The sequence below is a fragment of the Homarus americanus genome, unplaced genomic scaffold (genome assembly GCF_018991925.1).
Source record: "Homarus americanus isolate GMGI-L3 unplaced genomic scaffold, GMGI_Hamer_2.0 scaffold44060, whole genome shotgun sequence".
Classification (NCBI taxonomy): Eukaryota; Metazoa; Arthropoda; class Malacostraca; order Decapoda; family Nephropidae; genus Homarus; species Homarus americanus.
Window position 1 is genome coordinate 2,698,444 of NW_024756871.1, and position 72,089 is coordinate 2,770,532.

Genomic DNA, 72,089 nt, shown 5'->3' on the forward strand with positions numbered 1-72,089 from the left:
GTATAAGATCCCTCACCCAGGCACTTAAAACCCGATTCTTCTCAACACCAATATCAACACCAACCCACATCTATTACATTTCCAACACCTGACATCCACATCCATACCAACACTGACACTCATACAAACATCCACATCCACATCAACACCAACCCACACTCTAATACATTTCCAACACCTGACATCCACATCAACACCAACACTGACACTCATACAAACATCCACATCCACATCAACACCAACCCCATCTGTACATTTTCCAACACCTGACATCCACATCAACACCAACACTGACACTCATACAAACATCACATCCACATCAACGCAATCCACATCTAATACATTTCCAACACCCTGACATCCACATCAACACCAACACTGACACTCATACAAACATCCACATCCACATCAACACCAACCCACACTCTAATACATTTCCAACACCTGACATCCACATCCATACCAACACTGACACTCATACAAACATCCACATCCACATCAACACTGACACTCATACAAACATCCACATCAACACCAACACTGACACTCATACAAACATCCACATCCACATCAACACCAACACTGGCACTCATACAAACATCCACATCCACACCAACCCACATCTAATACATTTCCAACACCTGACACAAACATCAATATCGACAAACAATCCGGGGAAGTATAAACCATTTAAACCCAAAGCTTCTCTTGTTAAACGTTGCTAACTATTTCGTTATCTGGTTGGCTGATACACTACTAATTATGACCAATAAGTTAGACGTCGGAGTCTTTATGATAGTGTAAAGCAAACCCGCCCACCGGCCACAGCACCCGGGGTAAAAACCTTCTCTTGTGCTGCTGTGAAGGTTAGCTTATGAGGGACTACGCCTCTTGTGGGCCCAGGAGGAGAAGGATGGAGGTGTTGGGGGGAGAAAGAATGGGAACAGAAGGAGGAAGAAGAAAGGTGGAGGAAGAAGAGGAAGATGGAGGATGAAACAGAAGAGGATGGAGGAAGATGAAGAGAAGATTGGAGGATGGGGAGAATTGGTAGGAGGAAGAAAATGCAGAGGAGGAGGAAGAGGAAGAAGAAGAGAAGGAGGAAGGGACTTATTCCAGGCTGTTTCAATAATTTACGCCCGAGATCAAGTTTTTCTGAAGGTCTCTCTTGTCGTGTGTGTGTGTGTGTGTGTGTGTGTGTGTGTGTGTGTGTGTGTGTGTGTGATCATGCTAGTAGTAGTAGTAGTCCGCCACCAAGGTCAACGCTGCAACAATATGTCAACAATATCTCGACCTGCAACACGTTCTGCAACACACATAAGTATCGGGCACCAACACACCACACCTCACTTCACCACACAACACCACACTTCACCACACCTCACTTCACCACACTTCACCACACCTCACTTCACCACACTTCACCACACCTCACCATCACTTTATACAGGTAAATCTGGTCTCCACAGGTGTAACGTTACCCTCAAGTCTTATAGCAGCAGGTGTTGAGAGCATAATGAATAAGTATTAATGCTGACAGCAAAACAAAAACACATTTGGGTCTAAAATCATTACCATTATTGAGTAGGTCAGGCCAAGGTGACAGTGTGGGGGGTGGAAGTTAGAGGGGTAGGGGGGAGGTTAGAGAGGGTAGGGGTAGTGGGGTTAGAAGGGGGGTTAGTTAAGTTAAGTCCTCACTGCCATAGTTTTCTGTGAGAGAAAATGGGAATTGGATCGTTTCATCAAAATATGCAATAAGGATTTACTAAACGATTACCTAAAAGGCGATATTCTCACAAGAGGACCACAAACAATCGCCCTTATCTGCATTAGTCGTGTTAGGTCCGACTGGTCGTGGGTGATGACAGTGCTAAAAGTTCTTCTAAATACAATATTGATCATCCATAATGTATCACACAGTTATATACGACACAAATAATGTCATTAAGGATGAGAGTCTAACTTGAGCAACATAGAAGGCCACCTCGATTGCTTCCCATAGTCATCTTAAAGTTCCTGTGTAGGTTAGGTTTGGTTTGGTTAGGTTAGGTTCCTGGTGGACGAAGACAGACAGAGTGCGGGCCAACGAGAGAGAGACACGTGTCGGGCGTCGCTGTAAAAATTCACCAACTGGGCGACTCCCTCATAAGGTTGAGAAGTTACCACGTACCAATTTAGGTGGAGGAGTACACACACACACACACACACACACACACAACAAATATCATTAAACCCAACCGAGTCTTTGAGGATATAATTACTAATTGATCGGTAATAACACCTACCGTAGTAATAATTAACCAGCCTCATTAACATACGTACCGCTGCTTAATGTCTTTAATTAAATTACATTATTAATTTCACGGTAGTTCCCGGAGTCGATCATGTTTTGTTTAGGTTTAATAATAGAGGAGCTAGTAGTCATGGTAGAGTTGTTGTTGTGGTGGGTGGTGGTGGTGTTGTTGGTGGTGTTGGTGGTGGTGTTGGTGGTGATGATGGTGTTGTTGGGGGGTTGGTGGTGATGATGGTGTTGTTCCTAAGAAAATAAGGAGTCTGCAATAGGCCGGTTGGCCTGTGCATGGCAGCTCTTGTTGAGAGTTACTACCACTCTCTATCATCCATGAATCTATCTAGCCTCCTTTTAAAACTTTCCAGCGTTCCAGCACTTATTACAAAGTTGGTAAGCTTGTTCCACTCGTCCACCGCCCTATTTGTGAACCAGTTTCTTCCTATCTCCCTCCTAAACCTAAACTTATCCAACTTAAATCCGTTGCTACGAGTCCTATCCTGCTCGGATATTATAAGAACTTTATCTATATCCCCTTTATTGATTTCCTTCACCCACTTAAATACTTCTATCATATCTCCCCTCTTCGTCTTTGCTATTTGTGGTGGTGGTGGTGGTGTTGTGGTGTGGTGGTGGTGGTGAGTGATGGTGTTGTGGTGAGTGGTGGTGGTGGTGGTGGTGGTGTTGTGGTGGTGGGTGGTGTTGTGGTGGTGGTGTGGTGGTGGTGGTGGTGGTGTTGTGGCGTTAATTAGTATTGTGGTTATTAATTTTTATTGTTGTAGTTATGGTTGTTGTTGTTGTTGTGGTTGGTGATTCCATACATGCTGGAGGTGTGGACTATACAGGTAAGGATAGAGGTTTGGTTGAGGTGTTGACCATACCTGCCTTTACTTCCTACACACACACACACACACACACACACACACACACACACACACACACACACACACACACACACACACAGAATAACCTGCAGGACCTTCACGCCACAACACCACCTATACAAAGCTCTGACCAACTGACGACGCTGTAGAAGAGACGACGCCCCAGCCCTCACCTTTATCCTCATCTGTGCTACTGGGAGGGGGCTGAGGGGAGGGGGCTGAGGGGAGGGGCTAAGGGGAGGGGCTGAGGGGAGGGGGTGGGAAGGGGGGGAGAAGGACTTAGGGAAGAGAGGAAAAGAGAGGAGGGGGAGATGGGGAAATGAAGGGATAGGTGGGAGAGAGAGAGAGAGAGAGAGAGAGAGAGAGAGAGAGAGAGAGAGAGAGAGAGAGAGAGGCTGACGAAGGAAGACAGACAGACAGACAGACAGACAGACAGACACAGACAGACAGAGAAACATTAACCTGTCCACCACACACCGCCATTAAGACACAGGTGAGGGCCCTACCATCACCTCACCTCCATTGTCTCCTCACAACAAGATAAAAAAAGAAGAAAAAAAATAAAGAATATGATGATTAGGATTTATTGCCCGGTGTTATAATGCTCGGGGGTCATAATGCTCCCTTGGCCACGGTGTACGATTGATTATGGAGGCGAGATGTGGCGAGATGTGGTGTGGTAGGTGGCGAGATGTGGTGTGGTAGGTGGCGAGATGTGGTGTGGTAGGCGATAACATGGCGAATTGTGGCGAGCATCAGCATCTCCTCGCCACAATGACAATTAACCTAAGAGTGTGTTAACCTCTGTGATGTGTGTGTGTGGGGGGTGATATCAGTATAGATTTCTGGGGGGGGAAGGAGGGGTAGAGGCAGGAGGGGGGAGGAGGAGGTAGAGGCAGGAGGGGAGGAGGAGGGGTAGAGGAGAGGAGAGGGAAGGAGGAGGGGCTGGTGATATAGGTTATATCACCGGGAACAACAAGATAACGGAGTCAGTTCGTGAGGCTCATCACTGATAACACTGTGTGGGGGTGATATAGTGTGGTAGGTTACTAGGCGGTGTTAGTTGAGTACACCGAGCGGGTTGAGTACACCGAGTGGGTTGAGTACACCGAGTGGGTTGAGTACACCGAGCGGGTTGAGTACACCGAGCGGGTTGAGTACACCGAGTGGGTTGAGTACACCGAGTGGGTTGAGTACACCGAGTGGGTTGAGTACACCGAGCGGGTTGAGTACACCGAGCGGGTTGAGTACACCGAGTGGGTTGAGTACACCGAGTGGGGTTGAGTACACCGAGGGTTGATAACGAGTGGGTTGAGTACACCGAGTGGGTTGAGTACACCGAGGGTTGAGTACACCGAGTGGGTTGAGTACACCGAGCGGGTTGAGTACACCGAGTGGGTTGAGTACACCGAGTGGGTTGGTTGAGTACTTGGGGGTGCGGCAAGAGTGACCTTCATTCACATCTCCATCCTCCAACTTGACGCATGCGGGGGTGCGGCAAGGGTGGTGTTCATACGCATCTCCATACTCCAACTTGACGCATGCGGGGGTGCGGCGAGGGTGTAGTCCAAATATTACAATACTCCTCTTACTGACGCATGCGGGAACGAGGGTGCGGCGAGGGTGTAGTCTAAATATTACTAAACTCCTTCCGGTGACGCATGCGGCGCTAAAATTCTAATGAATCCGCTGAAACATGTTCTCATGCTCACAGTGTACAGACAAACAGACAGACATATACGGACAGACAGACAGACAGACACAGACAGACACAGAACAGACAGACAGACAGACACAGACAGACAGACAGACAGACAGAGACAGAAAGCCAGACATGTCAAGATTACTTCCAAAAAGCTTTTTAAGACATAAAATAATAATAATAATAATAATAATAATAATAATAATAATAATAATAATAATAATAATAATAATAATAATAATAATAATAATAATAATAATAATAATAATAATAATAATAATAATAATATAATAATAATAATAATAATAATAATAATAATAATAATAATAATAATAATAATAATAATAATAAATAAATAAATAAATAAATAAATAAATAACCAGATGAATAACCAAATAGATAAATAATAATAAATACAAATAAATGAGAAGACATAAGAGATAATTAAGAGCCAGTAAGAGCCAGGTAAAGGTGAGGGAGATAACAAGTGAGATACCCACTTTATCTTCCTGTCCATCAACACAAACAGGGAGAGATAAAGAGATAATCTATATACATTAAATAAACATCAAAGTGTATATATGTATTAATGAATAGATAAGAGAGATAATGGATATACATAATACATATAATGGTGTATATATGAATAGTTAGACTGCAGTGGTAATGTATATATATATAATGATAAGCATTCATAGAGAGAGAGAAGGTTAGGTTAGGTTACCACACCACTCCACACCCTACAGTACTCCTTCCACACCAGTCACCACACCACTCCACACCACTCCACACCCTACAGTACACCTTCCACACCAGTCACCACACCACCACACATCACCACACCATAATAGTGAAGACAGTAGCAGCCTCCGTGTTAGGTAAAGGTGTACATCCTCCCTTCCTCCCTCCCTTCACCCTCTCCGCCCCCCTTCCTAAGCACCTGACGGACTGCCCTGCGTATATGGTGCGGGAGAAGACTACGTGTGAGGGAGAGTGTGAGGGAGAAGAGTGGTGGTGAGAGAAGACGGTGAAGATGAAGAAGAATAAAGAACAATAATATAAATAAGAAAGAGAAGACTAACAAGAAAGAACAATAACAAATAAGAATAAGGACAAGAATAACCAAGAAGAAGAACAAGAAGCAACAGAGAGAGAGAGAGAGAGAGAGAGCACAATCCTCCCTCCTCCTCCATCACCCCCCACCCTCCCTCCCTTCCACCACACCACCCCATCCCTTATACACACACCTCAACGTTAACACCGACCTTCATAATGAGCTCCGGCGATCGATAAAATTAGCTCATTGGATAATATGATAACGAGATAACGAGGCTGTTTATGTAAGGTGTCGGGAAGCGTATGACTGTCCGTGTGATTATACGGGTGGTTGGAGTGTACGAGGCGGCCGTGTGATCAGTCTGGCACGGATGGTCAGTATCTCGTGTTCCGTGGAGCCATATATGTCCTGATGGTTCTCCCCGTGTCACTAAATATCTGCCCCTGTGTGTGTGTGTGTGTATTACCCCGTCCCCACCATCACCCCCACCCACTATTTACTACACCCCACCACAACCCCAACTACCTGCCCCCAACACTGGAGGGTGGGGGAGGTACACACCACTGTTAAGATGTCAATTATTTAAGTGTTTTTAACAAGGTGAAAAAATATGGTACACGAGACACAACACAAGACAAGACTAATATTATTGTTGGTCCAGAGATAAGAGGTGTGTGTGTGTGTGTGTGTGTGTGTGTGTGTGTGTGTGTGTGTCCTTTCATATATCCTCTGTTATCACACACACACACACACAAACCCTCTTCCCCACACACACACACACACACACACACACACACACACACACACACACACACACACACACACACACTCACACACTATTTTGGGAGTAAACAGAAAAAGAAAACGAAGCATTGTTTCAGGAGGGACACCAGTAAACACCAGGTTGAGCCCAGACACTTCACACTTACAATAGGATCTTGCCTGACCACAAGTACTACCTGTGTGTGTGGCGACCAGCGGGGGAGACGTCACGGCCTGTACTCTGGCCTTCAGCAGACGTCACGGCCTGTACTCTGGCTTTTAAGAGACGTCACGACCTGTACTCTGACTTTAGGAAACGTCACACACACACACACACACACACACACACACACACATACACACACACACCACACACACTCACGAACCTCACACCCCCATCCTCCCCACACCCCCACACACCCACCCCTCCCTCCCTACACACACTCCTGCCCACTCTAGCGTGACACCCACAAAACCTGTTCAATTAGACACCTGAACAACACCTCCTCTCGGCTCTTATTCTCGTCCCTCTAAAACTGTTGATAAAGGCGTAAAAAAAGAAAAGGTAACTGATTAACCAAACCACTAAATTCTGACGCCTTGTTAAACACACACGCGATTTATGTCCTTTTTCCCCTCAAGGACTTTTGGGGATTTGTTACTTTGAGACAATATTGACTACGTGATAGGTTTTTTTAAAATTGTTCAATCAAGAATTATACTTTTTTTATTGATGAGAAACCTCCCAAACTTACGAAAATACACACACACAAACACACACACACACACACACACACACACACACACACACACACACACACACACACACACAACACACACACACACACACACACACACACACACACACACACACACACACACACACACACACACACACACACACACACACACACACACACACACACACACACACACACACACACACACACACAAACACACACACACACACAACACACAAACACACACACACACACACACACACACACACACACACACACACACACACACACATTGACCAAACAAATAAACTCTGGGTGTCTAATCTTCAGGTGATCTCTCATAATAGGAGCACACTTTGTAGAGGTGAGGGTTGGCAGCGTGGTCACCTGTGCAGCACTTAAGATAGGCCAATATACCTGGCCACCGAGCAGGTGGTGTAACACTGATACCACACTACTCCACACCTAGGAATTGGTTCATATGTATAGGCTGGGTGGGGGGGTGGGGTGTGGGTGGGGTGGAGGAGGATGGGGAGAATGTGAGTGACAGTGGTGGGGAGGAGGAGTATGTGGAAGAGGTGGGTGGAGGAGTGAGTATGTGGAAGAGGTGGTGGAGGTGAGTGGAGGAATAGAGAGGGGACACACACACACACACACACACACACACACACACACACACACACGTCGTCGTCTCAGATAATAAAAATTAATCCCAACTTATCGAGAAGGATATTTAACACCCCACTACGTAACCCTCACACAATACTAGTTCAAAACCTCAATCTTTCTTAAATCTCGGGACCGATTGTGAGTCTAATCTATGTGATGGGACACTGATTTGCCTACTCTGATTGGATATATTCTCGTGGACACAGATTGGTTCGTCTGATTGGCCATTCTCGTAAATTTTCATTATGCGGTTTATTGGTCAAGATTCGTGATCCGCGGCTGTGATTATAATGGTGTTAAGGGGGTGCTAGGGTGGGGTGCTAGGTGTGGGGGTGCTAGGTGGGGGCCCTAGGGTGTGGGGGGTCCTAGGGTGTGTGGGGTCGGTGCTAGGGTGTGGGCTGCTAGGGTGTGGGGTGCTAGGGTGGTCCAGGTGGGGGTCCAAGTGTGTGTGGGGTCCCAGGGTGTGGGGGGTCCTAGGGTGGGGGGGTCCTAGGGTGTGGCCTAGGGTGTGGGGGTCGTGGGGGGTGCTAGGGTGTGGGGGTCCTAGGGTGTGGGGCCGGGTGGGGGGTCCTAGGGGTGGGGGGGTCCAGGGGTGTGGGGATGCTGAAGGGTGTGGGAATGCTAGGTGTGGGGGTCCTAGGTATACACATACTCTAGGACGAACACACAGCACAACGCCCTCTGAAGGTGCCGCCCTCCAAGACACATGTGAGACGGATGTTATAAATATGCAAGGCGCGTCCTGGTGATGTTGAGTGTCCTGCTGGGCCTTGAGGGATAGGGGGGGTGAGGGAGGGAAAGAGGGTTAGGTATTACAGAGGGTGGTGGAGGGCTGTGGAGGGCTGTGAATGACAATGGAGGGCAGTGGGGGGCTGTGGAGGGCAGTGGGAGGCTGTGAAGGGCTGTGAAGGGCTGTGGATGATAGTGCAGGGCAGTGAGCTGTGGAAAGCTGTGAAGGGTTGCGAAGGGCTGTGATAGTGCAGGAGTGGGGAGCTGTGGAGGGCAGTGAGGACCTGTGAAGTGCTACAGTCTTGTAGAAAACTTGACGCCATTTTGGTTTTCATCACCGAAAAGATGACATCCCCTGGCGGTGTCAAAAGTAGTCGAAGTGTGATGCCAATTCACCTTATTTAGTGCCCTTGGTGACCTTGACCTTAGACCTCTTGACCCCTGTATTCATAACACTTCCAGGGGTCATTATGGAGAATATACAGATCATGTATGAACCTTGTATCTCTCCGCGTTCTTGAGTTATACCGCGGACACACACACACACACACACACACACACACACACACACACACACACACACACACACACACACACACACACACACACACACACACACACACACACACACCAGGAGTCACAAAATAACCTAAACCTGACTTAAGAAGACCCGGGTCGTGGACTGTGGGATACTTTCCTTCAGAATCTTGACAATAATGATGACGAGTCGTGAACAATGGCTGAGGGGAGACCTGCCAGTGTCGTATCATCACCTCTGAGGGTTGATTCTGAGTCGCATTTTATGTTCCTGTTCACTAAGATTATACATCACTTTGGGTCCACGTCTGAGTGATTGTCGGTCTGTCTTTTTAAAAAGGCTATCACTATCATACATCATACTAATATACATATGTTTAGTCATTCATATTCATTCATACAAGCTTTCTACATTATGGCATTGATGTTGGTGGATAATTTGACATCTGCCAAGAGGTCAATTCCTTACCACGGTGTTGGTCTCGCTATAAGGGTTAAGGCCATCACTCCATTATGTACTTATTTTATTGGTGAGTGTACAAGGTGGAGACCCAGCGCCCCCGCCCGCTGAAGAGATTAATTCTTTTCAAATATCCACAAGAGAGAGAGAGAGAGAGAGAGAGAGAGAGAGAGAGAGAGAGGTGTCTGGTAGTTAACAATGTTTCTTTTTATCTTTTTTTACGGGGGAGAGGTGGTATGTTGATGTGGGTCTATCTATCTATCTATCTATCTATCTATCTATCTATCGCTACCACACACACACACACACACACACAGGTCACGTAGGCAGGAGTCAGTGTGCTAATTTGCATACTGAGTAATGTATGTTGTCACTTTACTATTACATAATAACCAGAGAGTCGCGTGTACTGCCCCACCACCTCCTCACACCACTCCCGAGCCTGGCCAACTGTACTCTGGTCACCTGTACTCTTGGCCTCTGGTCACCTGTACTCTGGTCCCTACTCTGGTCACCTGTACTCTGGTCACCTGTCTCTGGTCACCTGTACTCTGGTCACCTGTACTCTGTACCTGTACTCTGGTCACCTGTACTCTGGCCAACTGTACTCTGGCCAACTGTACTGCCAACTGTATGCCAACTGTACTCTGGTCACCTGTACTCTGGTCACCTGTACTCTGGTCAACTGTACTGGTCACCTGCTCGTCACCTGTACTCTGGTCACCTGTACTCTGGTCACCTGTACTCTGGTCAACTGTACTCTGGTCACTGTACTCTGGTCAACCTCTGGTCACCTGTACTCTGGTCAACTGTACTCCTGGTCACCTGTACTCTGGCCAACTGTACTCTGGCCAACTGTACTCTGGTCACCTGTACTCTGGTCAACTGTACTCTGGTCACCTGTACTCTTGTCACCTGTACTCTGGTCACCTGTACTCTGGTCAACTGTACTCTGGTCACCTGTACTCTGGTCAACTGTACCTGGTCACCTGTACTCGGCCACCTGTACCTGGTCACCTGTACTCTGGTCAACTGTACTCTGGTCAACTGTACTCTGGGCAACTGTACCTGGTCACCTGTACTGTCTTAAGGAACACCAGCTGGAGAGGGGGGGGAGGGGGAGGGACTGGAAGAGAGAGGGAGGGAGAGAGGAGAGGGAGGGAAGGAGAGGAGGGAGGAGGAGAGAGAGAGGAGGAAGGAGCGAGGGAGGAGGAGAGGCTGAAAGTGTCGGAGATGAAGACACTCCATCACTCTTAATGGTGAGGACGTAAAGGTGAAATTGAGATGAATGATGATGATGGTAAAACAACAACAGCAAAGACAACACCAACAACATTCACAACAAAAACAACAACAACACACTGCACCATCACCTGTACACCTGCACCATCACCCACCTGTACACCTGCACCATCACCTGTTCACCTGTACACCTGCACCATCACCTGTTCACCTGTACACCTGCACCATCACCTGTTCACCTGTACACCTGCACCATCACCTGTTCACCTGTACAACTGCACCTGATCAAACACACAACAAAAACAACAGCAAATATTGCAAAAATACACACACGACCTGAATACACCTGCACACCAACCAATCATCAGAACTTCACCCACTACACACCACCAACCAATCAGATCTTCACCACTGCACACCAACCATCAGCTGTCACTCTCCACTACACACCAACCATCACCTCACCCACCACACCAACCAATCAGACTTCCTCACCCACACCTACCAATCAACTCTCACCCACTACACACCAACCATCAGAACTCAGACCCACACACAACCAACAGAAATATCACAAAATTACACAACGACTTAGAATATACCACACACACCAACCAATCAGAACTCTCACCCACTACACACCAACCAATCAGAACTCTCACCCACTACACACCAACCAATCAGAACTCTCACCCACTACACACCAACCAATCAGAACTCTCACCCACTATACACTAACCCATACTTACAGGGACAGGATGGGTGGTAATGGTATGGTAGTGAGGATGAGTTTAACACCATAGAAGGATGAGTGACTGTAGGTCAGCTGGTGATATGTTGTTCTGTAGACCCGTGCTCTTAATAATAGCTTCCTGGTGTAACCCTAACTCAACCTGACTTAAACCTAACCTAACCTAATCTGACTTAACCCTAACCTAACCTGACTTAAACCTAACCTAACCTAACCTAACCTGACTTAACCCCAAGGTAATCTAACCTAACTGAAACAAACCAAACGTAGATTAGTTTAGGTTCGATTAAGTTAATTTAGGATAACTAAACCCAAACTCCAATTTAAACCACACACACACACACACACACACATGGTGACCTTGGCTGGCTGGTAGTGAAGAAGAATTACCATAAGATAATTGTACCAGGAGTTAAGTTTCGTCTAAGTTGAAAATAGAGTAAAATTGGTGGATAAACAGAGTGTAATTATGTGGCCATTTGAGAGACGGAGTGTAGTATATGGCATAGTGGTATATTGTAAGGATACCCGGATATTATGTGGGTTTTTAATAAGTGGTGGAGTGGGTGTGGTGGAGTGGGTGTGGTGGAGTGGGTGTGGTGGAGTGGGTGTGGTGGAGTGGTGTGGTGGGAGTAGGTGTGGTGGAGTGGGTGTGGTGGGTGGGTGTGGTGGGGTGGGTGTGGTGGAGTGGGTGTGGTGGGGTGTGTGGTGGGTGGGGTGTGGTGGGTGGGTGTGGTGGGTGGGTGTGGGTGGGTGTGGTGGGTGGGTGTGGTGGGTGGGTGGGTGGGGTGGGTGGGTGGGTGGGTGTGGTGGTGTGGGTGTGGTGGGGTGGGTGGTGGGTGGGTGTGGTGGGGTGGGTGTGGTGGGTGGGTGTGGTGGTGGGTGTGGTGGGGTGGGTGTGGTGGGTGGGTGTGGTGGGTGGGTGTGTGGGTGGGTGTGGTGGTGTGGGTGTGGTGGGGTGGGTGTGGTGGAGTGGGTGTGGTGGAGTGGGTGTGGTGGTGTGGGTGTGGTGGGGTAGGGTGTGGTGGTGTGGGTGTGGTGGGGTGGGTGTGGTGGGTGGGTGTGGTGGGTGGGTGTGGTGGTGTGGGTGTGGTGTGGTGTGGTGGGGTGGGTGTGGTGGTGTGGGTGTGGTGGGGTGGGTGTGGTGGGTGGGTGTGGTGGGTGGGTGTGGTGGTGTGGGTGTGGTGGTGTGGGTGTGGGTGGGGTGGTGTGGTGGTGTGGGTGTGGGGTGGGTGTGGTGGGTGGGTGTGGTGGGGTGGGTGTGTGGTGGGTGGGGGTGGTGTGGTGGTGTGGTGTGGTGGAGTGGGTGTGGTGGTGTGGGTGTGGTGGTGTGGGTGTGGTGGGGTGGGTGTGGTGGGTGGGTGTGGGTGGGTGTGGTGGTGTGGGTGTGGTGGGGTGGGTGTGGTGGTGTGGGTGTGGTGGGTGGGTGTGGTGGGTGGGTGTGGTGGGGTGGGTGTGGTAGGTGTGGTGGGTGGGTGTGGTGGTGTGGGTGTGGGTGGGTGGGTGGTGGTGTGGGTGTGGGTGGTGTGGGTGTGGTGGGAGTGGGTGTGGTGGAGTGGGTGTGGTGGGTGGGTGTGGTGGTGTGGGTGTGGTGGGGAGGTGTGGTGGTGTGGGTGTGGTGGGGTGGGTGTGGTGGGTGGGTGTGGTGGGTGGGTGGTGGTGTGGGTGTGTGGGTGGGTGTGGTGGTGTGGGTGTGGTGGTGTGGGTGTGGTGGTGTGGGTGTGGTGGGGTGGTGTGGTGGTGTGGGTGTGGTGGGGTGGGTGTGGTGGGTGGGTGTGGTGGGTGGGTGTGGTGGTGTGGGTGTGGTGGTGTGGGTGTGTGGTGTGGTGTGGTGGTGTGGGTGTGGTGGGGTGGGTGTGGTGGAGTGGGTGTGGTGGAGTGGGTGTGGTGGTGTGTGTGGTGGGGTGGGTGTGGTGGTGTGGGTGTGGTGGTGTGGGTGTGGTGGGTAGGTGTGGTGGGGTAGGTGTGGTGGAGTGGGTGTGGTGTGGTAGATGTGGCGGTGTAAATGTGGTGTAAAAATGTGATATCTAAGAAGAAACTGTTTAGCTGCAGGTAAAGGTATGTCTAATTAGCTCAGGTTAAAGGTATGTAAGTGGTAAAATGGCTCAGTTACCTCACTACTTTATCACCTCCTCAGGTAAATGGCATGAAAGGGTTGATTTTCCCCCCAACCCCTCGAAGTGATGAAACTGGGGGAGAGAGAGGTGGGAGGTGTTAGGTTGGAGTTAGGTTATATGAGACCTAACCTAACACAATAGAGAAAGAAGGGAGGGTAGGGAAGAGGAAGGGAGAGAGGACGGGGGAGAAGAGGGGAGGAGTAGGATGAAGGGGGGGAGTGAGGTGGTAAAGGGCTAAACAAGGGTTGTGATATGTGATAGGAGCACTGGGAGAGACATAACGAATCACTGTTTAACCTGGCAATTCGTAAATTTTCTCGAGTTAAGATCCTACTGATTGGCAGGTGAAGTAGCTGGGTTCAGGAACTCACTCAAGTGGGGGTTTAGATCAGGTAGACAAACAGACAGACAAGACCACCCCTCCCTCCCCTTCCCCTTCCTTACCCCCTTCCCTACTCCCTCACCCTCTCTCTCATTTTGTTATTAAGTAGCGCCTGGAAAATGTATGAGGGATATGATTTAGGGGAGTAAAATGGAGGCTGGGACGGTGTGTGTTACTGGTCCACCGCCCCTCATGTACTGTCTGCTTCCTCTCATCTAGGCAGGATTTACCTGGCGGCCCACGCGCTCACCTGCTCTCTCATTAACCTGCTGATAAATGGAACACCGGCGATTCTTACTCTAAATGTTTATCCTGGTGTAAAAAAACAACAAAACACCTTATCCGAACTTATCCTCCAAGTGGTGTTTTGACTCTTGTTGTTACGGTACATAAGGTCTATATTTAGTATTTGTACAGAGATGTGTGGTATATGTCCATTAATCCCTACGGCAGGGGAAGGGAGGGGGAAGAGGGAAGGGATGGGGGGTGTCAGGGGAGTGTCAGGGGAGGAGGAAGGGGGAGGAGGGCGACTCAACTATAACTGCCGACGTCTGGGTGTTGTGTTATCGGCCACTGGACCGCAGGGAGGGAGAAACAAGGGGTGAGAGGTGGAGGAGGGAGGAACAGGGGGTAGAGGGGAGGGGATGGGAGAGGGGGGAGAGGGAGAGGAGAGAGAGGTGGGGTGGACGAGGGAGAAACAGTGGGAGCAGAGGGGAGGGAGGAAGGGAAGGAGAGGAAGGAGAACAGGAGAAAGGGAGGGGGAACCGGAGGAAGGAGGCAAGACGAGAATAAACCACCACTAAGTTAAACCATCAATGTCTGCCCTTATCAATCACTGGTCGCCTCAACAAGATAAACCAAACATCCTCACGCTGATAACGGGACGATTATCTTGACAAATCCTGGCAGTAGAGGCATCACCTGAGACACTTAATCCCCAGAGCAATCTTCACCGGGCGTCGCTTGATGAGTTCACCTGGGACACTTCTCTTTTAACGCCATTATAGAGGCTCTCATTCGTGTCTCACTAGGGTCTCACTAGGTTTCACTGGGTTCCTGACTAGGTTCTCTCACTTGGGTCTCACTCAACCATCACTAGGCCCAACCATACCAATAATACAGTTCCTCTTCACTTTATATCTGTTTAAATCAATCTAAATCAACTGTGTCAATCTCAGTTAAGATAATCTGTCATCCGTCTGAGGTTGGGTGGTGGTGGTGGTGTGTGGTGGTGGTGGTGGTGGTGGTGGTGGTGGTGGGTTGGTGCAGGGTGGTGGTGGTGGTGGTGGTGGTGGTGGTGGTGCAGGTGGTGGTGGTGGTGGTGGTGGTGGTGGTGGTGCAGGGTAAGTAAACACAACGTTGTAATTGGATCATCATCACTGTGTGTTTCCTTAATGTTGTTGATAGAAATAATGTTTAGACGAAACTCAAGAGCATCTGTTGGTAGTTCTCCCCCCACCATACCCATCCCAACCACACCACCCCATCCACCACACCCAACCACACCACCTCACCTCACGCCACACCCATCCACACCACCTCATCCACCCAACACCCACAGGGTGAGTTTCGGGTTTTGTGTGAACAGGTGCTGAGTGTGAGCCCTAGGTGAGGTCTTCAACGGTAAGGACCTTGTGTGTGTGTGTGTGTGTGTGTGTGTGTGTGTGTGTGTGTGCTCCGCCCTCATAACAGCCATTAGAAGCGATACATACTTAGTTCTAGTGCTGTTGTGCTGCTTCCTAGCCTAGCCTCCCAGCACCCCAGCACAGACAAACCACAGAGAGAGAGAGAGAGAGAGAGAGAGAGAGAAGAGAGAGAGAGAGAAGTGAACATGTTAATGGATATATCTTGTAGCTGCTAATTGATAAGGCACAGGTGAGGATAATTGTTCCCAGGTAATTTGGGAGACACGTGTGTTGAAGCAGGCTGGGCCCTACAGGTGTTAGGTGGGAGGGGCGGCAGAGAGTGAGGGCGACAAGGGAGGGGTGGCACAGAGTGAGGGCGACAAGGAGGGGTGGCAGAGAGTGAGGGCGGCAAAGGATGGGTGGCAAGGAAGGTGGCGAAAGAGTGGTGAGGGCAGCAAAAGAAGAGTGACAGAAGGTTGAGAGCGGCAAGAGGGGCGGCAGAAGGTGAGGGCGGGCGGCCACTTTGAAGAGGGGCGGCCTCCTGCGCTCCTATTTGTTACCAGACGTGTTAAGGGGAAGATACTGAACATAACCCAGCGAGCGACACTCCTTCACCTGTGTGTGTGTGTGAGGAAGGCTGAGGTCTAGGAGGGACGGAAGGAGAGAAGGATGGAGGTCTTCTCAACTAAGGACCACTGGCGGCCTCACAGGAGAGGTCAGAGGTCAACCACGTCAGCAATGCGGCGCCGCCAACACCCAGGTCATGGCAGCCACTCCTAACACACACACAACACACACACACACACACACACACACACACACGGATCTGACAATCTTAGCCTCTTTGACTCTCCCGCGATGAGTTTCCGGTCTGTTTACTCGGACTTGTCGGTGCCAGACCAGACAACCCTTCAGGACACGCTGAGACATGTCGGTGCCAGTCCCGGACACGCCAGAGACATGTCGGGACACGCGCCACATGTCCCGTGAGACTGGTGAGGAATGCGTGTCTGGGGCCATGTAGCGCTTGTCGGCTCCAGGGACCACTCTTGTTGTTGAGAGTCTCTCTCTTCTCTCTCTCTCCTCTCTCTCTCTCTCTCTCTCTCTCTCAAATTCCTATATAACTAACAACAACAACAATAATAATAATAATAATAATAATAATAATAATAATAATAGATAATAAATAATAATAATAATAATAATAATAATAATAATAATAATAATAATAATAATAATAATAATAATAATAATAATAATAATAATAATAAATAATAATAATAATAATTTAATAATAATAATAATAATAATATAATAATAATAATAATAATAATAATAATAATTAATAATAATAATAATAATTAATATAATTTAATTTTACAATTTAATAATAATAATAATCAACGACCATCAAAACTAATGACACACACAACGAGAAAGACACCACAGTATAAATCGCCTCGTTACATTCAATAAATCAACATTACCAAGGCGGGGAGAGGGGAGGCAGGGAGGGCAGGGGGCAGGAGGCAGGGGAGGGAGGCAGGGCAGGAAGGCGTGGCGCCTAGCCCACCCGACCAGTAGTCCAACCGAGTTACCTGCCTCATCCATCACTCACCTATCACCCAATTAGCGGGAACACCTGGCCATATAATAAGGTAAGTACTCACCCGCCACCTCCTCCCCCGTAAGTACTTACCCACCACCCAATTCTCACCCACTAGCCCCCGTAAGTAGTATATACTCACCAACCACCAGCAAGCAGCCACCCCAACAATACCCACAGCAAGCAGCACCCTACCCCCAGCAAGCAGCCACCCTACCCCAACAAGCGCACCCACCCCCCAGCAAGCAGCCACCCTACCCCCCGCAGCCACCCTACCCCCAGCAAGCAGCCACCCACTACCCCCAGAAGCAATACCCCCAAAGCGACCCACTACCCCAACAAGCACCACCCTACCCCCAGCAAGCAGCACCCTACCCAGCAAGCAGCACCCACTACCCCCAGCAAGCAGCACCACTCCCAACAAGACACCCACTACCCCCAGCAAGCAGCCACCCACTACACAGCAAGCAGCCACCCACTACCCCAGCAAGCAGCCACCCTACCCCCAGCAAGCAGCCACCCCTACCCCCAGCAAGCAGCCACCCACTACCCCCCAGAAAGCAGCCACCCACTACCCAGCAAGCAGCCACCCCCCCCAGCAAGCAGCCACCCACTACCCCCAGCAAGCAGCCACCCACTACCCCCAGCAAACAGCCGACCAGATGTGCAATGGTCCGTGAAGATATGATTCAGGGTCTTGTTATGGCCACAGGACCACCAAGTAGGACCCTGACCACTGGAGGACCACCAAGTAGGACCCTGACCACTGGAGGACCACCAAGTAGGGCTCTCTCTCTCAATACACTAATATCCCATCTAAGTCTAGGGGGTCCAGACGCCAGCTCACACTACATTCACGACCTAACCTAAACCAACCCAACCCACACGCACATACAGACGGACGATGAGTGAGTGAGTGTGTGAGTGAGTGTTTGGGTGAGTGTTTGGGTGAGTGTTTGGGTGAGTGATCATCAACGTGGGAAGATGTATGAATGAGTGTATGTGACGATGAAGGACTAAAAGGAAGAGCAAAAGGAGGAGGAGGAGGAGGAGGAAGAAGAAGAAGACGCCACCAGTCAGGTCAACTGCACCTCCATCCTCTGTTACATTAAGTGCTTCCCATTATCTCAGCGTCACATTAAAGCGACTGGTATCTCGAGGACATAAGAATCCACTCATAATACAACCGTGATCTATGACGACACACCCCCACCCCCTCCAACCCCTAACACCAACCCCCACCCTCCAACCCCTACCAACCCCACCCACCCAACCCTACCAACCCCCACCCACCCAACCCCTCACCAACCTCCACACCTCCACACCCCTACCAACCCCTAACACACCCCTACCACACCTCCACACCCTTACCAACTCCCTCCACACACCCTCCAACCCCTATCAACCCCACCCACTCCAACCCCTACCAACTCCTGCACCCACTCCAACCCCTACCAACCCTCCACACCCCCTCCACACCCCTACCAACCTCACCACACCCCTCCACACCCCCTCCACACCCCCCACCAACCCCACCACACCCCTCCATTAACTCTCTACCACCTCCCTCTACAGATCCATGTCACGTCATACTGGATGGCTTAACCCAGAGACAGACAAACAGCCACTTAAGTGTTATTTAGACCGTGGCTGCCCTGATGTAACCACTTGTCATCCTGGCTCAAGATGCTCTTTTGTTTCTTACGATAATTTTAGATCAGGTCACGATAACAATAAACCACCTTATTTCACCCTAATCCTGTCTGGGGGTTAGGTTAGGTTAGGTTAGGTTTAGGGTTTGATAATCTTCACTCAAATAAGTTAGGTTAGGTTAGGTTAGGACGGGTTAGGTTAGGTTAGGGTATCTAATCTTCACGTAGATCAGGTAATTATTTCTTATACCTGCAGTAACTACGGGCTAAAGAAAGCGTCTGTTTACGTCCATCTTAGTATAATTTTCGATTCTCATTTGACCGTCACTCTTAGCTGTCTTGTTAAGCCAGTTACGAGTGTTCTGCCATCACCATTTAGGGGAAACACTCAGCAGACGAGCCTTTGAGAATACGTCTGGGTGTCCTCGTCCCAACAAGCCAGTTACATGCAATCACACACTTCCATTTACGGCAGAGATATTAGTGTGCCAACTTGAATACGTAGCACAACCACACACACCTGTACCACAACCACACACACCTGTACCACAACCACACACACCTGTACCACAACCACACACACCTGTACCACAACCACACACACCTGTACCACAACCACACACACCAGTACCACAACCACACACACCTGTACCACAACCACACACACCTGTACCACACAACCACACACACCCGTACCACACACAACCACACACCTGTACCACAACCACACACACCTGTACCACAACCGCACACACCTGTACCACACAACCACACACACCTGTACCACAACCACACACACCTGCACCACAACCACACACACCTGTACCACAACCACACACACACCAGTACTCCACAAATCCACACACACCTGTACCACAACCACACACCCTCACACACCCCTCCCAAACCACCCCATCCCATTCCACACCCACACAACAGCTCACCTTCCCACACACTCCTACACCCCATCTCCACCCACTCCCCACCCTCATTATTTCCACTCCACCCCCAACCCCACCCCAGACCAAGAAGTTATTGAATCTCCGCGATAGATTGGCCAGCCAGATGACCATCACACACGCCCCCCCGCTGACACACGCATTATCACCCGTCCAACATGATTGGTTGAGTCAACACTTTATTGGCCTATCTTAAACCTTAGTCTAGATGGGGGTACTGAGGGGCTTATTGCATGGGGCAGACGCCATTATTGAAGAATCTTACCCTCGTCCAGCCACCAGTCCCTGCCCAGCCCCCTGAACTTAATATCCGGGGCTTTATACGGGGTTAAGGATCATGGGGTTATGGGGGAGGAAATAACTTTTTTTGGGGTTCTAAGGGGGGAAGAGAATTAAATCGGGTCAGAAATCATGGGGGGTTATGGGGGAGGAAAGAGCTTTATATGGGGTTTACAATAACAATAACAAAGATGGCGGAGGAGGCAGTATAAGGGCATTAATCACCTCCGCCAATGGTCAAACAAATGACAATCAACAAAAGGTTTCGGCGTCTGAAAAAAAATGGATCCGATTTCTCTTGACCCGCTACTGTGAGACACTTTTGTTTTGGGGTTATGAGAGAGAGAGGTTGTGGTGTTGTGGTGTTGTGGTGGAGTTGTGGTGTTGTTGTGGTGTTGTGGTGTTGTGTTGCGTTGTGTGTTGCCTTGTGTTGCGTTGAGTTGCGATGTGTTAAAGACTCCTTGTTTATCATTCACTCTAACAGGCAGTTCTAACAATGGGGAAGGTGTGGGGGTGGCCAGTCTTAGCCAGCCAGGCGTTAGTATGCGTCTGGCGTTGGTAGTTTGGTCAAGTGTACGAGTATATACGTGTGTGTGTGTGTGTGTGTGTGTGTCTTCCTGTATGTGTATGTCTGTATGTTTTGTGTCTGCCTATCTGTGTGTTTGCGTGTCTTTGTACGTGTATATATCTATGTACGTATGTGTCCGTATATGTGTGTGTGTGTGTGTCTGTGTGTGTGTGTGTGTGTGTGTGTGTGTGTGTGGCCTCATTGTATGGCGTCCCATCCTGCCAACAATAAAACGATCTGATAGCCAAATAACATTACCATAACAATGACTGAGAGAGAGGGGAGGAGGAGGGAGGGGGGGCAGGACCCGCTCACCACGGAATCACTTGGCTCTTCCTCTGGTACCCGGGTCGAGAGGTCACGGCTCTAACTCTCAGCTCCCGATGTATGATTGTATGAGGTCACGGTCTATAGCCTAAATCTTACGAGAAAGTGTGTGATTGTGTGTCAGGACTTTTACTACAGGTTAAATCTTACGACACATACATACAATGAGAGAGAGAGAGAGAGAGAGAGAGAGAGAGAGAGAGAGAGAGAGAGAGAGAGAGAGAGAGAGAGAGAGAGAGAGAGATTCAGCCCCCTCGTAAATAATTCACTGCACAAATCCTAATAAATTAGTAAACAAAAGATCTATTCATCCTTGTCTCGCCGGATTATTATTACAACCGGTTCAGTATTCAGGGAGGGGGGGGGGGCACCACACCTGAATCCTTAATTAATAGAACGATATGACGTCAGGTAACCACAGCATGTATACCTGCCCGTATCACCTGTTCCTTATTATTGTAGGTGTGTGTGTGTGTGGTGAAGGAGAGGACTGAGACTGGACACACACACACACACACACACACACACACACACACACACACACACACACACACGCACAAACACATACACCTTATGGTACAACGGCACTCACCTGTTGGACGCAGGTGAGCTCTTGGAGACCGACCCCGCCCCGCCCCGCCCCGCCCCGCCCCGACACACACCATATAGATGACGTCAAGAAGGCCAGTATAAGCAGTGACGACCAAGATCCAGTTTACTGACATATCTCATTAATGCGACCCGTTATTATTAGTTCAAACACGGGTTATTATGGGCGTGGTGGTGGTGAGAGTGGAGGGTTGTGGTGGTAGTGGTAAGGGGTGTTGAGGGTGGTGGTAGTGGTAGTGATGGTGGTTCTTGGTGGGGGTTCATCCAAGCTAGTACCACGGTTACCACAACAACTACCATCACTACCAACACCACAACCATCACCACATGACTCGACTAGTATTAACACACACACACACACACACACACACCATATACAGCTCGTGGTTGACTATGCAGGGATTGATATATTTGTTTTCACTGCCCCTCAAGCCTGCCACCTTATTCTCTATCTGCATGATGCTACACCCATCCACCCATCCACCCATCCATCCATCCATCCACCCATCCACCCATCCATCCATCCATCTATCCTCTCCTCGTTGTCTATACTAGGGTGGGAAAGGGATGAAGGGAGAGCAGGCAGTACCATCCATCACAGGTCTACCCTCGCTGTCACTATCACTCCACACTGTGATGGATGAGTGGACCTCCAGACGCCTCCACCATCACCATATCACCTCACACACACACACACACACACACACACACACACACACACACACACACACACACACACACACACACACACACACACACAACGATGAGGTGAGGCTATAAGATCGTTAATCATTTGGTTGCGTTAATAGTATCGCTGGGTAGTTATTGATTATTTCAGTTTTATCGCCATAATGTCTCCATAGAGTAACCTGAACCATTTTTTGTGATAACTTTAAGAAATCGGGGCATAACGATTTAGCTTAGAGGACAACCTAACCTAACCTAACCTAACCTAACCTAACCTAACCTAACCTAAACTAACCTAACGATATATAAAGAGTGCAATAATTTAGTTCACAACTCGATGGAGGAGGAGGAGGAGGGGGTTGGTTAAGGCTCAGTTGTGGTTAATGGAGTTTAGGCTAATGTGTTGGATGATGTTAATTTAGGGGCAGGGAGAGGGAGGACAGGTGTCAACAGGTGTGTGTGATGGATGGATGGAGGCTGCTACCTGAGTCCTGTAAGGTCCTCCTCCTCCTCCTCCTCGTCCTCGTCCTCTTCCTCATCATCCTCTTCCTCCTCCTCCTCCTCCTCCCTTGTTGGGTCGGGTTTGTACTGATGCAACACAAACATTCACACAAACTCAACACAAACCTGTAAGCCAGCAGCCAGTGTGTACACATTGCTCTGAGACACGGTGTAAGCCCCAAGTTTGTCCCGTCAACAGATACGTCCCAAAAACAACTCGCCTCAACACGTCAGCCTCGAACACAACGCCACAATGGCACGAGACTCCTCCACCTTATCGGGACGCCAGTAATAAACCTCAACACATTACTAGTGGGGACGTTCCCTCCTCACATATTTGGTATCAATTAAAACGTATCTGGCGGTTTATCGACCAGGGTGTGTTGCCCGCGTCCTTCTTCCTCGCTATCTACGGGGCGGTAAAGATCACAGCATAATTAGCGATACATTTATGACGCTCCATTGACTATCTCGTGTGTTATTTGCATGTTCCAGTTCCGTGTGTGTCACTCACAGTGTTGACCCACGGCACGCACGTCAAGTAATGGACATAGTTTATTATTTTTCCACTTTTTACCTGTTTTTCTAAGGTCTGTTTGTGAGGGAAACAGAAGAAGGTGTCCTGGAGTTGTATAAACTACTGGTCTGTGAGTGAGCGCTTCTCCAGTCTGTGCAGAGAACTAGTGTCACTTGTGAAATCTCAAGTTTTTGAATATAGAATTTTGGATAAAATATCAATATCTGGACTTTCTGCCTGGACCCTCTGGTCGGTGCATGTACAACGCGAATAGAGTGACGTAGTAGTGACGTATTTGCAAACTACACAACCACCCCCAACACCTCTACCCTACTCCACCACTCTGTGTGTCGGGGCAGTGACGCTGTGGTGACATTGCCGCCACCGCATTGTGCGCTGCCCGTCGTGGTGTCCAGGGGCGTTACGGAGTACCCCGGACCCGTCACCCTGACCGACCTGGCACTAAGTGACAAGGATATGCCACCCGGGGAAGTTTGGCCCCCCTGCTTTGCTTAGCCACCAGGCCTCTACCGCCACCAAACGCCCCTTGGAGTCCACTTCAGAGAGTGACAGTGACAGGGACGTGGGTCCCCTGTGCACTACAGCACGGGAAGCAACCGAACTGGGAACACGCAACTTACCCGACCATTTACAGCTTCCAGCCCACTGGCACCTCATCATCTAGGGAAACTTCCTCTCTGGCCGCTTCCCAGCCCGCTCCTATACCTCTTCAAAGGAAACCTCCTCGGTTGATACAAAAAACTCGCTGGCTAGCCGAGGTCACCAGGACCTTTCACCTCGACCGGGATTGCTGAGTTCAAGATGTCTGCTGTTATCTCTCGCTTCGTCTACATCCCCAGACGACGCACGGACATGGTTAAGACTGGTGAGTTCTCCTGCTCCTCGACCTTCAGGATTCACCCGACAGGCCCAGCAAATTCCCCAGCTACCTCCTCACTCGCTACCTTATATGCATTGATTCTTCCCTTGCCACAGAAATCCTGGTATCCACTCCGCTCGTCGTTTCTATCAGAATGGAAAACCCGTCAACCGGCTTATTGTCGTCTGGAGTCTCCCAGACCCTCCCCCACCAGCTATCGCCTTCAGCGTCCTCCCCTGTCTCCCATCCTGTGAACTACCCAAAATGGTGACCGAACAACCATGGTGCTTTAAGTGCTGCAGGGGAATACTGTATATCCCGCTACTGCTCTGCTCCCTCCGGAGAAATGTGTCTGGTGCGCTGAGGCCCATGACTCCCGTTCATGCCCTCACCGGACCCCTTCATCACCCACTACCTCGAGGCTACCTCCCTCATCTGGCTACATTCCCTCTGTTCCTCTCGTCAGGAATGGTCTCATCAGCTCCTCCATACACCTACCAGTAGCCAGCAGAAGAGGGTGTCAAGGTAGCTAGTGACTTAGTCCAGCAAGACAGCCAAGGAGCAAAGTCAGCACCACCAGTGACTCACCCAGCCAGAGTCATCACCACGGTCGAGTCAGTAGCCAACACAACACCTAATGTGAGGCTCCGAGAGACAGGACCAATTACCCACAACACTTTACTCTGTCATTGGCCGAGGAAACATTAATCATGGTGAGCGAACAAGACCTTCACCTGCACCCCCCCTGCCTCCTTCCCCTGCCTCCTTCCCCCCCTGCCTCCTTCACCTCTTCACCCTCCTGCCTCTTCACCCTCCAGTTCTCCCTCTCTTCCTTCCCTCCTCCCCCACAAAAACAACAACAAAAAATAACATAAATAAACAACAACAATAATTAACCAAAATAATAACAATAAAGAACGACAACAACAACAACAACAACAACAACAACAACAACAACAACAACAAAACAACAACAATAATAAAAACAACAACAACAACAACAACAATAATAAAAACAACAACAACAACAACAACAACAACAACAGTAAGTTTCACCCGCATGATTGATTGTTATTTTTTGTACAGTTCTGAGCCAGGCGCGTGCTGCCCCCCCAGGTGTTACTATGCTGTTTATGTGTCGGTGATGTCTTTTTCCTCCCTCTCTCTTACTCCTCTCTTCATCTTACTCTCTATATATATCTTACTTTTCTACTCCTCCCTCTTCCTCTCTCTCTTACTCTTTATCTATCTCTCTATCTCTTTCTCTGTGTGTGTGGAGAGAGGAGATGTGAGGGGAGGGGAGGTGTGGAGGAGAGGAGAAGAGAGTGAGTGTGTGGAAAAGAGGAGGAAGAGAAGGAAGTCTAGGGTAGGAGAGGAAGGGTGGTGTGTGGGGGGGGAGATGTGAGGGAGAGGAGGAGGGAGGGAGGTGTGGAGGAGGAACAGAAGGGATAAGAGGGCAGGAGGTGGAGGAGGAACAAGGTGCCGCCAGCCTCCCCCAGTTAAGGTGGCTGTACCATCTTGTTGGCTGATGATTTATAGATTAAAATTAGAAGGTGAGAATACCTGGCGGAGACCTCAGGTGATACAGAGAAGCGGGGGGCAGCACAGGGCTATACACGCCACACCGTCAGGGTCAGCAGATTATCACCTTTATTCATCAGTGCCGCAGGAGCCACAGGAAGCCACAGGTACACGGACAGGTACTCAGATGGATCGCAAACCAATGTGTACAGATCGTAAATTTGTAAGCTTGTTCATCTTTGAAATACCGAGAGGAGGCTGTATTCCTGCCAGGCTGTATTCCTGCCATGTATGGGCCGAGATGGACCAAACCTGACCGGATGGAGGGCTGGAGGTGTCGGAGAGAGGAGGGGAGGAGGTTGGGGAGGTGGAAGTTGAGGAAGGGGTTGGGGAGGTGAGGGAAGGGGTTAGAGGTGGGGAGGTGAGGGAGGGATGGGGAGGTGAGGAAGGGGTTAGAGAGGTAGGGGAGGAGGTGAGGAAGGGGTTGGGGAGGTGAGGAAGGGGTTAGAGGTGGGGAGGTGAGGGAAGGGGTTGGGGAGGTGAGGAAGGGTTGGGGAGGTGAGGGAAGGGGTTAGAGGTAGGGGAGGTGAGGAAGGGGTTGGGGAGGGTGAGGGAAGGGGTTGGGGGAGGTGAGAGAAGGGTTGGAGAGGTAGGGGAGGTGAGGAAGGGTTGGGGAGGTGAGGAAAGGGGTTGGAGGAGGTGAGGAAGGGTTAGAGAGGTAGGGGAGGTGAGGAAGGGGTTGGGGAGGTGAGGAAGGGGGTTGGGGAGGTGAGGAAGGGGTTAGAGAGGTAGGGGTGAGGGAAAGGGGTTGGGGAGGTGAGAAGGGGTTGGGAGAGGTGAGGAAGGGTTAGAGAGGTGGGGAGGTGAGGAAGGGGTTGGGAGGTGAGGAAGGGGTTGGGGAGGTGAGAAGGGGTTAGAGGTAGGGAGGTGAGGAAGGGGTTGGGAGGTGAGAAGGGGTTGGGGAGGTGAAGGGTTAGAGAGGTAGAGGTGGGGAAGGGGTTGGGGGAGGTGAGGGAAGGGGTTGGGAGGTGGGGAAGGGGTTGAGGTAGGGAGGTGAGAAGGGGTTGGGGAGGGTGAGGGAAGGGGTTAGAGTGGTAGGGGAGGTGAGGGAAGGGGTTGGGGAGGTGAGGGAAGGGGTTAGAGAGGTAGGGGAGGTAGAGAAGGTGGGGGTTTAAGGGAAGGGGGTAGGAAGGTAAGGAAGGTGAGGGGTAAGGTGAGGGGGTAAAGGGGAGGGGGAGTAACAGCGGGTACCCAAATGCCAATAATGTAGCTATTAGTTTTATGTCTCTCACCATTAACTACCTACCTCTTACTGTGCGGAGGAGACACACACACACACACACACACACACACACACACACACACACACACACACAACATGTAATAGATTCGAAACTCCTTTCACCAGACGCCACTAGAGGACCCATAACGCCGTTTCACCCTCCCAGCTCCTCGTAACTCAACCCTTGTAGATATCAGAGTCTTATCGGAAGGTTTATAAATCTGTATAATTCCCAACGCGTAAAAACCTGATCACGACTCCATCATTGAGACTACGATGAGGGACGATGAAAATGACTCTTATCCGGGTGTTGAGGTACTGAGAGAAGGTGAAGGAGGGTGAGGGAGGGTGAGGGAGAGTGAGGGAGAGTGAAGGAGGTGACGCAGGGGTGAGGAGAGTGAGGAGAGTGAGGAGAGTGAGGAGAGTGGGGAGAGTGGGGAGGATGTGAAGGAGAGTGAGAGGGGTGAGTGGAGGTGAGGAAGTGGGGGGAGTGAGGAGAGTGGGGATAGTGAAGGAGAGTGAAGGAGGGTGAGGGAGGGTGTGAGGAGAGTGAGGAGAGTGGGGATAGTGAAGGAGGTGAAGGAGGGTGAGGGAGGGTGAGGGAGAGTGAGGGAGAGTGAGGGAGAGTGGGGGATAGTGAAGGAGAGTGAGGGAGAGTGAGGGAGAGTGAGGGAGAGTGAAGGAGAGTGACGCAGGGTGAGAACAGTTAGGGACAGTGTGCATACAGTACACTGTCATACTAAGCCTCCAGTACACAAAGAGGCAACCATTTACAGCTGAATGAACTGGTAATATCCTGGAATCGAACCAATGACCCTTAGAACAGGAGGTGAGCGCAGTATCCACTCTGCCACTGGAGGAACATCATTATAAGTGAAGGACTCAAGGAATCCCTGGAATGTCTTGACCACAGAAGGAAAGGTAACGAGCCGTAGTGGTGTTCACAGGTTGTCAGCGCCACGACTGTTAGACTGGTCAAATAGTCCCCAGTCCTATTAGACCTTAACCTAACCAAAAGCAACCTGATCAAACTTTATCAAACGTACAGTCGCCTACACTTACACCTGGTACAGTGGTTGACGCATTTCGTGAGATGTGGCAGCTCTGTGTTTGTTTAGTCCCAAGGATCCTCACCATAGTAGCCATACTAAGGACGCTAAACATACATCCACAGTGTTGCCACATCTCATAAAACGCACAAGATACTGTACCAGGTGATCATACTTAGATGTGTGTGTGTGATTATTTGGTTTGAACTTCCACCTAACACAAGTTCCACACGTCAGTAGGACATTATCCACCTCAATCCACATGGGCACAAGATCCAACCCACTTAAAGTAAAATATGATAATAGTTACTCCAATTGGCCGGAACAACAGAGAGCCACTAGGAGGTGTGGCTCTACGAGAGGTCTGGGTTCAAATATATACAGTGTTGATAAAATAACTTAACATAATCACAAAAACAAATCATATTTCCATCCAATATAAAGCAATTTATCTAAGAAAACCGAATCTAATAATTCTAAGGTATTTTTTGGTTAGTTTGGTAGGTTGGTTGGTACTGTTTGGTATTTGAGGAATGAAATAGGTTTGTGGTCCCGTTCCTGGTATTAGTCCAACATTGTAGTATAGCTTTGGGGTTTTTTTTTTGTTATGGATGAGACGGGATCCATGTTGTGTTGTAGACGGGTCGGAGAGTAGACTAAACTAAGGTGGTTTAGTGAGCACGTTATCACTCTCTGACCACAGCCGAGGGTATAAGATGAACCACCTCCTTGCTAATAAACATAATGCTTAGAACAATGTCGGTCTGTAAAGGTATGAATTACGGTGCTTTAGAGAGACAGAGAGACAGAGAGAGAGAGATACACTTATACGTCTGAGTGTGTTCAAGAAACCATCAAGTCACTGTGAAAGTTTCTGTACCCTCAAGTTATATTTTTTTTTCTTACAAACGTTAAAATTAGATCTAGTATAATTGTAATGGGTTTAGTTTTAGGTATCTCTATAATTTAACACATATAAAGAGGTCTGAACATAAAAGGACTTTACAATTATTTCTCCCAGACAGACACAGACAGATTTAGTCTTGTGGCTACTTATCTTCAAACCTTTCTTGAGTAGTTAATTGACTGACACACTGAGAGACTTTTTCTACCCTGCCTGACGTACAATTATTACAACAAAAACGATATTGACCAATTTTCTTTAAAAACGTCAAGTATCATCACAAATATCAATGAAATATCAACTTATTTCTGAGTTTTTATCACAATATCTTAATAGATATAGGGTAATATGCACCGAGTGTCCAGTACGATATGTTTTCCCTTAGTTCTGTCATCTTCCTGCCAGAGCCGAGGCGAGAAATCAAGCATCAGTGCCAGTTATACAATGGTCGAGGTTGGGTGTCGATAGTCGCACCAGTCAACAATAATAACAACCTATGAATGGAGGAGAGAGAGAGACTAAGAAATATGGAGCGAGAGATATAAGAAAATAATAAAGAGAGATATACACCAGTTATCTCCCATTTCTTATACAGTCACTACAAACAGACTACCGAAATGAAACACACTTTTGAAGGTGTACTCTCTCTCTCTCTCTCTCTCTCTCTCTCTCTCTCTCTCTCTCTCTCTCTCTCTCTCTCTCTCTCTCTCTCTCTCTCTCTCTCTCTCTTATCTCTTACTCATTCACTCTATTTTTATATTTGTATTTTTTTTCCTTTTCTCTTCATGTCTCTCTCTTTCTTTCTCTCTTCTCACTTATTTATTTTATTCGTTCTTGCCTCCTCCTCCCTTTCTTTGTTTCTCTTCCATCTTAATTATTCTCTCTTCTCTTTTCTTCTCATCTCTTCTCTTCTCTTCCTCTCAGCCACGAATTCCCCCCCCATCCATTTCAGCGCATGATGTCAGCCTCTTTGTGCTCGACTCCCAATAAGGAATGTTTATCTTATGTGAACCAAATCATTAAAACATTCAAGTTAATGTTTACGATGTATTTATATGACGTCATATTAACAGTTAAAGAAAACGATAACAAATATTGAGGGTAACTTAAGTATTTTTTTTTCTACGCCAAGTTTATTAAATCTTGAATAACGTGTAGTCTCCCTTATGTCATCCTTCCCTCTCTCTCTCTCTCTCCTTCATCTGCTCCCTTCCTTCTTCCCTCCTCCTTCATCTCCTTTCCCTCTTTTCTGCCTTCCCTCCTCTCCCACCGTCTCCATGGGGCGGGAGGAGGTATGGCTGACTGGAGGACTGGCTGGCTGGGGGGCTGGTGAGGGCTGGTAAGCCAGGTAAGGGTTGGTAAGGGCTGGTAAGGGCGCCCACCAGTTATTCCAGCAGCTCTAGTAATCACAGCCAACCAGCGATAAAATCACCTTGTTAGAAGCAATAGGACGAGCCGTGTGAGGGGCGCCGCTGACCAGGATATTAGAGGAGCGGCGACCCAGGTAATGCCCGAGGGAGTCCTTTACTGCCGGGTGATGAGGGGCGCTGGAACCATCCTTCCAGGTGTCTAATATCATCCTTCTAGAGGTAAGAGGAGTCCTTTTCTGCGGGATGATGAGTAAAGAGAAGGACCCAAGACCTATCCTTACGGAGCTTTTTCACAATCCTTCAAGTACAGTTGAGGATGCCATCACTCACCTGCCTAATTGGAAGTCATTTTACCTTTACAGGTGTACAGTAATGTTACCTGTATGGCTTGTTATATACTGTAATGTCGACACCTAACCATTAGATACCCATTAACACCTAATGGTTGGCCCTCGTGTAACGAGGATGATTGGCCCAAGGGCCACCTAGGCGTGAATTTGTTTAAAGTGTAGAAGCTGTCGCCAACACGAGAGTTAACGAGCTGCATGACCCAGTGTCAAGGAATAGTCCGATAAGACCGGACAACAGGCCAACTGCCCTGGCTAACCATTACCCCGGAACACGATCAGCACATCGATTAACATCCACTTACTGTGGACAAAAGGACTTAATGACACTAATTATCGTGGCCCCTAGGGTGACCTCTAATGGCGGAAGTGGCAGTGACTGTCACTCCATCACCACCTGGGCACTGTCACTGGTCATCGTCGTCAACAGGAAGAAAAAACATTAAAAAACAGAAGGGAAAGTGAGAATTTGTCATCATTAATTTGTGAGTTACGCGTCGTCATGTAGGACCAGAGACTCGTGTTCTCCGTGATCAAACTCTTATGTTAACTAACACTAAACACCCTAGTTGACTCCCTTATGGTCGGGTGGGAAGGTCGTTGTGTTACTGGGTTTGTTTAGGAGGCCATCACATGCTCAATTACAGTCTGGTCATCTCCTCCTCTTCCTTCCTTCCTTCCTCCTTCGTCTTCCTCCTCCTCCCTAGTTTCATCTTCGTCCTCCTTCCTCCTCCTTCTCCCTCCTTCGTCGTCGCCCCCTCCTCACTACACTACACCCAATACTCTATCATGGTGAATCTTAAATAATAAATAGTAAACATCTACAAAAGTTTGATAATAATAATTAATAATGATGTATGATGGATATTGATTGAGGATGAACACAAAGAAGCTAACTCCATTGTCGCCGGAATGAGTGTGTGAGTGTGTGAGTGTGTGTGGAGTGCGTTTCTTAGTTCCTTTCAGACGAGTAATCCAACAACTACATACCGTAACCCGTAAGGTCTTTCTCTCAGTTATTAAGGGGGAGTTTTTCTTCTACGTCAGCGGTAGTGAGGGACTCCTGCTGGGTGAGGTACAAGGTATACAATGTTCTCACACGTCCTCACACCACAAGTGACGTTCACACATGCTCACCTGTTCCTGTGTTGAGTTAGGGACAATAGTCTGTGTTTTAGCCTTGTTTATTTTTAATCTGACCATGTATTTATACCCGCAGGCTTCACAAAAAGCTTTCTAATACATTTTATTACCAAACCCGAATCTCTCTTGTTCGTTAACCTTTACCTCCCGCCTGGGACCACAAGGCTCTTCTGAGTAAGGTGTTCCCAGCCACACGAGCAACATCAACACGAACACGATCATCAGAATGACGATGTGGATGACGATGTCCAGTTTCTTGTTCCACAGATCAACAAACTTCTGCACGTAGACGAGCACCAGCGCCAACAACCCCGTCACCGTGGAGAGGATCCCCGTCACGGAGGCCGCACTGGTGTCCTCACTCACGAGGGTCACCAGATGCGGCCCAGCCCACATGTCGAACAAGAAGGTCCCGAGGTTGACGGCCACCTCCAGGAGAACTCCATAGTACTCACTCTAACTCTTGCCGAGGTAAAAAATGTGATAACCGACGAAGAGAAGCCCGGCCAGACGGAGACCCAATAACACGAAAAGTAAATTAGCCGTTCGTCGAGCGTTCTCTTCAGCGAGCACCTCATGGTAATACAACAGCGTGACGATTACACCAACCACGCCTAAAAGCCATTTACCATCGGCCGCCACTCTGCCCACTTCTTTGGGGTTGTCAATGTCGGTAAACACTTCGGGCAGGACTTCAGAATCATCAAAGACGAGGCTGGTGGTGTTAAAGAGCGCCGCCGCCATCAGCATCCCCCAGTAGTACCAAGGCTGCTGCACCTATTGCTCCACTGCCTGCTCCATTATTGTCAAGGTTGTCACCTTGGTCTTGAGGGGCAGGTGGCGCTCCTCCAGGTACCAAGTCATCAAGAAAAACAGTAAAGGAAAGAAGGTTATGAGGAAACAGAAGCACATGAGGGTTTTAATGAAGTCAGAACCCATGTTTTTATATATAAAGTTGTACAGACTAAAGCCTCCAGCTTTACCGAAGCAGGCGGTGGCTATGTTAGCGGCGTGAATTGTACTTATTTCAGCCTTGGAGAAATACTCCACGAAGAGGGGCAGAAGAGCCACCTCCAAAGATGCTATCTCTCCCAGAGACGCCAAGATTTTACCGACAAAGAGGAGCGGTATGGCGTGGATTACGATTCCCAGGTAAAATATTTGATAACCGATGGCCACCAGTATGGCCCCAAACGTTCCAGCACTGCGAGGGTTGAGTTGGCCAGCGCTGGAGATGAAGATTCCCAGAACACCGAAAAGCCGCGTGTAAAACTCCACGATGGAGAGATGGAAGGACACCAGCCCAGGGCCCAGGCCTGTGCAGGCCCTGAGGTCAGCCTTCATGTACTCATAACTCGGCAGACAGTTGAGTAACCCCGTGAGCATTGTCGATAAAATGAGTGTTGAGTAAAACATTTTTTATTTATCTTATGGAGACATGGCCATGTTGGCGGACCTTGAGTAACAAGTAAGGTGACCAGAATACAGACGGGTTGGAACACGAGTTTGACGGAGGCGGTTTGTCACTTGTCTGGTGCTGGAAGCTGACGACTTGGCGAAGTGGTCGTGTACGTCCACGCGTCCGATGACTCTTGAAGGTAGGAAAGTTATTTGTTGAGTCTGGTAGTTAGGTTAGGTTAGGTTAAGTCAGTAGATTATGTTAGGTTTTGTGTGTGTGTGTGTGTAAACTTCTCCCCATCATCCACTCACTCGGCATATAAGAGAGAACATCCACTGTACAGTAGTTGTGGTTGAGAGTGTTAACGTAATTATTACTCCATCTTACGCCACAGACTTTAGTACTTAAGAGAGAATGTTAGACGCCTTCACACAGCAGCAACTCTCTAACGTAACTTCAGTGTTCAGGCGGGAAAATTAAACGTAAGAATCATCGATAATCTGTCTTTGTATCGTAGCTTTAGTGAGCCAGTTAGATATAAGTTCTCCCTTGAGTGTAAGAAGCTTCAAGAATACAATTTAAGGTCTGGTGTCTGACTCGTGGCTGCCCGGGTCTGAGAGATGACACAACCAATGAGATATCCTTAAGGGGAGCGCCCACATGACCCCCGCCTCACCTGCCTTAACCCTCAAATTCAGCCTTCCTTTCTCTCCCGCCGTGACCTCACTATTGTACTGGTGGTCAAGCCTCATTGACCCTGCAGTGACCTTGCTTACCCAGACATACAACTAAGTGCTCACTCACATAATGGAAAGAGTAATACAAGCGGCAACCTAAGCTGTGAAAGGTCTCACGTCCAAGATGCAAATCACTGCCGCTGTTCCTAAACACAGGTTAGGTTCACCCAGTTAATATTTTTCACGGTAGATACGTTTTCCTCTTATTGTTCAAGTTAATTATCTTACCTTTTGATCTTGTTCGGGGTTTACTCAACAGGTGTTTGGGTTTATGAGGTAAAAGTCAGGTAATTTTTTCTTTCTTGTTTTCACCAAAATGTAAACCTGAACTAAGTCTTATAGTTTGTGTTGTGTTTTGCCTTTAACCATCTATCTATGTATAGATATATAGTAGTGGTAATGATGGTGGTGGTAATGATGGTGGTGGTAGTAGTGGTGGTAGTGATGATGGTGGTAGTAGCGGTGGTAGTGATGATGGTGGTAGTAGTGGTGGTAGTGATGATGGATGGTGTTATATGTAGTGATGATGGATGATGTTATATGTAGTGATGATGGATGGTGTTATATGTAGTGATGATGGATGATGTTATATGTAGTGATGATGGATGGTGTTATATGTAGTGATGATGGGTGGTGTTATATGTAGTGATGATTAGACAATAAAATAATAACAGTTTAATGCTAAAAAAATATACTTTGCTGTACCGTTGTAGTGAAAAATATGGTGGAACTTACATACACCGTTAATGAACTCTTGATGGAAGAAGAAGTTTTGTGGACTGAACAGTGAGACAATGTGGAGCCTACCGTTGCCTAGCGGATGAGCCGCCCGGAGAGCGGCGATTCTGCTAGTCTATATATATATAATACAAAGAAGTATGCCTGTGTGTTTGTTTGTTTGTGTGTCCGCATGAGAATCTCGGAAACTACTTTACCGATCTGTAGTGATGATGGATGGATCCGAGGATTGGGGCCACAGGCATCTCCAGAACCAACAAGCCCTCGGGAGATGCCTGTGGCCCCAGCCCTCGGGAGATGCCTGCGGCCCCAGCCCTCGGGAGATGCCTGTGGCCCCAGCCCTCGGGAGATGCCTGTGGCCCCAGCCCTCGGGAGATGCCTGTGGCCCCAGCCCTCGGGAGATGCCTGTGGCCCCAGCCCTCGGGAGATGCCTGTGGCCCCAGCCCTCGGGAGATGCCTGTGGCCCCAGCCCTCGGGAGATGCCTGTGGCCCCAGCCCTCGGGAGATGCCTGTGGCCCCAGCCCTCGGGAGATGCCTGTGGCCCCAGCCCTCGGGAGATGCCTGTGGCCCCAGCCCTCGGGAGATGCCTGTGGCCCCAGCCCTCGGATCCTCCCCAGTACCTTTGATATGTAAATGAGGCTGAGCATGATCAAGACTTCTATTATAAGGAACGGCTTTATGGTGTGTCTGAGAGAGTAAAACCTCTATTTAACGGACTATATAGAGAGAAAATTCCGTTATATCGAGGGTCTGTTAGATATGTAACTTCTATTTAACGGACTATATAGAGAGGACATTCCGTTATATCGAGGACTTTCGGGGAGGAAGTGGTGGTGAGCTTCCGTGGTGGTGTTGGTGTAATTTATCCATTTGATGTCAACGTCATCCACACTAAGTACTTCAGTCCATGGATGGTGAACTACCCACTGCACGAAGAGACCCACTGCAGAATCAGTGATCGGCCTGTAGGTGTTGATGTAGGGTCTCTGTACTTGGCTGGTAGTGAGAGCTAAAGACCGGAACATTGATAGGTGTGTGCTACACCCGATAGGAGGCATTGGTTGAGGTGGTTGGTACTGGTCCGCTAGGTCAGTTTACATAAGAACATAAGAATGGAGGAAACTGCAGCGGGCCTATTGGCCCATACTGGGCAGTGATAAGGTCAAGGGTATTTTGACCCTGTGTAGGGAAGTTCACAGCTTGTGATAGCAGCAGCTGGTTCTTGATATCAGTGGTGTCAATTTCGTTATAATCCCCTCATAGTACTAGCATGGCACATGGGTGCCTAACTCTAAGGTGGTCTGAGATGGTAATGAGGTGATTGACAAGAATGTCTCGGTGGGTGAGCGAGGTGGATGGTATGCCACACAGTACATGATAGAGACAGTGTGGCGTGGGTGGGCACGTGGCACAACACGTACCCAAAATGCCTCCACATCAGCTGGGACTAAAACATCCAGGCGTGACGGGCATAGTTCACCTTGACAGTAGAGGTGATGAAAAAGTTGATATCCCTCAATGTGGCAAGTTTCAGGAACAATTTGCCATGCCTCGCAGATGGCAACGACGTTGGCAGTGACTGACCCGACTGTGGTAGCCAGCTCGTCAAATGTGTTAGTGAGGGAAGTGATGTTGGAGAGCAGCAGGAAGGAGGGGAGATTGTACCATATTTGGGGAGCTTCAGTATACTGGTACGGTCTGTGTGTCAGGGGTAGGTTCCCTGGTTTTCTACTGGAGGTGATGGGCTTTTGTTTACGACGTCCTTGTCTATGGCTGCGAGCATGGAATATGTTCAGTTATTTTAGGATATCAGGATATCCGTCCACTCACTTTAAACTGTACAGGGTGCACCTGGAGTACGTCTCTTCTGTTGATAACTGTTGTTGTGGACGTATGGAAGTGTTTGTCAGCGGTGGCCTTAAACTCAAAGGCGGCACTTTGAGGGCCACCCACAGAATTTCTATGGCGTATTACACTGGTAGACATGTTAATATTTGTTTTGTCGCAAACACCGTGGTAGTCCTTGTGTGTGTGTGTGTGTGTGTGTGTGTGTGTGTGTGTGTGTGTGTGTGTGTGTGTGTGTGTGTGTGTGTGTGTGTGTGTGCGTGTGCCTGTGTGTGTGTGTGTGTGTGTGTGTGTGTGTGTGTGTGTGTGTGTGGTAACTAGAGATATAATACTACAGATCAGAATAGTCTCAAGTATATAATAATCAACACTAAGATAATAAATAATCTATGGAGAGTCAAGGACCCCAAACCACCCTCCACCCCACCTCCTCTCTCCACCAGCCTATTTATCAATCTATTGTAACATATTTCTCCAGTATGACCACTAGGAGGTTTAAACTATTCTGTGTTTCAGGTGTTTTCTTGCTCTCGACGATCCACTCGTCTATCTCTTTACATGACCACCGCACTTTGGTGGTGGCTTTGTGTAACAGGTCCCTGATCTGGAGGACAGCTGTGAGGGTTGTGGCCACCTTTTCCTCCACGTCGACTTCATTACTCCAGATATTAAAGTCTGGGTTAGTTGAGGCCGAGTGGTGTACTTTCTCCAAATTGTACTGCCTTTTCTGTCCTATTTTGGTTATGTTGGAGAGGCAGAAGAGTGTAGTGGCAACGTCATAAGTCCGTTTAAACCCGATAAAGGATTTTTGTTTCTTATATGCCACACTGACGCTCTTTGCCGTAAGGTTATTGTGAGTATAGCCATGGCTGTGTAGGCAGTTGACTGTGTAACAAAGAGAGAGCATTGTCTTCAGGACGACATCCTTTTTCGGCTTCTCCTCCTCTAACAGATCTTCAAAGCTTGTTGCAAGGGAGGGAGTTATGAGTACGGCCAGGGGTTTATTGAAGACGCCGGCGACGCGAGGTAGTCCTGGAACCTCAGCCAGCTCCTTCAGTGTGGAGACTAACGTTGTCTGCTGGTCTTCATCAGCGAAATAAATGGCACAGAGGTTTAGCATATGTCGGTCAGCAAACTCAGGTTAAGACTCAACCTTGCCCACACTAAGCTCGGGTTGAGACTTAACCTTGGGCTTTGAAGACGCAAAACACTTATTCACTATAACCAACAACGCCAATGTTATAGTGATAATCACTATATTGCCTATAACTTTGCTCTGGGAGATTGGTGGGTTTTGGAGCATGGTCAGGTAATCTGCCATCAGTTTTTCCCGTAGAGCGAAGTGGTGCTTCAGCATGACAGCACTCCCCACAACGGGCACCCAGACCCATACTGTGTCAGGGGTGATCTAGACTGGCTCAACCGCCTTACTGGGAACCAAGATCGGGGTCAACAGTTTAGTCATAAAGTTTGACCTTTTGTCTTTCAGATTTTCTATATCATTTTCCAAGTCAATTATATTAAGGAGCAGTTGATAGTTCAGGTATTACAAACTGAACCAAACTACAAACACGACCAAGAAACACACTTTCGTTAATTCCATTTTTTATGTCTCGGTAAACAGAAAACAGTTGAAACTTACTGAAATATATGAGAGCTTCACTGAACTATATAGGTGGCGGTCCAAAATATAAACAGGGTGGAATTATTATCAGAACTATATTTCTTGACCTCCTTTTGAGTTTAGTGTAGGTGATAGTGTAGTGGGTGTAGTGTAGATGGTGGTGTAGTGGGTGTAGTGTAGTTGGTGTAGTGTAGGTGATAGTGTAGTGGGTGTAGTGTAGATGGTGGTGTAGTTGGTGACAGTGTAGTGGGTGTAGTGTAGATGATAGTGTAGTGGGTGTAGTGTAGATGATAGTGTAGTGGGTGTAGTGGAGATGATAGTGTAGTGGGTGTAGTGTAGATGATAGTGTAGTGGGTGTAGTGTAGATGATAGTGTAGTGGGTGTAGTGTAGATGATAGTGTAGTGGGTGTAGTGTAGATGATAGTGTAGTGGGTGTAGTGTAGATGATAGTGTAGTGGGTGTAGTGTAGATGATAGTGTAGTGGGTGTAGTATAAGCGACATATCACACAATACTGTAGATCGATTATTAACGTGTTTCAACAGTTGTGATCATTAAACACTGATCATTATATCAATTTCTGCAGTAGGTAATAGTTCATTAAGGATTAAGAGAGAGAGACGCGAGCACTGAGTCCAGCTAGTGTTTACAACTTAAGACTAACTGACTGAGAGGCCGCGGGCACACAACAAGGTGACCACTAAGACAAACTAATTTGCTATAACTTTTTTCCCGCAGTGTAATTTTTTTTTTTTTTTAGTGTGTACAGTGTGTGTGTGTTAGTGTGAGGTGATGGTGTTGGTCAGGTAAATGATGACTCAAACACACAGTGACTCACGTTGAAGTTCTGTAAGGTGAAGACACAGTTAACATCCTCAACCACTCACTTAACAAGACACTCACTTAGAAACCAACACTTATATCTTGTAGTAAAACGAAGTAAAGTGTCTCTCTGTTGTGTTAAGCTGCGTGAAGGATTAAATTTGGGGTTTTCTTCATCTTTTATTTATTTTAATTTGCATATATCCTTCAGGTTTTCATTGCTCCCATCATCACTTATTCCTTTGTTTATTTTATTTACGTAAGTTGTGAGTGAGTGTGTTAAGCCTGTTATGAGTGTGTTAAGCCTGTTATGAGTGTGTTAAGCCTGTTGTGAGTGAGTGTGTTAAGTCTGTTGTGAGTGAGTGTGTTAAGCCTGTTGTGAGTGAGTGTGTTAAGCCTGTTGTGAGTGAGTGTGTTAATCCTGTTGTGAGTGAGTGTGTTAAGCCTGTTGTGAGTGAGTGTGTTAAGCCTGTTGTGAATGAGTGTGTTAAGCCTGTTGTGAATGAGTGTGTTAAGCCTGTTGTGAGTGAGTGTGTTAAGCCTGTTGTGAGTGAGTGTGTTAAGCCTGTTGTGAGTGAGTGTGTTAAGCCTGTTGTGAGTGAGTGTGTTAAGCCTGTTGTGAGTGAGTGTGTTAAGCCCCACTAATATATTCTCTATAGTCACCATTGATCCTCCCGCCCAGGTTAATGAATCCAGGTAAACACTTTGGTATAATTTGCCAATTTTCTCTCCTTATCATGTTTGGTCTTTTATCCACCCATTGTATAAATCTTAATCCCTTGTTTTACTGAATATTTCCTCTCATCTCTCCTCCAATTCTGTCTTTTATCACGTCTTGATTATACCTGTTATCTCTTCTCACTTCTTCTCTTCCTCAAGGTACACACACACACAAGACAGATGTGAACTAACGTTATCTTATTATGCCCACAACATCACGTATTAATCTTATAGTTTATCGTGTTGTGGTTCTCCGACCGTCAGTTTAATATCATCCAAGTCCTCAGGTGAAATTTTTACACTAATTATACCTGAGTCTGAACTACATGGCGCCACCCACCTATTAAAAAAAATCTTCTCTTTGCTTTGTGCAGTTATTCTCTCTCTCTCTCTCTCTCTCTCTCTCTCTCTCTCTCTCTCTCTCGGTTCGTAAGAGACAGCGAGGAAGAACATCTGATAACGAGGTTTATTATCCCGGCCGTCTTGTGCTGAAGCTTCACTGCCTCTGTTTGTTTGTTTTGACACCATAGTTTATCGTGTGTGTGTGTGTGTGTGTGTGTGTGTGTGTGTGTGTGTATGTGTGTGTGTGTGTGTGTGTGTGTGTGTGTGTGTGTTTGTGGATCACCCTGTAGTAATGTCATATAGTTGTCAGTAACATTATCAAAGGTTATGGGAGAAACCTTAGCCAGACAACCGGTTGGCATCTGACACCAAGGCCTGAACCAGACTGGGTGTTATGGCTTCCTCAGCTTAGCTAATACATGTTACACGCCTCAATGTCTTTCTCACGAGAGGTAAAAACTGTCTTCCTCTAGTGTGTGTTGTTAACCTGACTCACTCGGTCTAACAATTTGCGTCAGTATTTTGTCCGTTCCGACCTCAGAGTGAGCTGACCTAAGACTCTGACAGGACCCTAAGACTCTACAGGTCAACTCAGAAGGTGGACCAGACAAGACTCGCTCGCTGGCAGGCCCCGGGTACTCTTGGGGAGTCTGTCAGGTAATTCACCATGAAATCCTCCCTCCCAGCCTTCCCCTGTCGGGTACTGGCGGCTTGGTCTACTGCCATAAGTCACACACACACACACACACACACACACACACACACACACACACACACACACACACACACACAGACCCTCCTTTCGTCTCCCCACACACAGAAACATTAACGCACCCTCCATCCCTCACACACGGGTGCATGTGGAGGCATCATTTATCACACAACATTAGCCAAGGGCCGAGTGTCTCATTACTCCAAGGGGTCTGGTCCGGGGGAAACAGTGATACCATCAACAAGTGATCGTAAAATGCTTATTGGCTGCAGTTTATGGCCTACAGGCACGAGACCGATAATGCCAGGTATAATGCCACGTATAATGCCAGGTATAATGTAGGAAAGAGAATACAAAGATCCGAGTGTATGATACCTTGAGAGGTGTATGATGCTTCCTGCAGTTAGTGTATGATGTTTTAACAGGTGTATAATGCTTTAACAGGTGTATAATGCTTTAACAGGTGTATAATGCTTTAACAGGTGTATAATGCTTTAACAGGTGTATAATGCTTTAACAGGTGTATAATGCTTTAACAGGTGTATAATGCTTTAACAGGTGTATAATGCTTTAACAGGTGTATAATGCTTTAACAGGTGTATAATGCTTTAACAGGTGTATAATGCTTTAACAGGTGTATAATGCTTTAACAGGTGTATAATGCTTTAACAGGTGTATAATGCTTTAACAGGTGTATAATGCTTTAACAGGTGTATAATGCTTTAACAGGTGTATAATGCTTTAACAGGTGTATAATGCTTTAACAGGTGTATAATGCTTTACCTTCAGTGCGATATATTCCAATCACGTCTTTGCTAAGTAGGTATTGGCTAATCAGCTAATCCTTAACTATTATGATATACCAATCAGTGAAAATTTAAATCCAATCAACTGCTAGGCTAGAGACGTTAGTTATGACTGTCCAATCAAGGCGTATGTTGTGATCTACCGCCAAGCGCATGTTAACTGGCCAATCAGCTGTCTAGGATATCAGTCCACATATAAACACAATCATCTACATTGATTGATTGGTTATATACGACTGGCTAATCAAACTATTACTTTAATTTATATTATTTTATCTAGGAAGTGATGAGTTTGAGTTTTTAATGACTGGCTAATCAAATCCTTAAGTATATCGATACATATAAAACCCAATCAAATAATTCAAGGGAGATTGTTACGTACGATTAGCCATTCGTGGCCTTGTATTGACATGGTGCTATTTTCTCCTATAGTTTATTATAAGATTGGCTAATCAACCAATCAGTTAAAGCAACAAGTATTAATATATCAGATCAGTACAATCATCTGTTTAGGAAGTTTATTTACGACTGGCTAATCAAGGAATCGTTTTAATACGTGGCTATCATCTCGGGGCAATATAAGGACAAGTTATAATCACCCGCTTTGAAGACTGTGTTGCTGTATGATTCGCTGATCAACGAATCTCTTCACTAATCCCATTGATTTTGTCCTTTAATGTCCAATATATTAACTTGACGACCATAAGCCAGTCAAATAGTGTTGTTGTTGTTATTGTTGTTGTTGTTGTGGTGGTGGTGGTGGTGGTGCTATTACCGGTGTTACTGTTGTTATTGCTGTCAAGAGTCCTGAGAGTCATTGTGGGAGTCCTGGGAGTCCTGGAACTCACTATCAAGAGTCCTGGAAGAGTCACTGTCAAGAGTCCTGGAACTCACTATCGAGAGTCCTGAAAGACTCACTGTCAAGAGTCCTGGAAGAGTCACTGTCAAGAGTCCTGGAAGAGTCACTGTCAAGAGTCCTGGAAGAGTCACTGTCAAGAGTCCTGGAAGAGTCACTGTCAAGAATCCTGGAAGAGTCACTGTCAAGAGTCCTGGAAGAGTCACTGTCAAGAATCCTGGAACAGTCACTGTCAAGAGTCCTGGAAGAGTTACTGTCAAGAGTCCTGGAACTCACTATCGAGAGTCCTGAAAGACTCACTGTCAAGAGTCCTGGAAGAGTCACTGTCAAGAGTCCTGGAAGAGTCACTGTCAAGAATCCTGGAAGAGTCACTGTCAAGAGTCCTGGAAGAGTTACTGTCAAGAGTCCTGCAAGAGTCACTGTCAAGAGTCCTGCAAGAGTCACTGTCAAGAGTCCTGCAAGAGTCACTGTCAAGAGTCCTGCAAGAGTCACTGTCAAGAGTCCTGCAAGAGTCACTGTCAAGAGTCCTGGAAGAGTCATCGTCAAGAGTCCTTCCAAAAGAGTCACTGTCAAGAGTCCTGCAAGAGTCACTGCCGGGTAGTCCTGGAAGAGTCACTGGGTCAAGAGTCCTGCAAGAGTCACTTTTGTCAAGAGTCCTGCAAGAGTCACTGTCAAGAGTCCTGGAAGAGTCACTGTCAAGAGTCCTGCAAGGTCACTTGCCAAGAGTCCTGAAGAGTCACTGTCAAGAGTCCTGCAAGAGTCACTGTCAAGAGTCCTGCAAGAGTCACTGTCAAGAGTCCTGCAAGAGTCACTGTCAAGAGTCCTGCAAGAGTCACTGTCAAGAGTCCTGCAAGAGTCACTGGGCTGGAAGGATCTACACACCGCAGATAATTGCAAATAAACTGCCAATTTCCCACGGCCTGATACTGACATGTTGGTGCTATTGTATGATAATGGCCTGAGTTAGTGGTGTAGAGGGGAGGGTGTAGAGGGGTGTAGAGGGGTGTAGAGGGGTGTAGAGGTGTAGAGGGGAGGGTGTAGAGAGGGAGGTGTAGAGGGGTGTAGAGGAGCGTAGAGGGAGGGTGCAGAGGGGAGGGTGTAGAGGTGTAGAGGAGCGTAGAGGGGAGGGGGTAGAGGGGTATAGAGGTGTAGAGGAACGTAGAGGGAGGTGTAGAGGGGTATAGGAGGGGTGTAAAGGAGCGTAGAGGGAGGTAGTGTAGAGGAGCGTGAGGGGAGGGTGTAGAGGGAAGGCAGAAGGGAGACATCGGAAGAGATAGAGAGATAGATGGATAGATAGATAGATAATAGTAGTAGTAGTAGTAGTAGTAGTAGTAGTAGTAGTAGTAGTAGTAGCAGTAGTGGTGGTGGTAAACGCCATCTGTTCCGCCTCATAGATTCCTCACCAGGCGATAACGACCTTGTTACTGCCTGGCTTCTACCCCTCCGTTATCACTACTACCCCTGTCTGTCTGTCTGTCCTCTCTTTGTCTTCCCCTTGTCTATATAAACAACTCATATACATTGTAACACACACACACACACACACACACACACACACACACACACACACACACACACACACACACACACACACACACACACACACCACACACACCAACAGCTAACAAGACACCGACGAGAGACCGTCCTATAAGCTGACCAAACTCACCCACCCACAGTCCTTCAGTAATAATCTGCTCTAACAAGGCCATTGGATCACAACCCGCCACCTTCCACCCTCCACCCACGATCCTCCACCCACGATCCTCCACCCACAACCCTCACCCGACCTTTCCACCTTCCACCGCCTTCCACCCCTCCACCCGACCCTTTTCTAACCCTCCACCTCCACCCGACCCTCTTTTCACAACCCTCCTCCCCTCCACCCATAACCCTCTTCCCCTCCACCACATCCCTCCTCTCCCCTCCACCACGACTCTCTATCCCTCCACCTCCCACTTAGACCCTCCTCCCCCTCCACCCACAACCCTCCTCCCTCCACAACCTTCCTCCCCTCCACCCACAACCCTCTTCCCCCTCCACCCACATCCCTCCCCCTCCACCCACGACTCTCTATCCCTCCACCCACTCCACTTAGTACCCTCCTCCCCTCCACCCCACTCACTTATTACCCTCCTCCCCTTCACCTTCACCACCAAATATCCTTTCCTTACCTCCACCCTCCACCCTCTTCCGCCCACTAATATTTAACACATAAGAACATAAGAATGGAAGAACCTGCAGCGGGCCATACTGGGCAGTCCCGTCTACACCCAACCCCTATTGCTCATATATCCACCCAACCTGTGTTTGAAGCTATCCAGCGTATTAGAGTTAATGATGATACTTGGTAACTTGTTCCACTCATCCACTACTCTATTTCCAAACCAATGTTTACCTATATCGCGTTTAAATCTAAATTTGTCTAATTTAAAACCATCGTTACGAGATCGCTCCTGGTTGGATAGTTTGAGTACCTCAGAGCAGCTGTTGTTGTTATTGGCAAACGTTTACACAAACACTAGCAGGTTTGTTTACTAAGGTAATGTGAACGTTTATCAAGACTGGTATGTTTCTCTCAACGTTCACACACCTTTACTAAACAAAAGAACGTTTGTAGAATTACATATCATAACTATATACCTCCACCGAGTCAATCTTGTCATGTACTGTACTTCAACCTCCACAGCAACACTCGGAACGTTCTCTCAGTCCGTTGTTTACATCTGGAAAGTTTTATTGAGCTTGGTAAACAGTGGAGAGAGAGAGAGAGACACATGAGTATGCTAGATCACCTCCCCAACTATGAGTCTCTCTCTCTCTCTCTCTACTGAAGGAGACGAGGCGTGGAGGACTAACATCAATGGTTGTTATCACTCACCATTAGCCACGCGTCCTCTGTAATACCGGCGATAATCTATTATAAGTACACCACAGTGATTAATTTTACAGTACCCAGTGTTATATACCCTTTTAGCGCCTACTACTACTACTACTACTACTACTACTACTACTACTACTACTAATTGTCAACAGTGTGTAACAAAGATGTGACCGACCGCCCAAGAGACTAACAGAGTAATCAGTGACGAAGAGGATAAACGATAAATAAAAAGTAAAAGTAAAAATAAAGTAAAAGTACAGTACAGTAAAATGCAAAAGTAAAGTAAAAGTAAAAAGTAAAATATAAAGAAAGTACAGGTAAAGTAAAAGTAAAATAAAATAAAAGTAAAAGTAAAGTAAATAAAAAGTACAGTAAAGTAAAGTACAGTACAATGCAAAAGTAAGAAGTAAAGCAAAGTAAAGTAAAGTAAAGTAAAAGTAAAGTAAAGTACAGTAAAAGTGTGCCTGGATGTACCCCGTCTGTTGTGTTTGTGTTATTATTGTAATATAAAACATTTCTTAGAGAGTTTGTATATGGTAATGTGAGGGGAGAGGGAGGAGGTGTGAGGGGTGTGAGGGAGGGTAGAAGAGGAGGTGTGGGAGGTGTGAGGGAGGTAGAGAGAGAGAGGAGGTGTGAGGGGGGGGGGGAGAGAGGAGGTGTGGGGGAGGAGGCAGAGAGAGGAGGTGTGGAGGTGTGAGGGAGGGTAGAGAGGAGGAGGAGGTGTGAGGGAGGAGGTAGAGAGAGGAGGTGTGAGGGTGTGAGGGAGGGGTAGAGAGGGAGGTGTGAGGGTGTGAGGAGGGTAGAGAGAGGAGGTGTGAGAGGTGTGAGGAGAGTAGAGAGAGAGGAGGTGTGTGAGGGAGGCAGAGTAGAGAGGGAGGTGTGGAGGTGTGAGGGAGGGTAGAGAGGAGGTGTGAGGTGTGAGGAGGAGGTAGAGGAGGAGGAGGTGTGAGGGGAGGCAGAGTAGAGAGGAGGGTGTGAGGGTGTGAGGGAGGGGGGGGAGAGGGAGGTGTGAGGTGTGAGGCAGAGTAGAGGAGGTGTGAGGTGGAGGCAGAGTAGAGAGGGAGGTGTGAGGTGTGAGGGCAGAGTAGAAGAGGAGGTGTGAGGTGTGACAGAGTAGAGAGGAGGAGTGTGAGGGAGGGAGGCAGAGTGAGAGAGGTGTGGGAGGTGTGAGGCAGAGTAGAGAGAGGGGGAGGTGTGAGGGAGGCAGAGTAGAGAGAGGAGGTGTGAGGTGTGAGGCAGAGTAGAGAGAGGAGGTGTGAGGGAGGCAGAGTAGAGAGAGGAGGTGGGGGTGGAGGCAGAGTAGAGAGAGGAGGTGTGAGGTGTGAGGCAGAGTAGAGGTAGATGAAGGAGGAGGAAGAGGAGGAATAATTTGAGCCATAACCTTAACAAACTTTCTATAACAATATAATAACATAAAAAATTACCCCAACGTGATATTAATAAATTACATGGTAAAAATTCTCCCTCGATTAAAGTTTATAATGAATTGACGCCGTAATAGAGTAGTCAGTGTTGGTGCACGACCCGACCATCAGGTACAGCGGAGGGTAGTTTATTGTCCCCACTTATAAGGAACCTGTGCTTTATTAATACATGACAACGAGGCTCACTAATAATTCGTCTCGGCTGCGTTAGTGCCTTCGTGTATATTGAGACGTAAAAAATTCATTCGTTATTGAGTTTAAATATATCCAGGGAAGATCAGATAGCGGATGAGTATTTACTAATAGTTTCTACAGCATTTATTGTGGATTCGAAGCATTTGTGGTATAGAATAATGCCTAGAGACTCCTCACAGTGACGGAATCATGTTACGTGAGATGTTTGAAAGGTTAAACACGTATCGATGTATTGTAACACCTTCTACAGTGGAAACAATAAGTACGAGACTCACAAAAAGGTCATGAAACACGTGAACATCGACAATAACATAAGTCACGACCTTGGCCCCAAAGGCGGGTTCGACTCCTCAGTTAGATGGTATCGACGACCACGTAATCTCATCTTGCTCTGCATAACAAAGGAATCCCATCCCCTTGAAACCGATGCTCTTCTCTCAATACCTCTACAGCTCCCGCCTCGTAGATCCCGTGTTCACTCCTTATACAACCAAATGTGTAGAATAAATATCCAATATCTCATCCCTGTTTTTATAATATATTTAACCTGTTTGGGGCCCAAAACTATACAAAACAAAGGATAAACTCATCGTTCCCGCCATAACACCAAGACTGGAAATACTACCACAAACTTACGTGACTTGAACAGAAAATTAAAGCGTAGGAAGCATATCTTTCCCGCCATATTTCTGAACCTTGATATAACGTGACCACTTAACACTGACCATTCATTAAGTTAACATAGTGGATATAAATACACACACTCACTCACAACGTTTATACAAGAACTCTCTGTTTACCTCTGTGCGTATCTGATGGGCTGGGACCGTCCAGAAGCTCTGTGTTTACCTCTGTGCGTATCTGATGGGCTGGGACCGTCCAGGTTCAGGAACGGGTTTACTCTCTACTTGTTCACTGGTAATGCCCCGCGCCCTCTCCTCAACCTTGCAATGGTAACCAACAACCTGCAACACATTAATTTTATGAAGATTTAGCACCGTGGAAAAAATGGTTTAAGCGCTCACCTTCAGGGCGGCGCTAATCATCCTCCAATTAGCTAATTTATAGAGATTTAATGGGATGATTAGTAGAGCCGGGAAGGGTAAGTAAGGTGGAGGAGGTGATGGCTGGAGGTCCTGGTGGAGAGGTGATGGGTGGAGGTCCTGGGTGGAGGAGGTGATGGCTGGAGGTCCTGGGTGGAGGAGGTGGTGGGTGGAGGTCTGGTGGAGGATGATGGGTGGAGAGGTCCTGGGTGGAGGTGATGGGTGGAGGTCCTGGGTGGGGAGGTGATGGGGGGAGGTCCTGGGTGGAGGTGATGGGTGGAGGTCCTGGGTGGAGGGTGGTGGAGGGGTCCTGGGTGGAGGGTGGTGGGTGGAGGTCCTGGTGGAGGAGGTGATGGGTGGAGGGAGGTCCTGGGTGGGTGATGGCTGGAGGTCTGGGTGGGGGTGGAGTCTGGGTGGAGAGGTGATGGCTGGAGGTCCTGGGTGGAGGGTGATGGCTGGAGGAGGTCCTGGGTGGAGAGATGGGTGGAGGAGGTCTGGGTGGAGGAGGTGATGGGTGGAGGTCCTGGGTGGAGGAGGTGATGGAGGAGGTCCTGGGTGGAGGAGGTATGGGTGGAGGAGGTCCTGGGTGGAGGTGATGGGTGGAGGTCCTGGGTGGAGGAGGTGATGGCTGGAGGTCCTGGGTGGAGGAGGTGATGGGTGGAGGTCTGGGTGGAGGGAGGTGATGGGTGGAGGAGGTCCTGGGTGGAGGAGGTGATGGCTGGAGGTCCTGGGTGGAGGAGGTGATGGGTGGAGGTCCTGGGTGGAGGAGGTGATGGCTGGAGGTCCTGGGTGGAGGGTGATGGGTGGAGGTCCTGGGTGGAGGAGGTGATGGGTGGAGGTGCGGGGTCCTGGGTGGAGGGTGATGGGTGGGGTCCTGGGTGGAGGTGGTGGGGAGGTCTGGGTGGAGGAGGTGATGGCTGGAGGTCCTGGGTGGAGGTGATGGGTGGAGGTCCTGGGTGGAGGAGGTGATGGCTGGAGGTCCTGGGTGGAGGAGGTGATGGGTGGATTCTGGGTGGAGGAGGTGATGGCTGGAGGTTGGGTGGAGGAGATGGCTGGAGGTCCTGGGTGGAGGAGGTGATGGCTGGAGTCCTGGGTGGAGGACGTGAATAGTGGATGACGAGTGGAGAAGGTTATTGTGGTGATGGGTGGAGGAGGTATGCAGAGCCAGTGGGTGGAGGAGGTGGAAGAGGCTGTGGATGAAGCTTCGTCTTGACAGCAGAAAAATATCCATCTTTTACTGACTTGACTGATGCTTGTTTCTTACATATGAGGGAATTTTTTAGTTAAGTGTAATCAGTTAGGGTTGGGTTGGGGCCCAGTAAGACAGGGGCCTATTAGAACTTTGATTCACTACGTCATTCATTACGTCATTCATTACGTCATTCATTACGTCATTCATTACGTTATATCCCGCTCAGCTGAGTGTCGCTATTGGCACCTCGTCCTCGATCACCACTGAGGTCGAAAATCATCCTCTAAGACCACAGACAATAGCCCTTACCTGCCTTAGTGTATGTGTGTGTGTGTGTGTGTGTGTGTGTGTGTGTACTCCTCCACCTAAATTGGTACATCTTCTCAACCTTATGAGGGAGTCGCCCAGTTGGTGAATTTTTACAGCGACGCCCGACACGTGTCTCTCTCTCTCTCTCTCTCTCTCTCTCTCTCTCAGCGTCCGTTCAACACTGCTGGTTTTCGTTCACAAATCAACTAAAATAAAATAATAAATAACAAATAACAAAAAAAATCCACTAAACACATCCTTAAAGAAACAAATAAACATCTCAAACTTTCTATAATATTAAGATTTTTTTTCCAATATCAATCACGATGAATAAACAGAATTATCTCTCTACTGGAGCGAACGAAAGCACTTGTGAACGATAACTAGCGAACATGAGGGATCACTTAAGCGGGTGTAATAATATTCCTCGCTAGTAATTATTGCCAAGACCCATTAATGAGGCGTTGGTCTACCAGTCACGAGGGCTGACTGTGGCGTGTAACTGTCCTCAAACTGTGTTAAACTGGTCCCATGTCACCATTGCCACTTAACCAGAGCAGCTTGGTGATAGTGTAGTGGAGATGGTGTAGGATGGTGAAATGACTGCCAGCTTGAGAGAGGGGCTGACCAAGGAACAGTGTATAATAAGGGGCTAGATAAGGGACTATGGGGCTACCTTCTGATCATGGGGTAGAAGTGACATGGCTACCTCATGACAGGGCTACCTCATGACGGGGCTACCTCATGACAGGGGGCTATAACTGGGCTACTTTATGACAGTGGGGTGTAGGGGATAGCATGAGGTATCAGGGTGGTGTCAGAAGGATGTCAGAGGGTGTCATGGGGTGTCAGGAGGTGTCATGGGGTGTGGGAGGTGTCAGGATGTCAGAGAATGTCAGGGGGGTGTCAGGAGGTGTCAGGGAGTGTCAGAGGATGTCAGGGGGGTGTCGGGAGTCGGGTAGTGTCAATAGAGAGGTAGGCAAGAAATCGTCTCCCAACATTGAACTTACACTGTACACCTACAGTGCATCATCATCTATACCTGTATATATAAATTATCAACATACATTTCAATTTGAATTGTCAATATACATTTCTATATAAATTCTCAATATAAATTTCTAAAAAATTTTTCAATATAAATTTCTATATAAATTCTCAATATACATTTCTATATAAATTCTCAATATACATTTCTTGTGGTAGTCATGATAAATATTCTCCTCCTGATGGGTACAAGAGAGCCAATCAGATGCGTGATTTACATAAGAAGTACAGCTTGTGGCGTACGTCAGCTTAAGATGGTATCAGGGCTCAATAGTTATTCCCGTAGCTGCCTCACATTGTTCTGATTGGCGGAGTGTCGTTGGTGTTCTGTATAGTGTCCTGGGTTTCCTCCATCTGATTGATGGAACGTTTCCCTCCATAGGGTCAAGTAGATCACCTATTGGTTACTTTGATGGGTCAATTCTTTCTCTGATCGCCACCCATCAGAGTACCCTGATTGCTAACTTTGACCGCCGTTCTTTCTGACATTTCTGACTGGTTAGCTCATTCTGATTGCCTCTTCTGCCTGTTGAATACCCACCCTGATTGCTGGGACAGTGAGGGTAGTCTGGGGCGTTGCTTGCTGCCGGGTCACACCATGGCTTACCACTGACCGACAATGGTGGTGGTGAGAGAGAGAGCCGCCGGGGTATACCAATGAGGTCAACTGTATACTCGCCAACACGAACTGGTCCTCTCTCTCTCTCTCTCTCTCTCTCTCTCTCTCTCTCTCGGGATCACCGCCTCAGATGAATTCTTCAGGTGAGGGATGATGCCTCTGGCCCCTAAGCCGGTCTCTCAACTCAATACCTCCATCACTGGACAAACAATAGTGATGATAAGTGTGTCTTTGAATGCACTCACTTAATCCTATGTCTTCCTTCTTTCTTTCTTTCTTTCAATGGTCTTCAATTATTTTACCCAAGGACCTTCCCCTTACCACCTAATTTGTTTACACGCTCTTTTTATACTCTCACGCCCTCACCTCACACCCTCACCCACACCTCACACTGTCACACCCTCACCTGCCTACCCACACCCTCTCATCCCCCCCTCCTACCCTCACACCCTTCATATCTTGGGCCGTGGTCGCGTGTACAGAAGACCAATTTGTTAGGATCAATAGTGGTAGTTAAGTCTGACAATGGTGGTAAGTAGTGACTTCAGGCATGACTACTACTACTACTACTACTACTACTACTACTACAGTTAATATACCTGATGGGGAGCTATTAATTCCCCATTAGTGACGCCCCCTCCTGTCCTCCTCCCCTCCCCCCCTCCCCTTTCCCCCGCTCCCCCTCCCTCTCCCTGCTCCCCCTCCCTCTCCCTGCCCCCCTGCCCCCCCTCCTCTGGTTGACCCACTACTCTCATCCTTTAGACTTCCTTGAGAGAGAGACAGAGAGAGACAGAGAGAGACAGAGAGACATTATCAAAGGTAAACCAGTAGATATATTCTCCCCCTCTTCTTCATTTACTCGTGTTTCTCCTCCCATTATCCTCTCGACTGCCCATCTCCATTTAACACACGAACCCACACACTGACTATCTCCTCCCATCACCCGACATAAACCCAGTGTGTGTATATACCCCCTTAACCTCATGCTAAGCTCCATTAAGTTATATCTTTCGCTTCGTGAGGATAAATTTGTCGTGATCTGGTGGAGGTGATACTCATAATACCCACGAGATGGCAGACACTCTCATGCTTTACCTCCTCCTTCAAGCTGGTATGATCTGCCAAAACCTCCCGTAGAGAATAATAAAGTAGTTGGGTTTGATATTTGACTAGGAATGGTTGTTGGAGTTTGTTGATACGCGGGAGATGTGTGTGAGGTCATGGTTGTCGAAGCTCTCCGACAGGGGGCAGGTGTGTAAACAAGATGGCTGAGAAGACTGTCATTACGCTGGTGTCGTGTGGTCAGAAGGGGATGATAGCGTTATGTCCCCCCTCTCCACAGCCCCCATCAACCTCCCCCCCCCACCCCCCGCCGTTTAGTAACCCCTGATAAAGTTCGTATTGTTGTTATCTTGAGCTGGGAGTTCCTCTCTACCCGGTCATCTATCGACATTTCCCCCCTCGTCCACCTCTGCCTTTTACGGTCAGCTGACACTTGTAAACAAAGAGAAGGCCAGTGAGTCAGGGCAGGAGACACACACTCTGGGGGTCTTATATGTTACGAGTGAAAAGTAATGTTTCTTTAGCGTTGTGTCTCTGTTGATAAATGGTGGTTAGGTGGTGTAGAGGGGAGAGCTAAGATGTTAGAGTACCGGGAGATGATAAGATGACAGGAGGAGGAGGAAGAGGGAGAAGAGGAGGAGGAGGAGAGAGAGGTGGAGGAGGAGGAGGTGGAGGAGGTGGAGATGTAAACCAGACATTAAATCATTACGTGCAGCCTTAGTCGTGTTTACCGGCACCACTTTCCATACAACTACACTTCCTACAGTCAACACTGCCGCCGCCCTCGCCGCACCCCCGCATGCGTCAAGTAGAAGGATAAGGATGCGTATGAAGACCGTCCTCACCGCACCCCCGCATGCGTCAGCGAAGGATAAAAGGGCGTGTTAAAACCATGTTGCCGCCGTGACCATCATTATGAGTGTGAGAGCCGAGTGTTGCGTTGTGTTGTATTGTGTTGCGTTGTGTTGCGTTGCGTTGCGTTGTGTTGCGTTAATCTGCGTTGCGTTGCGTTATGGGCCCGACAGAGGGGGTAACTATTGTAGATGCCGCCACCATGGCTTTCTGTCGCACCCTGGCCCCGGCCCGGCCACCATACCCTTATAGTAAGAGACCTTAACTCGCCAGTGATATAAATGAAGCACTTGTTGTGTCGTTATTTACAACCGTGTAATGAACCCGGGGTTAAGAGCCGTGGGCGAGAACCAAGACGAGATGAGAGTATTTGTGGAAGTGGTTTGAGATGATTGTGTTGGTTTATGTGTGGGTCTCTACTGCTGTCCTGAGAGACGTACTGGGAGCTTCACTACAGTTAGCACCACACATGTTGTTTACAGATTAAGATAAACAATAATATAGACTCAGGTTTATTGTTTCTTATCTGGAATTAATCTCATGTTTGCGTCATCAAAAATTATAGTATTAAGATCTTTATTTGACAACTATTTTAGGTGGTGTTTTGTGTTTGGTCGGTGTTTTTACTTAACATATGAACAATTGGTCGGTGTTTTTACTCAACATATGAACAGTTGGTCGGTGTTTTTACTTAACATATGAACAGTTGGTCGGTGTTTTTACTCAACATTATGAACAGTTGGTCGGTGTTTTTACTTAACATATGAACAGTTGGTCGGTGTTTTTACTTAACATTATGAACAGTTAGTCGGTGTTTTTACTTAACATATGAACAGTTGGTCGGTGTTTTTACTCAACATATAGACAGTTGGTCGGTGTTTTTACTTAACATATGAACAGTTGGTCGGTGTTTTTACTCAACATATGAACAGTTGGTCGGTGTTTTTACTTAACATATGAACAGTTGGTCGGTGTTTTTACTTAACATATGAACAGTTGGTCGGTGTTTTTACTTAACATTATGAACAGTTGGTCGGTGTTTTTGCTCAACATTAAAAATATTGAGAACCTACCTACCTACCTCCCCCCCCTCCCTCCTTCCTTAACCAAGAGAGATTGAGAGAGAGAGAGAGAGAAGAATCAGCTAACAGAACAAGAGACACTGACCTGACCTGACCTGACCTAAGCATCATCGTGAGGACGTAAGATTTACCCTGGTGCTTGAAAGACGTCCCGAGTAATCAAGAAGAGCCATGAGACTGAACGAGGAGGGGAGGGGGGGGGAGGGGGGTAGTAATCTAGCGCTGTTAACTGCTCACTGGGCCTCTATAAACTAGCCCAAGAGAGGATGAACTTTGTTGATCCTTAAGATGAACTTGAGTCCATCCCAACAAGGGTGTAGAGGTTATGTGCTCTCTCTCTCTCTCTCTCTCTCTCTCTCTCTCCTCTCTCTCTCTCTCCCTCTCTCTCCACTCCCTCCCATTCTTCCTTTTTCCTCCCCTCCCCCACCTTCCTTTCCCTCCACACCCCTCTCACCCCCCTTTCCTCACACCCCTCTCTTCCCCTCCACACCCCTCACCTTCCTTTCCCTCCACACCTCCCATCTTTCCCTCCACACCCCCTTCTCCCACACCCTTCCTTTCCCTCCACCCCTCCCATCTCCCTCCACCCCCTCCCACCTTCCTTTCCCACCCCCCTCCCACACACCCCTCCATCTTTCCCTCCACCCTCCACCCCTCCTCCCCTCCACACCCCCCTCCCATCTTTCCCTCCACACCCTCCCTTCCTTTCCCTCCACACCCTCCCATCTTTCCCTCCCACCCCTCCCACCCCTCCCTCCCACCCCCTTTCCTCCACACCTCCTCCCCTCTTTCCCTCCACCCCTCCCACCCTCCACACCCCTCCATCCTTCCTCCCTCCACACCCTCCTCCACCCCTCCACACCCCTCCATCTTTCCCTCCACACCCTCCCACCTTCCTTTCCCTCCCACCCCTCCCACCTTCCTTTCCCTCCACACCTCCCATCTTTCCCTCCACACCCTCCCACCTTCCTTTCCTCCACACCCTCCCATCTTTCCTCCCATCCTCCTCCACCTTCTTTCCCTCCCATCCCTCTATCATTCTCTTCCCTCCTCTCACCCTCTCCCTCTCCACCCTTCCCTCTCCTGGGACTGGGCAGGGGGGAGGTGGGGGGTAAAGCTAAACTCGTTTCGCCATCTTGAATTATTAGGACGTAATTGTCTGTTATTCAGGGGTTAATTTTCACCCTTATCTGATGGTAGGACAATGGCGAGGGGGGTAGGGAGGAAGGAAAGGTGATTCTTTCATCTTTCAGTTCTCTCTCTCTCTCTCTCTCTCTCTCTCTCTCTCTCTCTCTCTCTCTCTCTCTCTCTCTCTTTGGCATTAGTGGAACCAAAACATTAGTGACGTCACCCAGAGGATAAAATATCATTGTTCGTTATTAATAGATTTTCAGTGAGTTAAAGAACGTATGAGTCAGTGCTGGAGTGGAGCCTTACTACGCCAGGCGGAGGTTTAAAGACGACCTCTTGTGCCTGGTGCTCCATAACTGCTGTATCACAAACAAGCTGGAGTCTCTCAGGCGTTACCACTATCACCTCACCTGTTTATCTTGCACCTGAATGGCTACTTAACTCCTGCACTAACTCATCACCTTCACAGATGGATGACGTGGTGGTTCATATATCGTAGTGAACACCTCGTCCCTCTCAGTGGGGTGTCCGCCGTGCCTCACCTGTCTGCCTACCTGGGCCTTAATTAACCCCTCATAGGCTTCCAACGTGTTACCTGTCGCTTATGGTCCATCCAAGGTCCACCCACTACTCTTATGGTCCACCCACTACTCTTATGGTCCACCCACTACTCCAATGGTCCACCCACTACTCCAATGGTCCACCCACGTGAAGATTAGGTACCCCAGCTTATTCTACCTTTGTTCAATATTAATCTAACCTAACCTACCCTAACCTAACCAAACCTGAGGCACCATCATACTTCACTCAGGTAATAGGATTATTCACCTGTCAGGTATGTAAGAGAGAGAGAGTACAAGGTTAGGGCTGAAGGCTGAGACAGGTAAAGGTGTAACTTCCGGTCATTAGTAAAAGTGAATATAAATTACTCATTAAAGGTAAGGCGTCAGAGTACACACCTGTCTCATAACTAATTTAGGTCATTAGGAGTTTATTAAAAGATAGATTATACTGAGACTCTACCTTAACTAGACAAGTAGACAGAGTTAGGTTAGGTTAGGATAGGGTAGGTTAGGTTAGGCTAGGTGACGAAAAATAATATCAAACAATATACAACTCGTGAGAATGTGAACCGTCGACGTCGCCTGTGTGTGTGTGTGTGTGTGTGTGTGTGTGTGTGTGTGTGTGTGTGTGTGTTTGTGTGTGTGTGTCAGGGAGAGAGGTACCAGCACTTTCCTCGCCTCTCGGACATACCACAGTTAACAGTACCAAGAATACCACTGTGTCAAGGTGATGTATTGACAGTGTTGTGGTATGTCCTACGTTACGGCAGTTTGGTATGATTTAGTAATGTTATGACAGCTTATAGTGTATAGTGTATGGTGTATGGTGTATAGTGTATGGTGTATAGTGTATGGTGTATGGTGTATAGTGTATGGTGTATAGTATAAAGTGTATTAAACTATTAGTTAACTTTTATGACAATTTTATTATTTGTCTGTTTTTGCGCCTCTAACCTAACCTAACCTAACCTAACCTAACCTGACGTATGGATGTTTCTTACAGGTGAGGGAAACTTGTTTAGTCTCTCTGTGTGTTTTTGTTGCTGTTTTTTTATTGCAACAAGTCCTCCTGAGCTCATTCGTTGCACGTTGCAATTTGTGTCATATTGTCCCTTGAGTCTCACTATAAATCTCTCTGGGGAAAAAATGAATCGTAAAGTTTATTTCATTGTTTGTTTGTTTGTTTGTGTTTGTTTGTTTCTTTGTTTATTTGTTTGTTTGTTTGTGTTTGTTTGTTTGTTTGTTTGTTTGTTTGTGTTTGTTTGTGTCTCTGTTTATTTGTTTGTTGGTTTGTTTGTTGTATTTTTCAGTATTCCTCTTTGGCCCTTTCTCGTTTTCTACCTTTTTCCCTATTCCTTTTCCCGTCTCCTTCTTCCTCTCCCTCCTCCTCCTCCTCCTCCTCCTCCTCCTCCACTCCTCCTCTCCTCCTCCTCTCCTCCTCTCCCTCCTCCTCCACTCCTCCTCCACTCCTCCACTCCTCCACTCCTCCTCCTCCACTCCTCTCCACTCCTCCTCCTCCACTCCTCCACTCCTCCTCCTCCCTCACACCAGACACTCACTCAACTCAACCATAAATCACCTTTAAAGAACTCTAGGTTGACGCAGTACAGGCGGGCCATATATGATAGGGACACAAGAGTGACTTGGTTGGTTGGTTGACTCACTCACTTGGTTGGTTGGTTGACTCACTCACTTGGTTGGTTGGTTGACTCACTCACTTGGTTGGTTGACTCACTGACTTTACCACAAAACAAACGATAACTCCAACTTTTCGTTACTCTAATTAACCAAACTTTAATTACTTTCAAAATACATCTCTCATTAGCGAATTTCTCACCTGTAATTAAGACCATTAACTCATTAACGTTAAACTTCATTAATTACCTGTGTGGAGGGTCATTATATACGGGTCAATAACCTCTCACTGATCCCCATTAGATAAGGTCAAAGGTCACTTCAGGGTTCTTATATACGGGGGTTAAATCTATCGGGTTTTGTATCTATCTATTTGTGCACTCTCACCTCTCCTAAACCCCCATTGTGCACCGTCACCTGTCCTAAACCACCATTGTGCACCGTCACCTGTCCTAAGCCCCCATTGTGCACCGTCACCTGTCCTAAACCACCATTGTGCACCGTCACCTGTCCTAAGCCCCCATTGTGCACCGTCACCTGTCCTAAGCCACCATTGTGCACCGTCACCTGTCCTAAGCCCCCATTGCGCACCGTCACCTGTCCTAAACCACCATTGTGCACCGTCACCTGTCCTAAGCCCCCATTGTGCACCGTCACCTGTCCTAAACCACCATTGTGCACCCACAGGTAAGAGATATAATAGTGTTCTTATTCCCAGGTGTGGAGGCGAGGCAGGTAAGGCTCTTTCACCTGACCATCACGATCAGGTATAAATCGTTTTCAATTTGATCTTTACTGCGACCCCCAGCCCTCGACACTTACCTGGGCAGGGAGAGAGGGAGGGAGGAGGGAGGGAGAGATGGAGGGAGGGAGGGATGGAGGGAGGGAGGGATAGTAGAAGGAGGGAGGGAGTAAAGGAGGGTATAAGGGAAGGAGGAGGCTAGGAGAGATAGAAGGTGGAAGGGAAGGAGGGAGGCTGGGAGGGAGAGAGAGGGGGAGGAAGGGTGGCAGTGAGAGAGGTAGGGAGAAACGCAGGGAGAGAGAGACAGAAAAAGAGGTAGGGAGAGAGAGGTAGAGAGAGAGACAGGGAGAGAGAGAGACAGGGAGAGAGAGAGAGACAGGGAGGTAGGGACAAAACTCGCTCCCATAAACGTCCAGTTAACATAAAAGGTCCCGGCCATTTATTAAGTAACTCTCTCAAAAAAATCACCCGGGGAAAAAAGATCTTTAGAATATTCCCACCGACCAATACCTGAGGAGTACTGATTCATCTTGGAGGAGGAGGAGGAGGAGGAGGAGAAGAAGAAGGAGAAGAAGAAGAAGAAGAACGGAGGAGGAGGAAGAGGTTATAGGTCGTAAAGTTGTGAGAGCTCTGGGAGTCGACCACTTCAGTACAACTAACAGTGACCCGAGACTCACGCACGACACCTCCCTCCCTCTCCTACGTCCATCCCCCCTCCCTCACCTTCCCCCTCCCCCTTCCCCCTCACCCTTCCTCCATCACCCTCATCATTCACTAAGAGACAAAGTCAGATCTCCCAAGTTACATCTTGAACCTGTCTGGTGACCTCGACCTTTGACCTCCTGGGCTTTGAGTCAGTCACTGGTGGTCAGGTCGGGTCGTTGAGATGTCCTTTAGAAACAACTGAATTTAAACCAATAATGAGAGGGTGCTTTAGGTGACTCAGGTGACCCCCCTGGTGAGGGGAGAGAGAGACAGAGAGAGAGACAGAGAGAGAGACAGACAGAGAGACAGAGAGAGCAATGAATAGGCACAAAATTAGTCTCTCTTTCCAGTGGATTCAGTAAGACAACAACACCACCACCACCACCACCACTACCACCACCACTACCACAACAACCACCACAACAACCACACTACCACCACCACTACCTACCACAACAATACATTGTGACAAAGGCGCCATTCAGGTGAGTACACCAGCACCTTGACAGTAACTAAAACATATTTATAATGCAAGGATTCACCAGAAGGACATATCCCAGGATCTATGACAATAACACACACACACACACACACACACACACACACACACACACACACACACACACACACACACACACACACACACACACACACACACACACACACACACACACACACACACACACACACACACACACACACACACACACACACACACACACACACACAGTAAGCCGCCGTCACTATTTATCATCTACAGACTGTTGCGGTAATGTTTGATGGTAAACTATTGTGTAGAAACGATATTGTTAACCTCGTGGTGTTGTGATGTTAACAATTATTGTGATGGTGTTGTGATATTAACTTAGTGTTGTGATGGTGTTGATATTAACTTAGTGTTGTGATGGTATCGATAGTGTTTAAATTTTAACTTTGAGTTGTGATGGTGTTGTGATGTTAACCAGATGTTGTATTGTGTGTTGCTTGATGGTGTGTGATGTTAACTTAGTGTTGTGATATTACTTTGTGTTGTATTGGTGTTTGTGATGTATGGTATTGTGATGGTGTTATGATAGTGTTTGATTTCAACTTTGAGTTGTGATGGTGTTGTGTTAACTAGTGTTGTGATGTTAACTTTGTGTTATGATGGTGTTGTGATGTTAACTTAGGTATTGTGATGTTAACTTTGTGTTGTATTGATATTGTGATGTTAACTTGGTATTTGTGATGTTAACTTGGTGTTGTGATGGTGTTGTGATGTTGTGATGGTGTTGTGATGGTGTTGTGATGTTAACTTGGTGTTGTGATGCTGTTGTGATGTTAACTTTGGGTGTTGTGATGTTAACTTTGGGTGTTGTGAGAGCGTCGTCGTCAATAGCATCAAAATTTACCTTCATTACACCAGACAGTTAAGCCAGGCGCTGCTGTTTGTCTGTACTGGCGTTGTTTTATTACGTCAGGGATCAAAGAGGCTGTCTGATAATAAATTTGTTATTTTGTTAGTTTGTGTTAGGATATTATGACAGGTTGGTGCCTGGGGTGAGGGTGGAGGGTGAAGGGATTAGCTGGGGGTGAGGGCGGAGGGAGGAGGGCTGGGCTCGGGGTGAGGATGGAGGGAGGAGGGCTGGGCTGGAGTGGAGGGTGAAGGGCGGAGTGTTTGACTGATAAGTATACACAGGTGTGATGACCCTACCTGTAGGAATAAACATAAATTTATTCTAATTGTTAACTATGCTATGACCTTCTTAACCTAACCTAACCTAACCTAACTTAACCTAACCTAACCCAACCTAACTTAATCTAACACAATGCAATAAAATTAAACATCCATTGTTAATATTTTTCTATCATTGAATATAAATGTTTTTGTGTGGGTGACCCGAGCAGAAAGAGGTAGAGGATTCTGTAGTAAAGATCTTGATGACCTTTGACCCCACCGTGACCTACCCGCCCAAGACAACGCCTCACCTTCCTTACTCCTCCCAACCCTCTCGAAAAACGTTTGTGGTCCGGCTATAAACGTTTCCCCTCTTCCTTCCTCTCTTCCTCCTCTTCTGTACTCTCCTCCTCCAACTCTTCCCCGTTTCCTCCTCCTCCTCCTCCCCTCTCTTCCTCCTCCTCACCTCCTGGACAGGGTACAAATTGTTCACGACGGGGAGCCAATCAGAGCCACGAACAAGGTCAAACAGGTAATGCCAATCAGTCACGGGGTCATCAGATACCTATCAGAATGGTTCAACCAACCAGAATGACCTGATGGGTAATTAAGATATACAGGTGAACATCAGGTAACCGATATATTGAGAGAATTACCGGGTGTTACCTGTTAATTGCTATTCCAACAGGTGATTAGGGACACTTACTGATACTAGTTGGACTGGGCTGTGTGGGAGAGTGTGGGAGAGTAGAGGGGAGTGTGGGAGAGTGTGGGAGAGTAGAGGGGAGTGTGGGGGAGTGTGGGGTAGTGAGGTGTGTGTGTGTGTGTGTGTGTGTTGACAGCACAACACGTTCAGTAATATCAATTATAGATAAAAGTCAGTTCAAACAAGAGGTAACTGGTGGAGATGACCTCAGCTGACCCCTGATAAGACGGGTGCTGGGCGAGGGAGGTCATCTTGGGTCACACACACACACACACACACACACACACCTTCACCTCGTGTTATAGAGGAGATGTTAACTGTGAAGTGTTTGGAATATATTGTAAGTCAAATGTTCTCTCTCTCTCTCTCTCTCTCTCTCTCTCTCTCTCTCTCTCTCTCTCTCTCTCTCTCTCTTTCTTGTAGTCATCCTGATATAACTGGTCACACACAGGAGAGCGAGAGAGAGAAGAAGTAATAATCACCTAGGTGGAACGATGGAAAATACAAAAGAAATCTCGTAACACCTAGCCTGAGATTAATTAACACTCGCTCTCGTATCATCTAGGTAAAGTTTGGGCTCTCTCTCTCTCTCTCTCTCTCTCTCTCTCTCTCACTACACACAGGGGCGTCATCAGGGCAGGTAAGTGTGGGGTCAGGTGAAGTGATTATCAGGGAGTGTCAGGGAACTAATAGTTATTATCACCTGTGTTACCTGTAGTGGGGGGGAGGGAGAGGGGCTGAGGATGGAGGAGGGGTGAGGATGGAGGGAGGGTGAGGATGGAGGGAGGGTGGGGGATGGAGAGGGAGGGTGAGGATGGAGGGAGGGTGAGGATGGAGGGAGGTGAGGATGGAGGAGGTGAGGATGGAAAGGGTGATGGAGGAAGGAGGAGAAGAAGGGTGAGGGTGAGAGAAGGAGCAGGATGGATATGGAAGAGGAGGAGGAGGAGGAGGAGGAGGAGGAGGAGGAGGAGGAGGAATGTACAATGATTAGCAACCATTATCACCACCAAAACATACCTGACTCACCTGTAAGGAACGCCAGGTATGCAATTAACCTCAACTCTTACACCCCCCTTGCAACAGGTAATGCAACACGTCATACTACAAACACACATGAACTTATTGACGTGTGTGTGTGTGTGTCTTCGTGGTTGTACATGTGTTAATCACCTTAAGATTGGAATCAGGTTTGCATGATGACAGCTTTTTATGGTTGTGTGGTTGTGTGGTTGTAGACGCATGTTAGGGTGGTTAATCTTCAGGTGTTTATATAAGAGTAAAGTTGTAACCAGAGATCCTCATTATTGCACTGACAGATGAGGCTCTCTCTCTCTCTCTCTCTCTCTCCTCGTCATCCATCAGGCACATTCACCTGTCACCCTGAAGGCTTTGGTGGGATCATATGGAACTCTGATGGATGCCCTGGGTGTACCTGAGACCCAAGATGGCCCTCAGAGCAAACTCTTTTAGCCAGTGGACCTCCGTGAACCAGTCAGCAGGGGGCGCCACAGCTGGAGACCCTTACTGCTACACACACAGGTAATCCAACACGGTTCTCAGTTTATGACAAGAGCTGAGACACATTCCTCACTTCATGACACTAGCTGAGATACATTCCTCACCATGACACCAGCTGAGACACATTCCTCACCATGACACCAGCTGAGACACATTCCTCACCATGACACCAGGTGAGACACATTCCTCACCATGACACCAGCTGAGATACATTCCTCACCATGACACCAGCTGAGACACATTCCTCACCATGACACCAGCTGAGACACATTCCTCACCATGACACCAGCTGAGACACATTCCTCACCATGACACTGATGTTTTTACTGAAATTTCTCCATAATTTCTTCGTTTTTTTTATGGTCTTATGTGTTGATGGTGATTGTTTACATACCAGCCATCTGCCGGGATGAAGGTGTAGGGGGGGAATTCTTCTAGGCCGCAATAATGCTGGCGAACGCGTTCGCTAATTGGGCGATAAGGAGAGCAGGTGGTGAGTGATGAGGTGGTAGTAGTGAGTGGGATACGTAAGAAGCAAACACTCTCCTCTTTTCCCTACTCCTCATCATCCTTCTTCCTCACTCCTTTACCCTCCTATCACCCCCCTTACCATCCTCCCTCACCTTCCTACCCCATTCTATGCCCTTCCTCCTTCACCACCTTCTCCTCTCACCTGCCCTACCTCACCCCCCCCCACGTCGTAAATACAGGCAGGGAAGGATCCTGTCAGCGTGTTCCATAATGTAAACATCTGTATATCGTTGCACAAGGCTACCTGTCCGGTCACCTGAGCTGTGATTGACCAGGTAAAACAAAGGGGATGTGCGATATTAATGTTGTTGAGGATTATGAGGTGTGTGTGTGTGTGTGGTGTGTGTGTGTGTGTGTGTGTGTGTGGTAGTTATGGGTGCTGTGGTGCTGTGTTGGCGGTGGTCGGGGAATAACAATAGTCGGCACGGGAGAGGGTGGGTGGTGGGGGCAGCAGGTGGACCTCAGTCAATCAACAGAGTATAAGCTGTATTGGTTTAGGGTCTGTGTGTGCTGGACCCTACATGTGGCGGCAGGGGTGTGTGTGAATTTGATGATTACCTTCTTGGTGCATCAGGGGGTGGTGGTTCACACATATGGGTGGCGCTGCGCATGTGGGTGGGTGGGGGAGTGGGGTGGGGTGACTGTGTGGGGTAGGGGAGGTGGGGGTTGTTTTGGGTGGCGGCGTGTTTGGGGGGGGGCGATGGATTATTTTGGGTGGCAGTATGGGTGGGTGGCTTTGGACAGTGTTGTTGGGTGGTGAATGGGTGGCTTTGTGTACTAGGGCTGGGTGGTGGTGGTGAGGGGCGGCCGCTGGGTACTGTGGACATCAGTCGTTGTTCTCATGGCTTGTATATATGGGCGGCAGAGTTGGGTGGCCAGTGGCGTGACAAGGCAGATCTGGGGCGGCGGATGACGTGGGCGGCACAGGTTATGGTAAAGACTCACACACACATATGGTTGACGATATGGGGCGAAGGACAGTGTGTGGGCGGCGAGTCACAAACATGGGTGGCAGGGCAGTGTGTGGGCGGCGAGAGTCACAAACATGGGTGGCAGGGCAGTGTGTGGGGCGGTGGTCAACATCACAGTGACTAGTGTACACCTAACCTAACCAACTCTAACCAAACCTAACCAAACCTAACATAACCTAACCTAACCTAACCTATCCTCCCCTATACATCTTCCTCCTATCACACACACACACACACACACACACACACACACTTAACTCCCCTGTTGATGTAAATATTGACACAAATATCCACAAAAACCATTAAGTTTCTTTTATAAAAGTTTGGTCCATAGTTTGTGTGTTTGTGGTAGGTACTGTACAGCCCAGTAAGGTAACATGACCTCCCTGTGTCCAGTATGAGACAGACAGACAGGTGCCATATGGTCAGGTGTACTCAGTAGCAAGTCTCCAGGTATACAAGACTTAAAAGTAGTAAATATTTGCTCTTTAAACTTTACCTAAATGAGAAGTTGAAAGATTGTTGTCATCAGTCATAGGTGTGTGTGTGTGTGTGTGTGTGTGTGTGTGTGTGTGTGTGTGTGTGTGTGTGTGTTTTGTTACGTAAATGGGCTAATATGGTTAAATTGAGATGTCGACTGTCCTTCTCTCTCCTTAGGTCGGCTTTGCTCTGCCTCAGGGGAACGAGATCTTCAGCACCAAAGCCAACAACAGTCACAGATATTGACTATGAGGCAACAGTCACTGAATGCCGCATAGATCTGCGGCTCAACTAACTCAACACAGATAGGATAACTACTTATATATTAGGATATTTAATTTTAAGTTAAGAAAATGGCGACGAAGGTGTGGCTATTGGGGGAGGCTGGAGACCACGTTACAAAAATAGTAGTAGTAGTAGTAGTAGTAGTAGTAACAACTAACCAGCCATAAGCAATAGTAGCAGTAGCACCAGCCAGGAGCCCTAGCAGTAACAACCAACAATGTCAAGTATTCGAATGGACAGAAAAATTAGTTACCATATTTGTTAAACATTTCGACATAATATTTGTCTACCACTCGAACGTTTGGCCAACAAGCTAATATATATTCATGTCCTCCTCGAATTTGTGCCCGTGATGGTCGAGGGTGAAGTGTGGCTCGAGTGTTTGTTCTGAACGGCTCTCTCGGCGCTCACACATTTCACTGTTTTTTCCCCGTGTGTGTGTGTGTGTGTGTGTGTGTGTAGTTGGTGTGGCTGTGTGGATAACTAGTGCGTCTGTGTGGATATTTGGTGTGGATGTGTGGATAATTAGTGCATTTTTGCCGATAATTTACCCGAGCGGATAGATGGTTCATGTATACGGATAGCTAGATAGATAGATAGATAGATAGATAAAGGTGATGACAAATTGACTACTTAGAGACGGTGTGTTGGCCAGGTAAGGTTCACGGTCCACTGGGTCTCTGTCAACCTATTAAAGCTATTTGAGTTTTTTGTGTTTTTCTTTATTTTCTTGACGTATGAGTGAGCGTCCACACACACACACACACACACACACACACACATTCTCCCTCCTTCACACCCTCCCTTCGTACCTTCCCTCCTTCACCCTCCCTTCGTACCTTCCCTCCCTCCCTTCGTACCTTCCCTCCTTCACACCCTCCCTTCGTACCTTCCCTCCTTCAAACCCTCCCTTCGTACCTTCCCTCCCTCCCTTCGTACCTTCCCTCCTTCACACCCTCCCTTCGTACCTTCCCTCCCTCCCTTCGTACCTTCCCTCCTTCACACCCTCCCTCTACCCTTCACCCACACCTACACTTATTAACTAACCTGCCCAGTCATTACCTCACCTGGAATGGGTTATTAAACGGGAGATAATTAAAGAGCTCCATCTACCTTGTCTTCACTAACTCTTTATACCTCGGAGACAACATAACCCCGATAGTATAGACGAAATGGTTTTACATAGCTCCTCCTCGTCCTGTATCTTCGTCAACACTGATCATAGAGTACTTGAGAGTCGCGTTATATAGGCTTCAACATAGTCAAGTGATTATACGATGCGATTTTGTTTTTTCAGGTCTAGAATGTGAGGGGTATAAACGACTGAATCTCTGTTGTCAAGTGTGTAAGAGAAAGAGAGAGAATTATTCATAAATGGGTGTTTTTTATGAGCATCCGGTTGTAGTGTTGTAAAAAAAAAGATCTTGATGAGGGTATTTGATTCTCCTCTCACGACAGTTAAGAGGATCCGGGTATCTATAAACACAATGCCTGATGCTCATTTGTTTTAACACTGCACAGAATATATTTATAAATAATCCAGTCTGCCAACATATTAAACTCACTTCTATAGGTAATCTAAGTGCTATAAACTCCAGAAATAGTTTATATTTTGTTTTAGACAGCAACACCCTAGCGGCCATTTCCTAATACACTGCGGAAACTTATAAAGTAAAATCCAGTGGTAAGAACATAAGAACATAAGAATGGAAGAAACTGCAGCGGGCCTATTGGCCCATACTGGGCAGTCCCATTTACACCCAACCCCTATTGCTCATATAAGCATCCAACCTATGTTTGAAGCTATCCAGCGTATTCTAGTTAATGATGATATTTGGTAACTTGTTTCATTCATCCACTACTCTGTTTCCAAACCAGTGTTTACCAATTTCGCGCCTAAATCTAAATTTGTCTAATTTAAAACCATTGTTACGAGTTCGCTCCCGGTTGGATAGTTTGAGAACCTTTGTAATGTCCCCTTTGTTTAGCCCCGACTTCCACTTATACACCTCTATCAGGTCGCCCCTCGCTCTACGTCTCTCGAGGGAGTGCAAATTAAGATGCTTTAACCTGTCTCTATACACAAGGTTCTTAATGCCCGGGATTAGTCTTGTCATTCTCCTCTGGATTCTTTCCAAGGATTCTATATCCATTCTGTAATACGGTTTATTGTCAGTCTTGTCGTAGTTGTTGTGGTGAGATATGGCGATCACTTCACGGAGAGAGAGAGAGAGAGAGAGAGAGAGAGAGGGGTGTCTAGGTCGGTCTCCGCTTTGATGTTGTAACGAAGCGAGTAATTGTGCTCTGACCATCACTACTGAGTGTGTGTGTGAGATAACAACGACAACAAAACAATAATAATAAAAACAATACTAATAATAAAACAACAATAATAATAATAATAATAATAATAATAACAACACATCACTGGCCGGGTACAATAAACTACTCATACAACATAATCCACTTACAATAGTCACTAATATGGTAGAGATTAAGAATTAAAGGTTTTTTTCAATTAAATAAAGTGAAACGTCATTGTGTGTGTGTGTGTGTGTGTGTGTGTGTGTGTGTGTGTGAGTGTGTGTGTGTGTGTGTGTGCGTGTGTGTGTGTGTTTTATATACAGGTCATAAATATAGCTAATGTACCATATAAGTCACATAACCTAACCTAACACGCACATCACTACACATCCCTGAGCGTACGGGTCACTGACAGGGATGGTACACGAGTATACAGCGCAGGTCACACACACACACACACACACACACACACACACACAGGGTTCATTTGTGTTAATCGACTAAGCCTTTCCTCACGCTCTCTCTCTCTCTCTCTCTCTCTCTCTCTCTCTCTCTCTCTCTCTCTCTCTCAGGTAATAATCAGGTAGCGTTAATAATCCGTTGAGACTTAACAAGATTATTCACAAGGGAACTCAAGGTGAAGAGGAGTTAGATTAGGTTAGGTTAGGTTAGGTTAGGTTAGGTTAGGTTAGGAATCATTTACCTTAAGCTTAGTTAAGTTCCTCGTCCAGACATTAAGAATAAAAAAGGAGAAGAAAAAACAATAAAAACAAACAAAAGAAACAAAACAAACTAAAATAAACATTAAAATATTAAATCAAACTGAAGGGCCAACAAAATACACCTAAATATGGGATATAAATCACATAAATCGAGCAGGTAATGTATGGCGTCGTCGTGTTTACCTGCGTCTACCTGCCTCTCAGGGATCACTAAATGATTACAGGTGTGTAGGGGAGGTGATGGCCCTATCGCATGTACCGTGACGAATGTAAATTACGTTACGGTGTTTCTCTGGTTGGATTGGAGTCATGTAGTTGTTAATGTGGAAATAATATGAGACGATTATTTGGCCGTGGTTTGGTAAATATGGTGGTTCTCTAACCTACAGTCTCACGGAGAGGAGAGTCAACGGATTGATATCGTGTTGGTTGTTGTGGTTGAGTGTTGGTTGGGTGTTGGTTGTAGGTTGTTGTTGTGTGTGTGTGTGTTCCTGCCTCGCTCATATGCCACCTTCCTGTACCGTCCCGTCTCCTACCTTTCACCTGCATCGTCCCTACCCACTTGCAACGCCCCCTCACACACACAAGCGCTAGTAGTGTCCCCTTTCCTCCTCCTCCACCCCCTTCTTCTCCTGAATGAGACAGCCCACCAATCCCACCAATCAGACCATCTGTGAGGTCCCGGCCGCCCAATCAGAGACGGGCGTGATGGGAACAGGACAGAAGAGACACCAACACATAATGTAGACAAATACTGAGAACTAAGACACTAGCTGAGGTCCCGAGGTGTCCCGGAGTCGTAAATGGAAATCCTGACTCGATGACGCCAGGCGATAGGCTCGAGGGAGTCACATAAATCCTGGCACTTGATCGCTTGGCCTGGCGAAGGTGTCAAGCTACAATACGTCATTTGCATATTCCTCCGTCTGGCACCAGCAGGTTGTGGAGGGCGGGGCAGTGAGCACCGTGTCCCAAGGCTAACAGGTGGACAGAATATAAAGGTAACAATAAGAGTGAACAGTGTAGTGTTGTGTTACTTGACTGGTGAACGACCTGGGAATAAAACTTCTCTCACACGCGGTAAATATTATCAGTCAGGTGAGAGAAGGCGGCTGCTGGGGTGACTACTACTACCACTACTACGACCACCCTCCTCCACAGCTGTACTAGAGATCATTTTATATTATCGTTTAGCCTCGTTAAACTTTCATCCCAGGCCACGGAAGGTGTGTAGAGCCGTGGACACACACACACACACACACACACACACACACACACACACACACACACACACACACACACACACACACACCAGACAGTGATGGATCATAGGATTATTTTACTGATACAAGGAAGGTGAGGTTAAGGAATCGTCTACAAGGGGTTAAGTCATGCTTACTAGGGGCCACCACACCAGCTAGGAACACCAGAAAACTAGCTAGGAACGAAATATTGCTTGCTAGGACCCACCATACTAACTAGGAACGACAGAACACTTACTAGGGGCCACTAACGAAAGGCCATAGAGTGCTTGCTAAGGGGAAGGGAGCTGTTACTACCCTTAACCCTTTGAGTGTTACCGCCAAGGGTCTACCCGGTGATGTAATCTGGTTTAGGAGAGGAATAATTAGACCATTTGTTGTTTAGTTAATTTAGAGGCTCAGGTGTGAACTAATTTACTGCCTCACCAACCGGGAGATTTGCATTTAAATGTGGCGTCGGCTGTCGTGGCCTCGTCAGCGGGCCGGGCGGACGTTCTTGTTATCTCTGGCCCCGCTTACCTGGCCACATGTATATATTATGGTCCGCTTACCTGGCCACATGTATATATTATGGTCCACTTACCTGGCCACATGTTTATATTGTGGTCCGCTTACCTGGCCACATGTATATATTATGGTCCACTTACCTGGCCACATGTATATATTGTGGTCCATTTCCCTATCTCCTTCCTCCCCACCCTCCAACCATTCCATCATCCTTCCCTCCCTCCCTCCATCCTTCCCTTCATCCCTCCATCCTTCCTTCCTTCCTTCCCTCCACTCTTCCTTCCACCCTTCCCTCCATCCTTCCCTCCACCATTCCCTCCACCCTTCCCTCCATCCTTCCCTCCATCCCTCCATCCTTCCTTCCTTCCTCCCACCCTTCCCTCCACATTCCCTCCTTCCTTCCCTCCACCATTCCCTCCTTCCTTCCTCCACCCTTCCCTCCACCATTCCCTCCACCATTCCTTCCTTCCTTCCCTCCACCATTCCTCCTTCCTTCCTCCACCATTCCTCCTTCCTTCCCTCCACCCTTCCCTCCTTCCTTCCCTCCACCCTTCCCTCCATCCTTCCCTCCACCATTCCCTCCTTCCCTCCAATTATAATGACAATCTATACACCTGGCGTCTCTCTCCTTAACCTTGGTCAATTTATCTCGCCTCACCGTCGGGATCGTCTGTTAAACATGTTTGAGATTACCGAGGCGGCCCGACACTTGTGGTCTGTCGGATACCCTCGGCCCCCGCCCTCTTCCCTCAAGATAACGATGCCGGTACCTGTCTGTCTGTCAGTCTGTCTGTCTGTCTGTCTGTCTGTCTGTGTACGCGTGTATGTGTGTGTATGTGAGTGTCTCTTTCGTGTGTATGTCTGTGTACGTGTATGTGTCTGACTCTCTTGTCTATATATCTGTCTATGTGTGTGTGTGTGTGTGTGTGTGTGTGTGTGTGGACGGCCATCATCAGATAAACAACCTCACATTCCAGTAACAACATCATAATGAAGAACACCTTTGTAAAATCCAATTATCCTTTGGTTAACACACCTGATATCTGCCCCCATCCCTCACCCTCCTACACACACACACACACACACACACACACACACACACACCCACACCCACACACACATTCTAAAGGGTCATTCTTACAAACACTTAAATAAATGTAGAAATGCATATCTTGCGTTCATAAACTTTTGTCAATGCCTTACACATTACGACATCCCCTTATCCTTACGGTCAATGTAAAACTCGACCGTCTAATCATATATTCAACACAAAACTCGACCGTCCAGCTCAGCTCTTCCTCTGCACAACACAACACGTAACACCTCTTCTCAGTACACCACTAGATCACACATCTCTCTATGAAACACAATTCTTAAGTCATATTTTTGTCTTCCCTGGTCGGTGTTTGCGCGTCGGGCCCGATAACCTCTGCTGGTGGCGTGTGACCGCTAATCCGGGACTGTGATTACGGTATTAGGAGGTTGATCTTAGGTGGGGAGATGGTCGTGGGTCGTTGGTCACGGCTGAGATATCACTACCACGACACGACCATGAGATGACTACAATACGGCTTCAAGACGACTTCACGAGACAGTTTCAAGACGACTTTAAGACAATCACGACACAACCACGAATAACCTCAACACAATTACAACGCACGCAATCAAAACACGACCACACGACAACCATACGAACCACACACGACCACACGACAACCATACGAACCACACACGACCATACGAACCCCGTACGACCCACACACGACCATCAATAATCTTTTTAAGTCAACATTTTCATCACGTTGACACCTAAGGTCACAGAGACAGCCAGACAGCTCCATCTATCAATAACTAAAACAACAAGAGCGACACAACGCCATCTTTCACACAGCGGTCGATATTGTCACCTGTCTGCCCCG